Below are 72,089 nucleotides of genomic sequence, written 5' to 3'. Positions count from 1 at the left end.
TCGGGATACACAATTGCACATAATTATGGGGATGTACGTAATTATGTATCCCAATGAAAATAATCTATGATTCTATGCACTGCCACACAATGGGAGTAGAAAGGGAAGTATGTCAGAGGGGGAATCACATTATCACGACTCTTTGTTATAAGACTCTAACGAAGCATCTCAAGAACACAACAAGCCCAATCTCTTGCTCTTTATCACTCTTCGGTGATTTATAAAATCGAATATTTTCCACAGACCCATGATAGAGAACTTGGAGGGCCATGGTGTCTAATGAATGATTAAATATAAAGAGAAATACAAGTTTCTTAGGAATCAATACATATTTTCCATGTACTAATTTATTTATACATAAGATAGAATGATTGTCCCCCCTTCTTTAGCACCCCATAAAAAGTAGATGAGATTTAATCTCATAACTCATCTCGATGACAACTTTCAACTTCATTGTATTTTCCCTTCTCTTCACTTCTATCAATATCTCCAATTTTATTGCTTTTCCTCTTCTTATCCCTTCAACTTTATATACTACCTTCATTTTTCTCCTACTTTTCTACTAACACACCTAAATCTTTATTATCATTCATTTTCTCTTTTTTTGGTTGTAATATTCTTCCAATTTTATTACCTTTACTCTTATACCTCCTTGACCCCAAGAGGATGTTTGTACTAAGAGGCAAATGCAAAATCTAGCGTACATAATAAGACGGGATAGTTATTCCTCATCCTTAACAACATATAAAGTATGGTTAAAATTTAAATTCATAATGTATCAATAACAACTTTCAAGTTTGTTTCTTTTTCTCTTCTCACTCTTTACAATAATATCCTTCAAACTTTATTACATTTTCTCTTCTACTATTCTTTTCAAGACTATCCCTTCAACTTTTTATACTATTTTTCCTCTTCTCTATTTTTTTTTCTTAGACACTTCCAACTTTATTGTCTTTCATCTTTTCTCCTTGTGGACACAAGATTTTCATTTTCGAATATCTCAATCACTTTGGGTTTGGAGTTGCCACTATTCTTTTTGTAAAAGGGTATGAATGATCATCCGTGATTGAAGAGAATGAGTGTTTGATTAGAGAGGAGGGATGTGGGTTTGACTTGTGAGAATGAATTTGTAAGGAATGATGAGAATAAATTAGAGGAGGGTAATGAATTGATATGATTTTTTAGAGAAAAGGTGATGGGGGTAGGTTGTTAGAGGGAGGTGAGTTGAGGTGGTGACATGTGTCCCAACTTGATGATCTTAGTTGATTGGCTATGATGTTGGGTTTGGGTAGATTGGTTGGGCTTGGATTATTGGGTTTTGAAGTCAATGGTTTAGGTGGTAGGTTGGGCTTGAGTATAGTAATGGGCAGTAGGTAGTGGGTTGAATAATTATGAGGATGAGTTGAGAAGTGTAGAGGTGGGGTGAGATAGGTTTGGGTCCATAGGCCACGTGGGAAGGGTTTTGGACCATTTATTAAAAGAAAAATAAGATTTTTTTTTAAGGTTTGGGCTTTGAGGCCCATTCCGATTTTGATAGATTTTGGGCATTTTGCATCAAGGGTCTGGTCAAATTTGAGTGTCTATACTCCTTTCTAATAATACTCCTCCAATTTTATGTCTTTCCTCTTCGACTTTATTTGCCTCAAAGAGGATGTTGTGCTAGTGGGCATGGGTAAAATCTTATTAATTTAGGGCTGGGATTGGGGACAACTATTTATTACAACGTTGTTTACAACTCTCACATGTCGTACCTTTTACAAGACCTAACGGGTTGTGTGTGTGTGTAATTATAATTATCTTCACATCTAAGTTATTTGTTGCATACTTCAATTTTCTAGAAAAATATATTAGTTTACTTCTCTTTATTAGAGTATTAATATAAGAGTATTTTAGTACTTTCATCTACTTTTATTTTGGGCATTTATGATCAGGTCCCATAAAGTCTATTATGAGACTATGATTGCATAGAAATTATCCACATTAGATTGGTACTTTGTCCCAAATAAATACAAATTATACAAATATGCCTAAATCAATGAGCTAATAGCATTTCTTACTATTTGTAAGTAAAAAGGGCAAAATTTGAAGACAAATATTTTTGTAATAATTTTTTTACTATGTTCAAGATAAATTAGAGCATCCAACCAAAGCACGGATCCCAATGCTACCATGTCACTGGACCCTTGTGGGGTGCCGTGATAATCTTGAGAAATTGTGCCTTAAGATTTGTGTTGAACATTCTAGACTCTTTGGCAGTTACAACAGTAGATCCTTCTCCAATCAACTATCACAAAAGACGACCAAAATTGAGGGGTTGTCCCAATGAAAGGGCTCCATTTTCTTCTTCTTAATTTCATTATGTATTTTTTAGTTTTTCCTTGAGAGAGAGAATTATTGTAGAAGTGGGAGCTCAAATATTATTTTTTTCACCTTTATTATTTAATTTATCTTTGTAACACCTTTGTAGTTGATCATACCTTCAAGTTTGGGAATCAAATTGCAACATAGAATTATCTCATTATCTTCTCCACCATATTTTCTCTGTTTTACTATTGCTGCAATTTGTTCCTTGCAATGATCGGATAGACTCTCTATAGAGAGATCAATGATGTCGGAGTGAGTCTTCTTGATCTTGTTTAAACAATTTTATATTATATGTTTTAATTGTGCTTGTGTAAAGTTTATAAGTTTGGATTATCAGATTCATATTAATTGTTCTCACTTTGATGATTCATACTTAGATGAGATCAAATTTAATCATACTTAATAACAACTTGAGATAGAAATCCGATAATACCACCTTGATTCAAGATTCACACACATTTTCGGATTCATCTAAGAGAATTAATCGATTTATCCTCTAATCCATGAACAAGAGTTTGTTACGTGGATTGAGATCGAATTAGAGTTGCTCAGTTTGTTAAGTTGGCTTGCAAAGGTTGATTTGATCTTTTTAGTTTCTTTTACATTACTTTAAATTCGTTTCTTGCTTTAATTTCATTCTACTTCTTAGTTGCAATTTATCTACTCTATTTTTAATTTGTTTTTAAATCTGTTTTGGTTTTGAATTGAAAGAAGATCCGAATCAACTATTATCCTTGTGGAACAAACTTTACTCACTAAAGTTTTATTTTAATATTTGTTTAATTTTACATCTGCAATTAAACTACAATTCGATCAATTTATACAAGTCCTCTTTATAATTTCTGGAGATTAAAATCTTGAATCACCAAACATAGTACTTCATTTATTTTTCTCTTCTTCTCCTCTTGTTCTAGGGTTTGCTATTTTATCATGGTGTTAGAGTACCGATTCTAGGGTTCTAATGTTTGACACTTTGCATCTCTTCCCTTCAATGAACTTCAAACTGCAGCAGCCAATATCAAATTGTTTTGAATCAAATCGCTGTAGTCCTTGAATTGATTTAAAGCATATCATCTTTAACAACACCTCAGTTTTAAGTCATAAATAAAAAATTCCCTTCAATTCAAATATATCTCATCGATTGCAACAACTTATAGTTCCAATTGCACTAACCACAATATGATTTTAGTAGAACTTAGTTCTTATGAACCCTACGTGACTTATAGAGAAGAACACCATCTTGTTCAATTCTTGATGGCTTTTTATGATGATTTTGAGGTAATTTGAGGCTTCATTCTCCATCATAGTCCTCTTCCTATTGTTGATTATGTTTTATTGACTGATAGGGACATGAATCTTGCATCTCCACTCGACAATATGGGACATGCCATGAGTTGGCATTTTGTTAAATCCAGAGCTTCCATTGCCACACTAACTTTTGCTAATGCTACCCTAATATGAATTGGGGTGATGTTAGCAAAAGTTGGTGTGACAATAGAAAAAAATTTAAGACTTATAGTAAAACTAACGACCAACATTGCATGATTAAAGGGGTAAATTCGACGCCAAGCTCCATCAGATATAGTCTTTTTTTTGCATAGTATTTAAAGGAGTTGCATCAAATTTATCCTTTTTTCAGGTAGTGAAGGGTTTCCTACCTTGTGTATTCAAAATGTGATTGTCTCTTTACTTACTTAGTTGCACGTTGCGAAGCTTTTGTGGGGTTGAGAAGCATTACGCTAGGGATACGGGAGAACCATACTAAAAAGAAGAAAAGAAGAAAAGAAGAAGAAGAAGTTGCACTAGAAAGTAGATCCGAATTGGATCCATTCAAAGGCCCCACAACGCCAATATGATGAAAAATTTACCAAAAAAACAAAACTGAAAGAGAAATGTAAAAAAAAAAAAAGAGTGAGAGCGGATCGGATACCATGAATATTCTTTTAGAAGAATACAAAAAATACACTAATACGGATGCGAAAATTCAGACATATGCCATAAAGTAAACCATGACATCTCTTATATAATTCTTATGAATTCATCATGCTAATCTTTTAGTTTTAAAATGGGAATCCAATTGTCGTTATCATGATAATTAGTGATCTGATTTTATATTTGTTGTAGTTGATAGCTAGAGTTTGACTTTATTCTTATTTGGTCTACTATAATTTATACATGCTAATTTGAAAATTGAAAAGTTGACTCCGACTCAATGTCCATTGGATCGAGTCAAGTTGCAAACTTGTGACTTGATTTGGACGACTCAATTAAAAATATATAAATATATAAATATATAAATATTTAAAATATAATTCTAATATTTTGAATAAATTAAAATAAATTTTTGTTTACCAAATTAGTGTAAGGGACATGTAAGTATATCAAGATCTAATTTAAATATGCTTATCTATGTGGAAGAGATCTATCTATAAATTACAAGTGTCAATTAACTAGTTGGTAAAGTCTTTGGGTGATGATATCATAGACTTGGATTCAAATCCCACTAAAACCGATTAGTGAACTCATTAAAAATAAGTTTATCGATAAAATAAAAAAAAAGAAAAAGAAAAAAAGATCCATCTATAAATGGATCTAGATTATCCTTTGTAAAGATATCAAAATCTAATCTAGATAGTTACCTATATATATATATATATATGGACAAAGATCAACCTATAAATTGGTCTAGACTATCTTCCATCCGGATGGATGTCTTTGAATAATGAGTAGCTAGCTGAATGACTCAATCAAGTCTTTTTACCCAACTCGGCCCAATTTCAAGTTGACAAGGCTGAGTTAATGAGTTGAGTCAATAATTTGTTGGGTTGATTCAATAAGTTGGTTTCATCAACATAGGATTCGAGTCAGCTCAAAATCTAGTGAAGTCGACTCTTTGTGTTTTAGAAATATGATGAATGCTAGTTATAGAGTTCCATCTCCTAGGTTAATCCTTTTCAAGTTACCAGGCAAACCTCACTATTGCATTTTTATTACAAAAACGCTCCTAGAGTTCTAACAACTCTCGGGAAACATCACTTTATCAAGTTTGTTATCTATCAAACCTTAAAGTGAGATCCCTATCATTTTAAAAAATTAAATATCAATCATATCTTCAATTCTTTAAATCAAATATCTATTAATCCTCTCTTTTCTCTCAATATTTATTCTCTCTCAAAACCATGAATCAATATACATAATAAATTTTCAAGTTTATCAAGTTTAAAAACTCTCGGGGAACATCGCTTTATCAAGTTTGATATCTATCAAACCTTAAAGTGAGATCCCTAGCATTTTAAAAGATTAAATATCAATCATATCTTCAATTCTTTAAATCAAATATCTATTAATCCTCTCTTTTCTCTCAATATTTATTCTATCTCAAAACCATGAATCAATATATATAATAATTTTTCAAAATATGGGTTAGAAGTTTTGGATTGAGTTGATTTTATGTGAGGATGATCTCTATGATGAGAAGATCATCCTCACAAAAAATCAGCCCAATCTAAAACTTCTAAATGCATCAAAAAAGCTTTACAAATTATTGGTAAAAAATCGACAGTCTACATTCTAAATCACTTTTGATGGGGTTAGAAGCTTCAGATTGGACTGATTTTTTGTGGGGATGATCTTCTCACAAAAAATCATCTCAATCCAAAATTTTTAACTAATATTTTGAAAAATGATTGTTTTTATTACTTTTGTCCCTTGAATGCCCCCAAATATATAGGGTTGGGATCCGTTGACTCCTAAGAATGACTCATGAAAAAAACACATGATCCCAACCCTTTATACACAAAATCCAATGGTTTAGATTTATAAATATCTTGATAACACAAATCTTAGAGATACTTATCCCAAGAATAAATCTCAACCATTGGATTTTACATTTAAAGGTTTGGGATTATGTGTTTTTTTTTCATGAGTTGTTCTCAGGAGTTAAGGGATCCTCACACACACACACACACACACACACACACATACATACACACACACACACACATATATATATATATATATATATATATATATATATATATATATATATATATATATATATATATATATATATATATATATATATATATGAGAGTGGCGTTAGGAAGCCCTAACGAGAGCCAAACATTTTTTCAATATATGGGTTAGAGGCTTTAGAATGGGCTGATTTTTTGTGAGGATGATCTCTATGATGAGATCATCTTCACCAAAAATCAGCCCATTCCAAAACTTCTATCCTCATCAAAAGTGATTTATAAATTTGGATGGTCCATGATTCTTCAACTTGTAAGTTAGGGTTAAAAGTTTTGAAATGAGTTGATTTTTCGTGAGGATGATCTTTATTGTGAAGAGATTATCCTCACAAAAAATCAGCTCATTCTGAAACTTTTAACCCTAGCATACAAGTTGAAGAATGATGGACCTCACAAAAAATCAGCCCATTTTAAAACTTATAACCCCCGTTTTAAAAAATGTTTGGCTCTCTTGAGGGCTTTCGAACGGTTTCCTCTCTCTCTCTCTCTCTCTCTCTCTCTATATATATATTATATATATATATATGGGAAATGTTCAGCACCCTAAGCTTTACCACACACTTTAACAAACGTTTTTTGTCCTACATGGGTTAGAAGTTTTGGAATGGGCTGATTTTTGGTGAGGATGATCTCTATGATTAGAAGATCATCCTCCCCAAAAATCAGCCCATTCCGAAATGTTTAGCCCTATGTTTACAAGTTGAAAAATTATGGACCGTCCATTTTTTGTAAACCATTTTTGAGGGGGATAGAAGTTTTGGAATGAGCTGATTTTTGGTGAGGATGATCTCCTCACCATAGAGATCATCCTCACCAAAAATCAGCCCATTCCAAAACTTCTAACCCATGTAGGACAAAACACATTTGTTAAAGTGTGTGGTAAAGCTTAGGGTGCTGAACGGGACCCTATATATATATATATATATATATGGGAAATGTTCACCACCCTTAGTTTTACCACACACTTTAACAAACGTTTTTTGTCCTACATGGGTTAGAAGTTTTGGAATGAGCTGATTTTTGGTGAGGATGATCTCTATGATTAGAAGATCATCCTCTCCAAAAATCAGCCCATTCCGAAATGTTTAGCCCCATGTTTACACGTTGAAAAATCGTGGACCGTCCATTTTTTGTAAATCAATTTTGATGGGGTTAGAAGTTTTGGAATGAGCTGATTTTTGGTGAGGATGATCTCCTCACCATAGAGATCATCCTCACCAAAAATCAGCTCATTCCGAAACTTCTAACCCATGTAAGACAAAACGCGTTTGTTAAAGTGTGTGGTAAAACTAAGGGTGGTGAACGGGACCCTATATATATATATGGGAAATGTTCAGCACCCTAAGTTTTACCACACACTTTAACAAACGTTTTTTGTCCTACATGGGTTAGAAGTTTTGGAATGAGCTGATTTTTGGTGAGGATGATCTCTATGATTAGAAGATCATCCTCCCCAAAAATCAGCCCATTCCGAAATGTTTAGCCCCATGTTTACAAGTTGAAAAATCGTGGACCGTCCATTTTTTGTAAATCATTTTTGATGGGGTTAGACGTTTTGGAATGAGCTGATTTTTGATGAGGATGATCTCCTCACCATAGAGATCATCCTCACCAAAAATCAGCCCATTCCGAAACTTCTAACCCATGTAGGACAAAACGCGTTTGTTAAAGTGTGTGGTAAAACTTAGGGTGCCGAACGGGACCCTATATATATATATATATACACTAACCCTGTTGTTTCAAATGATAACCCAATCCTCTTGCTTGTGGTGTAGATTGGGTTTGAGAAAAAAAAATCCTCTAAAAAAGTTTTTTATGAAGTCAAATCTTAAGCTTAAAAATGGACGGATATTGAACTCTTAGATTTAAAATTTAAATCCAATCGTGAAAAAAAAAAAAAAAATTAAATGCGAAATCCAATGTTTGAGATTTATTGGACAATATTTTAGTTTTCTATCTATTAATAGGCCACATGTCCAATCTGACATACCACAGACACAGTTCTCATCCCCAGGACAATTCTAGGGATCAACACAAACCAATTCAATGTCATTAACTAGAGAATGAGTGCATCCAACATGTGAAAACTAAACATTTTGACAAGAAAGACGGGCCACAACCCACAAATTTTAGAAAGTGACTTTTGACGGCGTATGACCGTTGAAATTTTTGATGATCCCCAATTCGTTGTCTTAGAGCCATCGAATTTCTCCCATCTTCCATTAATTTAATGGTTTCGGTTTGTCGGAAATTATTATTATTTTTTTTTTGACAATGAAAAATTTGATGCTTTGGTCCGTCAAATTTTATGAAATTCGACGGCCTTGGGCCGTCAAATATAAACTTTTTTCACGTTGTGATCTCAAGTGCCCCAAGTTTTTTTGTGTTTTTTTTTGGAAGGTAATGTTTTATTTTTTGTAAAAAAAACTAAATTATGCATGAAACTTACGGACCGACAGCTTCTATAATAAGTGGTAATATTTGGTTCATTACAAGGCTTGATGGGATTAACATGGACAAAAAATAATTTGTGATTTACAACCAATTTTCCAAATTGGTTAGCCCTGTAATTAGATTTCAAATTAAATAATAGACTCGCGCTGGAGTAACATTAAAATTGACATCGATTCTCACATTGCTGATGTGTAGGTGCACACGTAGCCATAGATAATTTTCACTCGTATCTCGATGAAACGCATCTATGATTCCGTACATACATCCACGTCTGCAATGTGAGAATCAATGTCAATTTTAATGTTACTTCAGCATTTTCCTAGATAATAATACAAGAGTCGATTTGCAGTGACAATGAAATTGATATCGTTTCACACATTGGTGTGCACAAAACCATAGATGCTTCTAACTCGAATCTTGATGAAAAGCATCTATGGTTCTGTACACACATCCAATGTGTGAAACAATGTCAATTTCAATAAGCTTAAAATTTGTGATTTACAACCAATTTTCCATATTGGTTAGATCTGTTAATAGATTTCCAATTAAATAATAATCCAATCGATAAGCTTAACTAGTTTTCATCTATATTATAATTAATTTCAATTTTTGGAAGATATCATGATCTGGACCTAGATTTTGTTCCTTTGAGCATTTTTCTCCATATTTCTTAATAAATGGATTCACACGGTATCTTATGAGATACTATAGGTTAATGTTACCTACAAATATCAAGTTAGAGGTACAAGAGTCTCACAACTTACAAAACTTCGAACAATTGGAGTGTCTCCAACAATGGCAAATATGTTTTGTAGTTCTCGGCTGCTCATCTCTCTGATCATCCTCTTTCTCAACCAATATGTTGTCAGTTCTGGCATACAGAGAAAGGCAAAGAAATTTCTTCAACCTTGTATTTTTTTTTGGGCTTATTTTAATTTTTATTAGATTCGATCGTACTACTATAAATTATATAATAAACATGACTTGAATACGATATTTATATGTAATATTAAAATGTCTAGCAAGAAAAGGACATTCGTTTTTAAATATTTGGATAACATAATTTGTATATATTGTAAGTTTTGTTGTGAAGAATGCTAAACCTGGATAAATGTGGAGGCTTATAAGTTGGTTGTTGTTGGTATTTTAATTGAGTTGTGTCGAATTTACCACTTTTTTCATGTAGTGTAGTTAGACTATCGAAGAGGAAAAAAAATGTGGTCCTAACTCAATTAAAATACCAACAACAACATGAAAAAATCTTGATTATTGGACCTCTTGCTACTTTTTGAATTTTAAAAGCTGTCATTTCCTAACATGAATTTTAACTCTTTGTTCTATATTATGATAGAAATAGATGCAGACATAGAATTCATTGAACTGATCTCAATTTTATAGAATAAGACTATTTGACGATGACGATAGATTTTCTTAAGTATTGCATTTATTTGTATCATGTGATTGTATAGGTTTACATTGTCTTTATAGATGAACAACCAAAGCGAGGATTCTCAATGGAATCTGTCCACTTGAATGTCCTAGAACAAGAGCTTGAGGGCCGGTATGTTCTTTTGTTTCATTTTCATTTTTCCTTAATTTTATAGGACTTTAAGATTTTCTTTTGGCGTTTTAAACATGATTTTAAAACTCACAATTGGTCTTGCCTCATATACTGAGTTTACCTGTCTAAGTCATAAGGACAAGATAAACCATTTAACTCAGTTTAAATATATGCCAATAATTATAATTTTTTTTATTATTATAAATTAGGATGGATTACAAGAAGATGCTTATTCCTAAGATCATATTTTATTTAGATAATTAAAATTTTGCATTATAAAAAATTAAATAATTTTATGAAGAAATACAAAAACCCAATTGACTTTGTCAATATTTTTACAATATCACCCGAGTCATCTCAATTGTCAAACGAGACAATGTGCGGAATGATTCACATTGAATATCTCACTCATTCTTGAGTGATACTGAGATGACTCACAGTGTCAGATGAGATTTGAAACCTTGGCTTCAAAACAACCCTTCGTACATCATCACAACTCTATTCTATTGTTTCATTTTTTTAATGGCATTACAAGTAGTAGAGTATCTTGTCTACCATTCTTGATAATTAGATAAGTTGACATATCTCCTTAAGTGCAACAAGTTTAGATTTGTTCTTTTAAATCTTTGGGCCTGTTTTAAATGTCAAAATTATCATGGCCAAGTCCAAACCTAGTCAAGTTCAAGATTAGTTCTCAATTTGTTTGATTTCTATATTGAACCGGTTCCTTGCTTTTGTTGTTTGATCGAGCAGGTTTCATAAAATTAAGGTTAACCAGTTTAAGGGGAAAAAATTGGGAGTAGCTTTCAAATAAAGTTTAAGATAACATTAGGCACAGTATATTGGGCTACACACTCAGATATATAAAAAGAGCCGTGACAATCTGACTACTCCACGTGGCATACTCAATCAGCTACCTGACGTGACAAGTTCGGGAACCGTAGATCTGTGCTCCTTGGGATACACAGTTCCCTCAAGATACACTTTTTTATGGGGAAGTGCAGCCGTGTATCCCGAGGAGTGCAGATCTACCATTCCCGAACTTGTCACATCAGAGTAGTCGATTGAGTTTGCCACGTGGGGTAGACAGATTATCACGATTCATATAAAAATTAATTTGGAAAAATATGTCTCAAAATAAAGTTTGAATAACATTCATAAATTTCAAAATAATACTAGAGCCCAGTTATAATGGCTGTTATCTAGAGTTCAATAACGATATTTAAATGTCAATTAATCATGGTTTTGAACATTTAAAATGCTGACACGGATCTACTTTTATGTTGAATGATTTAAGTAGCTCTACAAAGGAATCCTTAATCTACAGCTATGGTAAGAGCTTCAATGGATTTGCAGCCAATCTCACTGATCAAGAGCTAAAAAATCTATCCGGTAATACTCATGGAACACGTATTATCTTTCTTTCTAAATCTTTTATTAGTCGCAATAAATATAACAATACTATCAAATACAAACTTGTAGGCATGAAAGGTGTGGTCTCAGTGTTTCCTAGTAGAACACTCCTACTTCACACAACAAGATCATGGGATTTCTTGAATTTTCCAACTACTGTGAAGAGACTTCCTAAAATTGAGAGTGACATTGTTATCGGCATGCTTGACACCGGAATCTGGCCAGAATTGGAAAGCTTCAATGATGAAGGAATGGGTCCTCCCCCAAGTAAATGGAAGGGTGTTTGCAAAAACTTCAAGTGTAACAAGTAAGAGTACTTTTAATTTTTCAAAAACTTTTTTGCACATGAACCATAGAGCAATTTGATTTCAACTTAATGCAAGTCTATGTTACTCTGGATACGTAGTGAATATGTCATGGTCTACATTTATTTTGTAGTGTCTATACGAAAGATGTGATTTATAGCTTTGATTTGATTTTGTTCCCCATGGAAATTACAGTAAGATTATAGGTGCATGATTTTATAAAGCCCACAAATACTTTGGGGGAGTGGAAGAAAAGTCTCCCCGTGACATGGTAGGGCATGGCTCGCACACTGCATCAACTGTGGCTGGACATGAAGTGAGAAACATATGCTTCTATGGCCTTGCTGAAGGAACTGCAAGAGGAGCTGTTCCATCTGCAAGGATTGCAGTTTACAAAGTTTGTTGGAATCAAGGGTGCGCTGATGCCGAAGTCCTGGCTGCTTTTGATGATGCAATTAATGATGGAGTTGACATCTTATCTGTTTCACTTGGTGGTTCACCTAGAAAATTTGATGAGGATCCTATTTCAATAGGAGCATTTCATGCCATCAAAAAGGGTATCCTTACATCTGCTTCTGCGGGAAATAATGGCCCAGATGTGCAAAGTGTTACATATGGTGCACCATGGATTCTAACTGTTGCAGCAAACAGTTTGGATCGCAAAATAATTAGCAATGTCACATTAGGAAATCAGAAGAGAGATGTGGTGAGAGAACACTTCATGTTTCAGTTATTTTATAAGAGTAAGAAATTTCATTTCCAGTTTTATGGTCATCTTGCTTAAATGTTTATCTATTTGATTATAATCTTCACTTATTGATTATAGGGACATGCTATCAACACTTTCCCCTCAAACAAAACGTTCTTTCCTATTGAATATGGGAATGATTTGCCGGCCAGGTACTAACAATATCTTGGAAAAAAAAGTCCAATTTGCACTTAGTTTTCGTTTTCTTAAACGGGTTTGTTTTTCTTTTTTTTCTTCTTTATTCAGGAACTGCCTCGGAGCTTTCGATAATCCAGATCTAATGAAAGGGAAGATTGTCCTTTGCGATGAGCTTAGTGATGCTAGTGGGCTTTTACAATTCGGGGCTCAAGGAACAGTGGTGGCAACTGATTTAGCAAACGATTATGCAATATCTTTTCCCCTACCAGCTACTGTTGTTAACATTGCCGATGGCGAAAAGATCAAGTCTTACTTGAATAGCACGAGGTGAGAGTATTAGAGAAAAGGAGTGAGTCGTAGTAGTAGACTATATATATGGTACACTTCACTGTCAAGGATTAATGCACCATTCCTTGATAGACTCATTTCACATTTGGGCTACAGGTCTTCTTGTGTAATGGTGCTTATTCCTGGTCTACTTTTGTGCCGAAAGCCTACAGAAAATATAAAACAGAGTGAACTTGTTCATGATCCTAATGCTCCTTCTATTCTTTCATTCTCCTCTAGAGGACCCAGAGTGAAGTCAACAGGCATTCTAAAGGTATTTTTTCATTTTAACCTTTTACATGTTAACAACAACAGGGTTAGTTATATTTATTTGCTTTAAGTTTGTACAATGAAGCCTGACATAAGTGCTCCTGGAGTTGACATCTTAGCTGGGTGGTCTTCGAAAGGATTGGTTTCACGGTATTCCAGTGACAAACGGTCTGTAAAATATAACATTGTCTCTGGAACATCCATGGCGTGTCCTCATGCAACCGGTGCTGCTGCCTATGTCAAGACATTTCACCCTAAATGGTCCCCTGCAGCCATTAAATCTGCTCTTATGACCACAGGTGATCTCACCCAACATATATGAGTTACCTTGAAAATGTTTCAGTCTTAAATTACTAAATATTGAGTAGTAGTAGTAGTAGTAATGCTCGTTGTTTCATGTTTTCTTTTAATAGCTTCTCTCACGAAAGACATCAATCAAAAAGAAGGAGAATTCGCTTACGGTGCTGGCCAAATTGATCCTGTAAAGGCTATAAATCCCGGACTAGTGTACGATACCCAAGAAAGTGACTACATTCAGACATTGTGCGACATTGGTTACACAACTCGGGGGATTAGAACCATTACTGGACAGAACATAACTTGTTAAAACAACGAAAGAATAGATTCATATCTCAATTACCCTTCCATAACTGCTTATGTAGCATGGTCATTACCCTTTGATGCATATTTCCCAAGGACAGTTACAAACGTTGGCATAGTGAATTCTACTTATAAGGCAATAATCAGCCCACAACCACTATTGAATATCACCGTTACTCCCACCATTCTATCTTTCAAGTCATTGGGTGAGAAGAAGGATTTTGCTGTGGATATTAAAGGAGCTGGAATATCTCCTAATCAAGTCATCTCTGCTTGGCTCTCATGGTCAGATGGTGTACACAGCGTAAGAAGTCTAATTGTTGTGTATGGTTTAAGAACAGTTTAGAATCTGTTGAGGAGATCTGAAGTGATCTTAAAATGATTTACATTTTTAATAAATTCATGTTTGTGTGTAACTCATGTTTTTTTGTGTATCCTATATAAGTAAGGAGTTAATTCATGAGTTTGCATTGTTCTATATTAATCCTCTTCATTTATTTGTTGTCTTGTTAAATGAGAGTGTAGGCATGAGATGTTCATCATTGAACCTCAATACTACGTTGTTCGGAATCGTCATTCTTTTTTGGAAATAGGTGTAAATGGATACTCGAATTAATTTTTTAGAAAAATCATTTTTCATGGTATTGTAGTGACTCTTGTTCAAAGAAAGGGATATGGTCTAACCTAAGATCTAAGTAAGGGAATTCGGTTAGAGAATGGGAAAGGTGTTAGGCACTCCATTCTCTCCACCTAAGGTGATTACCTTGGAAACTTGGCCAATTTTTTGAAACTTAAGAAAATAAATAAAAATACATGAAAGTGCATGTTTAGAGGTGGTGTTTGCAATATGTGAAAATGTTCCCTTAGAAAAGGGTTTTGATATCAATGTAATATTAAAAACATTTTATGAAAAATATGACTCATCTAGTTTACATTATTTTTCATGAGTAAGAATGTTGGTATAAGCTTTTTAGAGAGACTCTATGGTGAAGTTCTCTTTATGCCATAGCTTTAATTCATATATGCAAAGCTAGAAATTTAGTGTTTCAACCCAATAAGATGGTGACACATACTTCATAATTGCCAAGCATATGTGAGTGAGTGCATAGTCACTACACAAAAAATGATCATTAAGAACGGTTTTGAGCCATTCCTAAATAGATTAGGGTGTTTACAAAGAGTTAGCCCAAAGTATATGCCAAGGGTGATGAATAAGAACTATTATTATATTTGTGCCTTTTATTTTGTTGTTGGCTGATTTCCAATTGAACGTCGTTGATTAATTCTCCTGATAATTGCCTCGGTCATATTTATAAAAGATGATAAATAATACATTTAACTCAAATGGACCTCAATAAGTGCATAATAAATTAAGACTAATGACTTTTGAACTAAACCTGATAGCAAGACTCAAAAACTCACTAACGTGTCATGCACAAAATACCATAGTTTCTTTCACTTGAGATACACAACTGTACCTTGGGATACACAACTATAGATGGCAGGTCGGTTGTGAATCTGTAAAATCCTGAATTTTCAATTCGTATCTCGAGAAAAAAATAAATAGTGGAATTTTAAGAAAATCTTGAAAGTGAGACTTAGGGGTAAAACTTTAGGATGTTTCTGATCATTTTTAATGGAATCTGACCTCACCATTAGATTTAAAATGATCGAAAAACATAGTTTAGCCTGTAAGCACACTCAAATGCGAGTCCGAATATAAAAGTTGCAAAATCCTCGATTATCGAGTCGGACCAGGCCAAAATAGTAAATTTTTGCTAGAGCAAGAATTATTAAGATTCAATTACACCATTGGATTCGTAACGAAAAATTATTGAAGATGGATTATTTAGTTGTCATTTTTGGAGATCAGAAAGTCGAATTATCGTCAAAAACGAAAACGACATCAAGTTTAGGGGTCACCTCAGGCCAAAAATGTAAATTTTTGATGAAGACATAATTTGTAGAAATTGACTATACCATTAGATCCGGAACGAAAAATTAGAAGAAATAGAATATTCATTTGTCAGTTTTGGAATCCGGATAGCCAAATTATCGTCGATCAAAATAATAGGCGAAATACCGAATTCATCCCAAATTTTATATAAATAATATTTTTAATTTTTTTTTCTCTCATCTTCCCCAACTCGTCCAAACAGCCGACATATAAAAAACGAAAAAAAAAATTATTTTTCTTCCGACCTTGCACCTCAGATCATTCGTAAACAGCTCACCATCGACGACCGACGCAGAATGGAGAAATGTCCGCAGCCTCATTCTCTACAAAACTCACTCAAATTCCTTCCGTTTTCTCGTCTTTTTCACCCCGTATCGTCAAAAATCAGCCGTACATATATACGGGGATTTCGAAACTTTAACCTCGGATTTCGTCCGTTTCGGGGTCAAATCGTTTTCCGACGCAGAAGGGAGAAACGTTCGTGTAGACACCCCATTTTTGCACTCGCCTGATTAATCAACTCGTCAATCCGATTGCAATGATTCCCAATGATGGGTATTCCATTGCTTTACTTTGTTACCAGAAATGTTTCAGAAATCCGGATGAGGTATCTCGAACTGACAAAACATTAGAAATCACGCTATGCTAGGAAAGTACGACCCCAGAAACATAGAAATCATCATCTTGCAGACCAAAAAGAAGCTTCACGATAAAAATCACTAAAAATTACCAAATTACCGAAATACCCCTAACCTCAAAACAACCCTAGAGCCTACGTTACGCTTAGGAAAACCATTCGAACACATAAAATAACAAATCGGAACCAAATAAATCATTTCACCAATTTTAACAGAATTTGACAAAATTACGAAAATGCCCCTCATAAAGTTCACAACCATTTCACACAAAAAATTTCATAAATAACAAAAACTAATATTTCCATTGAATTCCTTACGAAAAATCGATTCTAAAACATCCTAGAACATTAAAAACCGACTTAAAACGTGAAAAGTCCTCTCCGGGGGCAAAACGGTAATTTCACAATTTTCATGATAAAAAATTCCGAAATTAATAAATAAAACATTAAATAATTAAATTTAAACATTAATGAAATTAATTTAAAAATTTGAACCTAAAAAATCGATTAATCGGACTCTCAGGCAAAATTGTTGAGGGTTCGTGGGATATTTCTTTAAGGACCCCTCCATTTGGGGGTCCAAAGAATTAAAAATATTTTAGAGGAGGGGTTCTCCAAAAATCAAAGTAAATCAAGCAAGACTAAGGTCAGGTATTAAAGTCGATCAAGTAAGACTGAAGTCAAAATTAAAGTCAATTAAGCAAGACTGAAGTCAAGATATTAAAAGTCAATCAATTAAGACTAAAGTCAAAACATTAAAAGTCAATCAAATAAGACTAAAAGTCATAATAGAATTCTAATTAAATAATAACTCTATCTAATAGAGTTCTAACTTAAAAACAATTCTACCTAAAACAATTCTAATTAAAACACAATTCTACTTAAAACAATTCTAACTAAAACACAACTCTAATAAAAGAACTCTAATTAAATACTAACTCTACCCAAATCAACTCCTAAAAAAATCTATAAATAGAGGTGCTCACACCCTATTTTCGTATCAAATCATAAACCCTAAGAGAAGTAGGTCTAGAAGCTCCCCTAGCCCCCCATAAACCCTAGTTTTGGAGCCCCAACTCCTTAGCTAACATCCCTCCTTCAATTTTAGTCTAGAAAACACTAAAAGTCCTCAAAAACACTTCCAAATCCGCAACAAACTTGAAGAGTTCAGATTCAAAAACAAGGAGATACCTTGATCTAGGAGATCCGAAGTCAAATCCGGAGACAGAACGAAGCAAGGGAGCACGGTAGAAGGAGCTCTTTTTGTCAGATCTGAGGGAATAAAGTCCTTGCTATCGGAAAGGTAAATTTTTATTTTTATTTATTTTTATCTAGGTTTTAGCAATGTAATTTACTTGGGAATTAGTAGAGACCGGCTTTGGCCGGGCGGGATTGGTGCCTAACACCTTCCAATCCCGTAACATGATCCCCGAACTCATTTTTTTGGTTTTAGATTAGTTTTTATCCGTTTAGAGTCATTGATCGGTTCCTAGACCGTAATAACTAGGTGGCGACTCCCAAACCTCAAGGGTCAAAAGCGGATCCGCGCACCCCGCGGATCGAGGGGCGCTTCAGTGGCGACTCCACTAGGGGGACTATTGAGGATCAAACTTGAAAAACCCCAAGTATGGGAGCATTGCCAAGATGACCTAGTTTTTTTTTTTATTATTTAGTTGGATTTATTTTATTTTTTTTTTGTTATTTATTTTTTTTTGTCTTGATTGTAGATGCTTTTGGGTTTGTATTTTTTTTTTTTCAATTAAGGATCACTTTTTGATGACCCATAAATAATGAAAGATTCAAATTGATGGAATGATGAAGGTTGAACAGAAATATTAAAATATTTTTAGAGAATATTTTAGTGAGAATTAAGTCTGAGAGCCTCTTAATAAAACATAGATCTCGTCGAGTAGATTAATTTAGAATCTGAGTTCACTCAATTTCGTTATCGGAAGCCTTAGATATCACCGATACAAGTTCAATCTGTAAATCTGGAATTATTTCTGAATGAAAGTTGGGACAGCAACGTTAAAATTTTTTTACAGAATATTCTAGTAAGAATTAAGTCTGGGAACCTCTTAATAAAACGTAGATCTCATCAAGTAGATTAATTTAGAACTTGAGTTCACTCAATTTCGTTATCAGAAGCCTTAGATATCATCGATGCAAGTTCAATATGTAAATCTGAAATTATTTCTGAATGAAAGTTGGGACAGCAATGTTAAAACTTTTTTACAGAACATTCTAGTGAGAATTAAATCTGGGAATCTTTAATAAAACGTAAATCTCATCGAGTAGATTAATTTAGAACTTGAGTTCACTCAATTTCGTTATCGGAAGCCTTAGATATCATCGATGCAAGTTCAATCTGTAAATCTGGAATTTTTTCTGAATGAAAGTTGGGACAGCAACGTTAAAACGTTTTTACAGAACATTCTGGTGAGAACTAAGTCTGGACACCTATTACTAAAATGTAGATCTCATCGAGTAGATTAATTTAGAACTTGAGTTCACTCGATTTCGTTATCGAGAGCCTTAGATATCATCGATGCAAGTTCAGATTGTATTTTCCTAATTCACAGAAAATCTGAATTTATCTAATGTTGGCACAATTAATGTTCTTGAGAGTGAGCTCATCTCAACCATTGTCATTCTATCATCAATGTAACACCTATTGGAATCTCGATTTATTTTGGATCACCTAAAAGTGATCATTGATTGGACTTTAAAAATTATAAAAATTGTGCCTATTGCGATGATTAGATCTAATTAATTATTATAGGCCCTTATTTATTAATTGATTTGCTAATTGATGAATGCTAGAGATGTGCACGTTTAAAGCTTGAATTAAACCATATGAGTATGTTCCTGATCGATGTTTGCTTGCACTTGTATGATTTAATATCCTCTCTTGATTGGCTTGATTGGGCCATGGGCCCATTTGTTTGAAAAGGCCCCGGGCACACCCCACCTTACTTTGCACACACCACATGCACGTTTACCGCTTTACTCACTTACACGTCCCATTTAGCCAACGTGGCACTAGTGCGTGGCCCGGTCTCTTCGGAGATGCGACATCATTCATGAAACCCACAACTCCAGTCACGTACCTTAGGGTATATCGAACTGGGGGCATCAACACCGTCTCATCAGGTGATTCTGAGAGACATATTGATGCACCCATGCTGGGGTGACCTGAGCCTTTATCCTATTGTAAGCCACACAGTCACATGTCCCGATTGCCAACGTAGTACTAGTACGTGGTCGGTCCCCTCGTGAGATGCCAAACCATTTATGAAAGCTACAACTCTTGACTCGTACCCGTAGGTATAAAAGGTAATCTAAGTATATCAATTGCACTTCTTGGTCAAAACCGGTGCCTAAGCAAGATCTTGCCCCGCTGTACCCTACTGTACAAGGGGGATAGACTATGTCTATTCTAGACGAGAGGTATTTAAGTGGGCCCTTGCTCAGCATTGTGCGCCACCTCTCAACTGGAGATCAAACTGGCTGTTTTTGGCTTCAGAGAAGTGAATTGAGGTTTTAGATTATCACCTATACGGTATATCAAACCAAGTCACCACGTATCGAAAGGTATATAGGTGTGCTTGGGCAAGAGTGGCCAGATAAAAATGCATTGCACGTAGTAAGCCTAGAGTCTAGAAACCTTCCCAGTAGGTCACGACTCGAACTTATCGTGGGTGTTCCCGGGTTATTTATTGAATGAATGCATGTGATTGATGAATGCATGTGAATGATGAAATCCGAGTGCATAATTGATCTCAAGGATAAAAATGTTGCTTTTGAAAAGTAAAATGGGTGCACCGATCCAATAAAAAAAAATCCATTCTTTTACAATAATGACCCAGTCCATCCCGATCCAACAATCATGATGGACCGGGCCAGTTAAATGGAAATCGAATTTTCAAAGAAGAAAAAGAAAGTATTTTCTAGGACAAAATATTTCCCAAAAGAAGTATTTTCCAGAAAAAGTGTTATTCTCTAGAAAAAATGTTTTCTAAGAAAAAATGTTTTCTAGAAATATTTTCCAAGAGAAAATGTTTTCCAAATAAAAATTATTTTTCAAAGAAAAAAATGTTTTCCAGAAGAAAATATTTTCCAAAAGAAAAGAAAATGAAGGAAAAATGATATACAAAAGATATATATTTGCATGAAAAATTATTGAAATATGTTTGAAGTTATTATTCAATGAAAACATTATTTGTCAATATTTTTCTTCTGAATAATCATTAAATGGATGAACTTTTTAATGGATTGGTGCACAAAATTCAATAAAATCTCAAGGTTCATTTAAAATGTTATCAAGGGGGTGACACTGAAATTGGTTAAATTCACCTTCAAAGAGGTTTAAGGGTTATCATTGTATCTAAGCTCAATCGTCCATCGTCAAGATAAGGTTGTTAAATCCGGTTAGTTAGAATAAACGTCAATATCAAGTCAACAGTCAGAAATGACCTCAAAATTTCTCAACATCATCCAGTTATTCTTTGAAAATCATAGTGCTTCAATCCTACCGGTTGTAAGCAATGTCTCAGTTCTCATCAGGCCCGTTTTGGGTAGTCTTGAGTTTTCATGAGTCATTTGGGTTAGCTCGAGTCCTTTTTTCTAGCAAGATCATGTCTTCCTTAGATTGAGTCTACTCTTTTTTATTGAGTCAAGTTAGTTCGTCGAGTCTATAGAGGTGTTATCGTCCCTTCTGAATTTGATTGGATAAAGGAAATTTTTGAATACCTCGAGTGCATTAACGAATTAACTACTGATCTGGCTTCAAGGATAGATTTTTCTCCTGAACAAGAAGATAAGAGTCGGGCTCAAGAGAGTAAAGGTCATTGACCTCGGAACATAATTAAATTCCTAAAGAGATTCAAATAGAAACCATCTTATCTCTAGAGGAACACAAGGGGATAATGAATTTTCTCAGAAATTTCAAAAGACTTGTTCGTGTGATCATATGAGGGTATGTTAGGTACAAGCTCGAGTCTTGTTCGACATGGACTAGATACTCGTCTATATCGATGGAATCAAAGAAGATTTTATAAAATGTATCAGCACTATCCTACTACTACATCTTGAGTTGCAAATCACATATTATCAGTCGATATGAGGATACCTTCTAAACTGATCTCTGATAATGGGTCGTACTTCAAAGCATAAGTCATTATTCTGTGTACAAAGTTCAAAATCCGACATCGCAGATCATCACTCTACCTTCCTTAGATTAATGGAGCAGTTGAAGGAGTTCGTAAGAGTTTCAAGATAATCATCAAGAAAATGTGTTAATCATACTGGGATTAGTTAGAAAAATTACCATTCACACTAGGGGCACATTATACTTCAATGCAGTCCTCTATTGGAGATATTCCCTACTCTCTAGTATATGATATGGAAGCAGTTTTGCTAGTTAAATTGGAAATCCTGTATTTCAAGGTCTTGATGGAAAGTCAGTTGTCAGAAGCAGACTGAGTTCGCCAACGGTATGAAAAGTTAAATTTGATCGAAGAAAACGAGTTAAAGTCCTATACCATGTGCAAGTTTATCTAAGAAGAGTCACCCGTGCATTTGACAAAAAGGTCAAAGCTCATCATTTACAAGTCAAGGATTTAACTGTTAGACTTCAAAGAAAATTGAACACTCCTCCTCGACTATAGGAGAAAGTCTGAACCTAATTGGAGAAATTCATTCATTAAGGAAATATTGTCTGGAAAAGTCATCAGACTTCAAGATCATGATGGAAGTGAACTACCAGAGTCAACTAACCTTGATCGAATCAAATGGTACTACATTTAAGGAGGCCATCTTTGGCCGAATCAATTTTCCTGCTACCCAGTTCATTATCTCCTTTCTCAGCCCTTTGCAGCCTTTTAAAAAAAAATGATGCCCTTTTCTTTCTCAGCCCGATCACCTAACCTAGGGGAGGGAATTTCGAACTACGTTTTGGTCTGATCCCAAAATTTTGGGGTACGTAGGCAACCTGAGAAGTCACTTCAGGCCCGACCACATCAAAATAAAAAATCTAGTTCCCCACACATAAAAAAAAATCAAAAAAAAAATTCAAAAGAAAAAGAAATCCAAAATGGGGAAGAAAATTTAAGGAAAAAGAAAACAATTGAAAAGGAAATGCCACACAAGGGGCATTTGGGTTTTTGAGCCTCAAAATCCCTTTCTTTTTATACCCAGTCCCAGCCTACCCATGAAAGTCCTCCTAAGTACCGTGCGAGAAGTCAAGGAAGATAGCAAAGCATGATCAGACAGCAACTCCAGAAGTGTAGAGGAGAAAAAGAAGATAAAAAATGATGAAGCCTGCTAAGTTGAAAATCTGAAAAGGACGACTTAGGCAAAAATTAAGGCAAGCTCGCAATGTTGAAAATCTGAAAGGACAACTTTGGCAACAATCAGAGCAAGAAAAAAAAAAAAAAAAGCTCGCTAGATCGAAAACCTGAAAAGGCGATCTAGGCAAAAGTTAGAGCAAGCTCGCTAGATTGAAAACCTGAAAAGGCGATCTAGGAAAAAGTTAGAGCAACAAAGAAAAACAGAAAAAAATCCCAAGCTGAGAGCGATCCGAGCTGAAACATCAGAAGTCCGAATAATCAAAGTCAATACTTAACTTAAACCAGGCATAGACTCAGAAATCACAAGTATCTTGTCTACGATCGATCTGAAAATGTTTACTCCCCTAAGTGAACCAAGGGAGATAAGGGTGAATTCTATGATGACTCTCGAAAGGAAATAATTTTGTACTCTTGAGCCTGACTCAAAACCTTCAATAAAATTAATCAAAAATAAAAGTTGAGTCTTTATTGCGCTTGTGGTAATCAATTATTTCAAACCTTCATACAAGGGGCATTTTCTTTCTTTTGTTAATGTAACTTTTCCCCCTTATACTAGGGGTATTTTTTTTATGATGTGTTCAATTATTTTCAAGGCCATGGTCATTGTCAAACTAGGGGCATTTTGTCTTTGAGCAATGTTAATCCTAAAAAATAATAGGAACCCCAAAGTAAGGTTACCCTCTTGATAACAGTTCTTTCGAAAAACTTTTGAGGTTCAAAAGAAATAAAAACTCAGGTTTTAAATTCATAAAACTTTTTGATAAATCCTTGAGGTTCAAACAAAAGCATATTGGATCTCACATAGGAGATATAACATTCTTTCGTTCTCCAGATTCTTTTCCAGATTCAATCATTCTTGGAATCAATCATTTCTCTTCTAGATTCATTATCTTCCAGATTTATTCGTTCTAATCAGTTTTCTCCAAAATTCATTCATTCCTTTGCCAGTTTTGCTCAGTCTCCGCCAAGGGTTATCTTGGATTTTGTTCAGTCTCCGCCAAGGGTTATCTTGGATTTTGCTCAGTTGTTGCCAAGGGTTATCTTGGATTTTGCTCAGTTTCCGCCAAGGGTTATCTTGGATTTTGCTCAATTGCCGCCAAGGGTTATCTTGGATTTTGCTCAGTTGCCGCCAAGGGTTATCTTGGATTTTGCTCAGTTGCCGCCAAGGGTTATCTTGGATTTTGCTCAGTCTCCGCCAAGGGTTATCTTGGATTTTGCTCAGTCTCCGCCAAGGGTTATCTTGGATTTTGCTCAGTTGCGCAAGGGGTTATCTTGGATTTTGCTCAGTTTCCGCCAAGGGTTATCTTGGATTTTGCTCAGATGCCGCCAAGGGTTATCTTGGATTTTGCTCAGTTATCGCCGAGGGTTTGCTCGAACTATGCTCAGCCAGATGTCATCAAGGGTTTGCTCAAATTATGCTCAGCCAGTTGCCACCGAGGGCTTTCTCGGATTATGCTTAGTCAGATATCGCCGAGGGTTTTCTCAGATTATACTTAGATAGTTCATTACTCTTTCACCCCGAGTATGTAGAGTAAACTCCAGGAAATTAGTCCATTACTCTTTCACCCCGAGTAGGTAGAGTAGAACTCCCAGAAAAAATAGTTCATTACTCTTTCACCCTGAGTAGGTAGAGTAGAACTCCTGAAAATAGTTCATTACTCTTTCACCCCGAGTAGGTAGAGTAGAACTCCCGAAAATAGTTCATTACTCTTTCACCCCGAGAGTAGGTAGAGTAAAACTCCCAGAAAATAAGTCCATTACTCTTCACCCCGAGTAGGTAGAGTAGAACTCCAGAAAAAATAGTTCATTACTCTTTCACCTGAGTAGGTAGAGTAGAACTCCCGAAAATAGTTCATTACTCTTTCACCCGAGTAGGTAGAGTAGAACTCCCGAAAATAGTTCATTACTCTTTCACCCCGAGTAGGTAGAGTAGAACTCCCGAAAATAGTTCATTACTCTTTCACCCCGAGTAGGTAGAGTAAAACTCCTAGAAAATAAGTCCATTACTCTTTCACCCCGAGTATGTAGAGTAGGACTCCCAGAAAAAATAGTTCATTACTCTTTCACCCCGAGTAGGTAGAGTAGAACTCCCGAAAATAGTTCATTACTCTTTCACCCCGAGTAGGTAGAGTAAAACTCCCAGAAAATAAGTCCTTACTCTTTCACCCCGAGTATGTAGAGTAGAACTCCAAGAAAAAATAGTTCATTACTTTTCACCCGAGTAGGTAGAGTAGAACTCCGAAAATAGTTCATTACTCTTTCACCCGAGTAGGTAGAGTAAAACTCCTAGAAAAAAGTCCATTACTCTTTCACCCCGAGTATGTAGAGTAGGACTCCCAGAAAAAATAGTTCATTACTCTTTCACCCGAGAGTAGGTAGAGTAGAACTCCCGAAAATAGTTCATTACTCTTTCACCCCGAGTAGGTAGAGTAGAACTCCCGAAAATAGTTCATTACTCTTCACCCCAAGTAGGTAGAGTAAAACTCCCAGAAAAAATAGTTCATTACTCTTTCACCCCGAGTAGGTAGAGTAGAACTCCCGAAAAAGAATTCATTACTCTTTCACCCCGAGTAGGTAGAGTAGGACTCCTAGAAAAAATAGTTCATTACTCTTTCACCCCGAGTAGGTAGAGTAAAACTTTTCAAAAAAAAATTGTTTATTACTCTTTCACCCAGGGTAGGTAAAGTAAGACATTCAATTTTTTTATGCTCAATTTATGCTCAGTTATGCTTAGTTTATGCTCAGATTTTACTCAGTTTCACACATGCACACACTTGCACATTTGCACTTTTTAGTCAGGGAGAATTCTCTAAAATTCGAGGGGGTGACACTGTCAGTGAGAGTTTGCGCTCAAGGACCTGACAACCTTTTAATTCGAGGAGAGCTTTACCCTTAAGGATCCGAACACCTCGACGAATTGCTAAATCAGGCTGCAAAATGAACTGTCACTAGCTTTGGCATTCAGATATCGCACTATCTACCAAAATAGATTTGCTATCTAGTTTGCTTCAACCCTCTGCCAAAGAGGGGCATCTGTAGACACCCCATTTTTGCACTCGCCTGATTAATCAACTCGTCAATCCGATTGCAATGATTCCCAATGATGGATGTGTATTCCATTGCTTTACTTTGTTACCAGAAATGTTTCAGAAATCCGGATGAGGTATCTCGAACTGACAAAAACATTAGAAATCACGCTATGCTAGGAAAGTACGACCCCAGAAACATAGAAATCATCATCTTGCAGACCAAAAAGAAGCTTCACGATAAAAATCACTAAAAATTACCAAATTACCGAAATACCCCTAACCTCAAAACAACCCTAGAGCCTACGTTACGCTTAGGAAAACCCATTCGAACACATAAAATGACAAATCGGAACCAAATAAATCATTTCACCAATTTTAACAGAATTTGACAAAATTATGAAAATGCCCCTCATAAAGTTCACAACCATTTCACACAAAAAATTTCATAAATAACAAAAACTAATATTTCCATTGAATTCCTTACGAAAAACCGATTCTAAAACATCCTAGAACATTAAAAACCGACTTAAAACGTGAAAAGTCCTCTCCGGGGGCAAAACGGTAATTTCACAATTTTCATGATAAAAAATTCCGAAATTAATAAATAAAATATTAAATAATTAAATTTAAACATTAATGAAATTAATTTAAAAATTTGAACCTAAAAAATCGATTAATCGGACTCTCAGGCAAAATTGTTGAGGGTTCGTGGGATATTTCTTTAAGGACCCCTCCATTTGGGGGTCCAAAGAATTAAAAATATTTTAGAGGAGGGGTTCTCCAAAAATCAAAGTAAATCAAGCAAGACTAAGGTCAAGGTATTAAAGTCGATCAAGTAAGACTGAAGTCAAAATTAAAGTCAATTAAGCAAGACTGAAGTCAAGATATTAAAAGTCAATCAATTAAGACTAAAGTCAAAACATTAAAAGTCAATCAAATAAGACTAAAAGTCATAATAGAATTCTAATTAAATAATAACTCTATCTAATAGAGTTCTAACTTAAAAACAATTCTACCTAAAACAATTCTAATTAAAACACAATTCTACTTAAAACAATTCTAACTAAAACACAACTCTAATTAAAAGAACTCTAATTAAATACTAACTCTACCCAAATCAACTCCTAAAAAAATCTATAAATAGAGGTGCTCACACCCTATTTTTGTATCAAATCATAAACCCTAAGAGAACTAGGTCTAGAAGCTCCCCTAGCCCCCCATAAACCCTAGTTTTGGAGCCCCAACTCCTTAGCTAACATCCCTCCTTCAATTTTAGTCTAGAAAACACCTAAAAGTCCTCCAAAAACACTTCCAAATCCGCAACAAACTTGAAGAGTTCAGATTCAAAAACAAGGAGATACCTTGATCTAGGAGATCCGAAGTCAAATCCGGAGACAGAACGAAGCAAGGGAGCACGGTAGAAGGAGCTCTTTTTGTCAGATCTGAGGGAATAAAGTCCTTGCTATCGGAAAGGTAAATTTTTATTTTTATTTATTTTTATCTAGGTTTTAGCAATGTAATTTACTTGGGAATTTAGTAGAGACCGGCTTTGGCCGGGCGGGATTGGTGCCTAACACCTTCCAATCCCGTAACATGATCCCCGAACTCAATTTTTTTGGTTTTAGATTAGTTTTTATCCGTTTAGAGTCATTGATCGGTTCCTAGACCGTAATAACTAGGTGGCGACTCCCAAACCTCAAGGGTCAAAAGCGGATCCGCGCACCCCGCGGATCGAGGGCGCTTTCAGTTCGCAACCTCGACATCTACAAAACCCACCTAACCTTTTTTCGTTTCACTTTCTATTTCACCCGATATCGTCAAAAATCAGCCGTATTTATATACGGAAATTTTGAAAATTTCAACATCGAATTTCATCGGTTTTGGGGTCAAACCGTCCTCCGTCATAGAAGGGAGAAAGGACGACGGCGTCGAGATCTTCAGAATCACCAGGCCATATTCAAAAATCAGCCACTTCGAAGTTCGGTCCATCTAGATTTCTGTGCCGATCGCCTCGATTTTCGTGCACGTGCTTCGATCCTTTCGCCTAAAGATTGTAAGGAACTCTCAATTTCTATTAGTAATCGTAGATTGTGAAAATTGCATTTAGGATTTTATTAAAAAAATTTGGATGTATTTATGAAATTTAGAATTCTTTTATTATTTCAAAAATTCACGCTAGAAATTGCATGTTCGAAATGTTTAATTGTATTTTTAACAAATTATACGTGGGTAGGATATTTTAACGGGTTATTTCCATAAATTGGGTCTTGTGCACTGTTCGGACCCCGTTTTGAAAAATAATTTATATTTTTTTAAATTATTGATAAAAAATATAAATTCTTTAGTTGGAAAATGTGATTTAATATTCAATGAACTCATATTGAGTTGATGAATATTGAAAAATAGATATTTTATTGAAGAGTTTGAAAACTGTAAAAATCGGAAAAAGAGAAAAAAAGGTATGAAACGGTAAAATGTCAGAGTCACACCCGAGGGGTGATGTCTGCATTTTACGTTGTTTTGTTGTGTGTAGGTTGGTGAACAGATATCCAGGGATAATATTGTTGGTTGCATGTTTATTTAAATTTCTGTTAGCGCGAGGCGCTGTTTACGTTTCCTTTTTGTTATTTATTTTAGGCCGGGTGGCCACACTTGCATGGTAGGAAACTAGATATCTATTCTCAACCTTGTATTGTTAATTTCTCTTTTGTTTTCAAATGAAAATAATATATATATGTAGCTATTTTGTAAACTGTTAAAGAGTCTGTGAATGCCTGAAGGGATAGTACGTCATATCATCTGGAGTGGTGTACTATCCTGGGATGTACGGTAGGGACTACCAAGCTCATACGTGGTATGGGACGCGTATGAGAATGAGTCACAACTGGAATCCGGGATATTCCTCTCTATCTTTACCAGTGAACTTGTAATGTAGAGGTGGTCGTATACGAATGGTTTGTATATTTGGGAATCACATGTACGCCTGATAGGCATAGACGAAGATGATTAGTCAGTGATAACTAATAATATATAGTAGTCGAACGTTCTAACACATCGAAAAGAGATCCATTGCTTACGGTCACCTCAAACGGCCAGCCTGAGTCGGATAAATGGTCAACTAAGCGTGGTAAGTGCAGCGACCGACCACAAAATCAAGAACTAAAAGCCAGAGAAGAATTGTAACATCATGTCCCGACTGGGAGCGATCCAGTCGTGAATCCCAACTCTCTAATTCTAATACTCCACCATTGTGTATTATGTATTTGTTGTTTATTTTGATATATAAAATGAAATCCATGTTTAATGTTTCCATTTGATCAATTAGATTTATATAAAAAGAGAATGTTATAGTGAGTAATGATGATCGATGTAATGTAAGTTTTAAAATGTTTAGTTGCTCATCCTGGCTATATGTACCAGTTAATCGTAGTTTCTTCTGTAAAATTTTGTATATGTTAAAATGACTTAGTATGCTTATTTGTTCATGCTAGGAGGGGTTATTGGCAGAAATTGTTTGTTTCCTTACTGGGTAACCATTGTTATTCACCATTTCCTTCTCCATTTTTTAGTTTCAGATCCGAAGCTTAGCGAGGCAGGTGTAGAACATGAGTGTGAATCATCTGGTGGGTCAGATAGACAGCCAGAATCCGTCACTTGGTAAGTATTGGGGTTATACCCCCTAGTGGTATCGACTTGTCCAAAAATATTATAAATTTTGTTCTGAGCGTTAGGACTTTTGTTAGAGTGAGAAATAATTCTATAATCCTGTATTCTGGTTATTCTTCCGCACTCTGATATTTTGTACGTTATTAGACGTATATAGGCTTCCGCTAGTATTCTATTTTGTATATATATATATATATGCAGGATTGTATGTCGTTTATCAGGTGCAGGTTGAACGCCTTGGAATGCTAACATAAACAGAGGAGATTATGCCGAAGTTTCGATGTACCACCTAGTACCTCGAGTTTTGACATGGGGATTTGTGTTAGCATTCGACGGGGCGCCACAGAATCCCAAGGGACAGAACCTACGAGTCTTTGCCCATGCCATGTCGCTGAGTTTTGATTCCCCCTATCAGGATGAGTTCAAAAATCAACACTCATAATAGATCAAATGGTGTCCAATAGACTAATAAATGGGTTCAATGTCAAAACTATCGTGAGCTCAATCTAAGGGTCTCAATGGCTATCCGATTACCCTATGCACCCAAAACCGATTCTACAAATATGGACCCTTGTGTCCTTTTTGACCCTTTCATATTTAAAAAAAATAAAAAAATAAAAAATAATTGTTCTGCGCTTTGTTGGTGAGTAATAACAATTTTTACAAACCAAGTGTAGCATGTGACTGGTTAAATCTCTCTATATGTCGCTTTGTTTCACTTCTTGTCTCTTCTTTCTCACAAATACAAGAAGACTGTTACAAGCAGCAGAGACCGAGACAGAGCAACCGAACTAATAACAATTTGGGTGAAATTGTTAACACACTCACTGAACTTCTCCAAGACAGATTCATGAATGAAATCGGGTCGCTTTGATGGGTTTGAAGACCAACAACCTTTTACAAGGTTCATATCTCTGATGGTTGATTCATCCCCAAATCCAAAACCTTGGGACTTTTCAACATGCCAATTTCTATAGGTATTGTTGTCCCAAGAAGATGGTTATTATGCAGACAGCACACGCCCTCTCAACCTCCTTAGACGTTCACAATTAAAAGAGAGAGATTTATACGAGGCCTTTAGATGAATAACTGTACTGTTCCCAAGTACAATTCAGATGATGTACAAGCATCATAAAAAGGTTTGGATGAATAAATTTGGACTAATTGGATTGTCTATAAAAAAGAACAAAATGGCTTTTTTGTTATCTACTTGTGCTAGATGTTATATCCATGCAAAGCAGGAGATGCAAACCCCAAAAAAAATAAAAATAAATAATTTATAGTCTATGTCCGAAAATTGTTCTATAAACTTATAAAATGCCCAGAAGCAAAACAGATGTGGTACCAGCCATCTTACAATTTACACTGGTTTTTTCCATGTCTAAACTATCTACAAAAACTCTTGTTAACACCTCCCGACACATCTTGAATGTACAGCATTTGTCACACTTTATTTTAATAAATCTTTTTTTAGTAAAAAGAAGATTTCCAACTTTAGGATTGAAAACCAATCTGACAATGTACTCAAAATGAATTTTCACTCCCTAGTAGCTTAAAGATTAGATGACGCTCGAACTGTTTTTTTAATTAAGCTTTGCATTACTAGAACTATTAGGCATGTCAGACTCATGGTTGCTTGGCTCAACTAAATTGCCTGAAGCAAAGTATATACGAGTCTCGCCAATGTTAGGGAGTCAAGTAGAACACTAACTCAATCTTTTATGTTTTGATAGTTGTAAAGTACAATAGTTTTGTTTCAAAACTCGTGTCTTGTTCTTTGACATAATTGACAAATAATAGGAGTGGATCAACCCTTTCTTTTTAAATTTTTTGTTTAGATAATACGTTATAATACGTTCAAGGGATCTATAGAAACCAGTTCTTAAAAATTGAACTGGACCGACGATCTGACCTGGTCCAACCGGATTTATTAAAATTATTGGTCTGTTTTATTAAAAACCAGAAATCACTTAAGAACCATTGATTTTAATAGAGCATCGGTTTAATTGGTAAGATCGACCGCTTATTTTACACATCGATTCTTGAATTTGAAAAGGAAATCATGGTTAAAGCTTAAAAAGCTAGTCAAATCCCTTGTTAGCAATCTCCTGTTTAATTCTTGAAAAATTCACGAATTTTTCATTTTTTCCAATGAAAGTATTATTCTCCAGATTATTGAATTATTATGAATAATTCAAAGACTTAAAGTTTGAAAAGAATAAAACACATTTTTTTAAATTTGATAATAACTCGGTGCAAAAAAAATGCTACTATAACTTGTTGTATGTTGTAAAATGTAAACTTATATCTAAGTTGTGACGTTTAACACAAGTCAACTTTGGAACGTCCATGCTTCAAAATTTTGAAGGAATCCACCTTTTTATGTGACAAATGCCCATTTTATCTTTAAAAAATAATGAAATGGTCCTTTACATTTATTTGGGATTACACCTTAATTTTTCAAATTGATGATTTGTCCTTTGACTTTGGTCTTCTTTTAAAAATCAATAGAACAATAACCTCAATGTCTTCATTATCACCATCATTATTATCACCACCAATTTCATCATCATCATACTATCATATGGCTGAATTTTTGAAATGAAACGGATAATACACGTATGAAGCATATGCTGCATATTTTGCATTTATCAAATTTTAGACTGGATTTTTTGCAATAAAAATCGAATAGAACTCCAATTTTTCACTAATCGAATTTTTGCCGTACTCGGAATTGCTATCAAGGGTCAACCCGCATACACTTTTCTGATTAAATCATCCTTTTTTTGAGGGATTTTCTTTTTATTTATTATAGAAATATTAAGATTATTAAATAAGAAAAACACTTTCCTTACTAGCTAAGTAAGATTATAAATATTACTAAAGGTCATTGGACCTACATTGATAAAAACACTTTCCTTAATTGTAATTTTTTTTCTTCAAATTATATGTATATATAAATATAGAAATCGGTTCAACCAAATTGGATCCCAATTAATCAAAGTTTTGGTTGGATCATCGGTGTTTTAAACATTGACAAAAACCAATTCAATGTCATTAACTAGAGAATGCGTGCATCTCACGTGCCCCAACATCTTAGTTATGGCAAAAACCAAGTTAGTTATGGAAAAAACCAAGTCATGAAAGAAACTTATGAGACTGACAACTTTTATAATGGCTGTAATTATTTGGTTCATTAATTATAAGGTTTGAGGGGATTAACATGGACAAATAAAATTTATGATTTACAACCAAATTTCCAAATTGGTTAGAATTGTAATTAGATTTCAAAACTAAGTAATAATACAATAAATGAACTTAGTTTCCATTTATACTATAATAATTAATTTTCCATTTGTAGAAAGTAAGAAAAGATACGTTGACCCGGCCCTGGATTTGTTCCTTTGAGGACTTATGATTAATTTTATCCATATTTCATAATAAATGGATTCACAAAATCTTTTAATGAGATGCACATGAGTAAATTAATGTTAGGTATATAAATATCAAATTAGAGAAACAGAAATTTCACAATTTACACAACTCTGAACAGTTGGAGTGTCCCCAACAATGGCAAATATGTTTTGTTGGTCTCGGTTGCTCAGCTCTCTGATCACTCTCCTCCTCCTCAACCAATATGTTGTCAGCACTGACATTCAGAGAAAGGCAAAGAAATTTCTTCGAACTTTTTTTTTTTTTTTTTCTTCTTTGGCATAATTTAACTTTTATTACATTGTCATTCTATAATAAATCATATATATATATATCTGTGTAGACAGTGGATCAGACCTGTATCTAGGTTTTGCCCAGTCGATAGACCATGGTCTTGTCTAAGGACTAGTCCCGGGGCACGTGTAACGTCTACACATCATATGCATCAGGTAAGTGAGGGTGTGCTGTTGCAGGTGGCCCTGAGGAATTAATGCTCGTACTGGGTATGAAACTCACAACCACCACATGGCACGGATATTATTTATATGCAATATTGAAATGTCTAGCACGACGTTCATTTTAAGCATTTGGATGACATAATTTGTATATATTGTAAGTCTTGTAAAGAATAATGCTAAGCCTGAGTCAAGCATAGGAATTAATCATTTTTTGGTTTCCTCTATAGTGAAACATAATTCAAACTCACATCAGGAGTCATCTATCTTTTATTTCAGGAAAAGATCAGTTTGTATTAATATAAGATTGGGAATTGTTGATCTCATCTGATGGTATGATCCAAATAGGCGATTGAAGAGGAGAAAAACGTGGTCCTTCTTGGGACCTCCAATTAGCATTAAATCTTGATCAAGAAGTTTTTTTATTTTTATTTTCCATTTCTTTTGAAGTAAAATCTAGATTATTGGATTAGATTCTAGTTGTGTTTAGGATAATTTCTATTTTAGATTTTCTTATTTAAATCCTGATTTTGGATTCCCAATGTTTTGGAATCCAATTTTGTTTTGGAGGGGGTATATTGTGAAATTATATAATTGTTTGTTAATTTATCTATCACTTTGCTTGCTTAACCCTTCGTCGTATTTATGATAGAATTGGATGTAGAAGTAGAAATCATTCAATTGATCTCAATTTTATAGAATAAGAATTTGACGAAGAGTATAGATTTTCTTATGTATTTCATTTTTTGGTATCATATATATGGTTGTGTAGGTTTATATTGTCTTCATGGATGAACAACCAAAGGGAGGATTCTCAAAAGAATCTGTCCATTTGAATGTCCTAGAACAAGTGCTTGAGGGCAGGTATATATGTTCTTTGGTCTTCATTTTCATTGTTCCTCTTCTTTTCCCTTTTTTTTTTTTTCTTTTGTATAGGACCTTAAGATTTTCTTTTGATATTTCAAATTAACGTGGTTTTAAAGCTTGATATTTCATCTTGCCTCATCAATACCGAGTTTACTTGTAAGAGTTGTCACATCTTGGATGAGATAAATCATTTAACTCAATTTATAATTATTTATTAATTAATACATGCAAATAATTATAATATTTTTTTATAAATTAAGATGGATTATTAGAAGATGAGTAGTCCTAAGATCATATTTTATTTAGATCATAAAATTTTGAATTATAATATTATTTTTAATAATTTTAATAAAAAAATACAAAAGAGTGGTGATTATCTGACTTTGGCACGTGGCATACTCAATTGACTTATCTGATGTGACAGGTTTGGAAATCATAGATATGCTCCTCTTGGGATACAAAATGGTACTTTTTATGAGGACCTGTATTTTGTATCTCGAGGAGAGCACATCTACGATTCCCAAGCCTGTCACGTCAGGTAAGTCCATTGAGTTGCCTCATGCCCAAGTCAGATTATCAGCACTTAATACAAAAATCCAATTGCACTTCGTTGAGTTTTACTAACTGATATTTTTAAAATATTAGCCGAATCATCTTACTTATCAAATGAGACAATATGCAGGTCGCTTCACATTAAATATCTCACTCATTCTTAAGTGAGACTGAGATGATTGACTGTCTTGGACGAGATTTGAAGCCATGGATTCAAATCAAGCCTTTATGGTTCATACATCACCAAAACTCTATTCTATGGTTTCATTTGTTAATGGCATTACAAATAATAGGGTATCTTGGCTATCAATCTTGATGATTAGAAAACAGTCCGGCCAGCCTTAGTTGCTAAGGATTTCACCCTTGCTAAGGGTCCTGGGCCTCACCTTGTGGCATCCAAAAACATGATCCGATGTTTAAGGGAACAGGAAAAAATTCTGGGAATTTTGATTTTAAAATTATTTTTTTTTGTGGCCATCCATTGTCAAAACCTTGGATCAAGCTAAATTTTTTTTTTTTTTTTTGGATGTGAATTTTCGATGAACTTTAGAGGGCTGTGTTGTTGGATTGTTGATGTGGTAATCCATTTGAGCAAAGCGGCCCTTAGTAAGGCTTAAAATCTTACTATCTAAGCAAGGAAAGTGTTTCACTTAGATAGATTGACATATCTCCCTAAATAGTAAATACATCAAGTTTAGACTTTTTTCTCTTAAATCTTAGGTCCTGTTTCTAAATGTCAAAATTATCGAGGCCAAGTCCAAACCTAGACCAGTTCAAGATAAGCTATTAATTTGTTTGATATCAATATTGGACTAGTTCCTTGCTTTTGTTGTTTGATCGAACATGTTTCACAAAAGCAAGGTTAACTAGTTTTAGGGGAAAATATTGGATGAAGCTTTCAATCAAATTTTTAGAAGAAGAAAGGGGACGGCATATCGGGCTATCAACTCAATTACACATATTTTTTCTTTGGCGGGCTGTACGTACTATCCACCTGCATGTGTACAGCAGTTAAATATATCACTTTATGTGGAGAGGCATAGAGAGACTCAAAGGTGTGACCTGGGGAGCAAACCCGGTCATCCTTACCATCTCAGCTAATAACTACTGGTGGGTTACCAACTCAGATATATAAAAATTAGTTTGGAAAAATGTGAGCTTAACTAACAAAAACAATATTAGATAACATTCATAAATTCCAAAATAATACTAGAACGCAGTTATAATGGCCATTATTTAGCGTACAATAACAATATTTAAATGTCAAACCTTGCTTTGAATGTCTGAAATGCTGACACTGGTCCACTTTTATGCTGAATGGTTTAAGTAGCTCGACAAAGGAATCCTTAATCTACAGCTATAGTAAGAGCTTCAATGGATTTGCAGCAAGTCTCACTGATCAAGAGCTAAAAAAGCTAACTGGTAATACTCATGGAACATGTATTATCTTTCTTTCTTTCTAAATCTTTAAATAGTTGCGACAAATATAACAAAACTATCAACTTGTAGGCATGAAAGGTGTGGTCTCAGTTTTTCCTAGTAGAACACTCCAACTTCACACAACAAGATCATGGGATTTCTTGAATTTTCCAACTACTGCGAAGAGACTTCCTAAAGTTGAGAGTGATATTGTTGTCGGCTTCCTTGACACCGGAATATGGCCGGAATCAGAAAGCTTCAATGATGAAGGAATAGGTCCTCCCCCAAGTAAATGGAAGGGTGTTTGCAAAAGCATCAAGTGTAACAAGTAAGAGTTTTCTTCAATCAAATTTTCGCACATGAACTATAGAGAAACTTGATTTAAGAGTAATGCAAGTCTATGTTATTTGAGACACGTCGAGAGTATGTCACAGTCTACATTCATTTTGAAGTGTCTGTATAACTTTCATTTTGATTTGATTTTGTTTGCCATGGAAATTACAGCAAGATTATAGGTGCACGATTTTATAAAGCTGACAAATTCTTTGAGGAAGGGGAAGAAAAGACTCCCCGTGACACAAAAGGGCATGGCACACATACTGCATCAACAGTGGCTGGACGTGAAGTGAGAAACATAAGCCTCTATGGCCTTGCTGAAGGAACTGCAAGAGGAGCTGTTCCATCTGCGAGGATCGCTGTTTACAAAGTTTGTTGGAGTAAAGGGTGTACTGCTCATGACATCCTTGCAGCTTTTGATGATGCTATTGATGATGGTGTAGACATCTTATCTCTTTCACTTGGTGGTGCGCCTAGATATTATTATTCAGATCCTATTGCAATAGGATCATTTCATGCCATGAAAAAGGGTATCCTTACATCTGCTTCTGCGGGAAATAATGGTCCGTTTTTGCAAACTGTTACAAATAGTGCACCGTGGATGCTAACTGTTGCAGCAAATAGTTTGGATCGCCGAATAATTAGCAAGGTCACATTAGGCAATGGGAAGACATTTGTGGTGAGAGTACACTTCATATTTCATTTCCAGACTTATGTTCAGCTTGTTTAAATGTTTATCGATTTCATCACCTTAAGTTCTAATCTTTGCTTACTGAGTATAGGGACGTGCAATCAACACTTTCCCTACAAACAAAACATTCTTTCCTATTGTGTATGGGGAGAATGAGACTACAAGGTACTAAAAAAATTAGGCAAAAAGTCCAATTTGTACTTAAAGTTTTTGTTTTCTTAAATGGGTTTCGTTCTTCTTGTTTCTATTAATCCAGGTTCTGCTCTGGTACTGAAGGGAGTTCAAAACTATCGAAAGGGAAGATTGTCCTCTGCAATGATCTTAGTGATGGGGGTGGGCCTTTAGTATCCGGGGCTCAAGGAACAGTGATGGCAACTGATATAGCAAACGATTACGCATTATCTTTTCCACTACCAGCTACAGTTGTTAGAAGTGCTGATGGCGAAAAGATCAAGTCTTACATGAATAGCACCAGGTGAAAGTTTTAGAAAAATGGGTTTGAGTCTTAGTAGGTTATATGGTACATTTCACTATCAAGAATGCACCATTCCTTGATCAACTCATTTCGCATTGGAGCTATAGGGCTTCTGGTTGAAGGCAATGTTAAATAAAATGTGCACTTACTAGGTACTAATGTACCTAAAGACGTTAACAATGTCATCATCATCATCATCTGGACCTTATCCCAATTACTAGAATGGGATAAGTCTTCAAAAAAGAGAAATGGGAGCTTATCTTCGACCTACTTTTTGTGCAGAAAGCCTACGGCCAATATAAAAAAGAGTGAAGCTGTTCATGATCCTAATGCTCCTTCTATTGTTTCATTCTCGGCAAGAGGACCCAACATAGTTTTGCCTGGCATTCTAAAGGTATTTTTCATGTTAATATTTTATATGTTAATAACAATAAGGTTTATTATATATATTTGATTTTTGTTTGTGCAATGCAGCCTGACATAAGTGCTCCTGGTGTTGACATCCTAGCCGGGTGGTCTCCGAAAGGAACGGTTTCACTGTTTCCTGATGACAAACGGTCTGTAAACTATAACATCTTATCTGGAACATCCATGTCATGTCCTCATGCAACCGGTGCTGCTGCCTATGTCAAGACATTTCACCCTGAATGGTCCCCTGCAGCCATTAAATCTGCTCTTATGACCACAGGTGATCTCACCCAACATGGGTTCCCTGCTAAATGTGTCACAATCTTACATTTCTAAATATTGAGTAGTAGTAAGTCTTGTTTCATGTCTTCTTTTAATAGCTTCTCCCATGAAAGTCGTCAATAAAAGAGGAGGAGAATTTGCTTATGGTGCTGGCCAAATTGATCCCGTAAAGGCTGTACATCCTGGACTAGTGTATGATACCCAAGAAAGTGACTACATTCAGATGTTGTGTGACATTGGTTACACAGCAGAGATGATTAGAACCATAACCCAACAGGACATAACTTGCAGCAAGAGCAACAGAACTGAGGTGTTTCTCAATTATCCTTCCATGACTGCTTATATAACCTCAGGAAAACACTTCAATATATATTTCCCGAGGACAGTCACGAATGTTGGTATAGCGAATTCTACTTATAAGGCAACAATCAGCTCACAAACACTACTGAATATCACTGTTACTCCTAACGTTCTCTCTTTCAAGTCATTGACAGAGAAGCAGAATTTCGTTGTGAATATTACAGGAGGACCAATATTTCCAGCAATTCCAGTCAACTCTGCTTGGCTCTCATGGTCAGATGGTGTACACAGCGTAAGAAGTCCAATCATTGTGTTTGGGTAGAAGAATTATTGGGCAGAACCCGCTTAAGAGATCAGAATGCTCTTAAAATAATTTAGATTTTTAATAAAAGCATGTCTATGTGTAACTCATGTTGTCCTGTATATTACTATATGAGCAATGAATTAATTCATGAGTTTGCATGACATCATATTCATCCTCTTCATAGACTTATTGTATTGTTAAATGGCCCAAAGTACATGCCGAGGGCGACGAATAAGAACTATTATATTTGTGCAAAGTATTTGTGCTTAGTAAATCAGGAGTGTCTCCACCGGTCCAGCTTTGGGTTAAGTATATTCTTGATTTTAAAACTTTTTCTCTAGTGGCAATATCTTCTTTGTATAGACTATAAATTTCTGATAAACTAATTTTAGCATTTCAATGAGGGAGGATTTCAATTTGATCACGAATCTGATTTTCAATTTGTTAGAAGATTAGGGTTAAGGAGGGAAGGAGGAGCATAGAGAGGAGAATGAGTAGGTCACTCCCAATAGGGTTTAGCCTCTCTTTTATATTAAAAACATGTGGTAATTTGTGTGGGCTTAAGTATTGGGTTCACACGACCTTACATTAATGAGAAATAAGACATGGGTCGTGTGAGATTAAGTATTGGGCCTACACGACATTAAATAAGAACTCTAACACTCCCCTTCTAGTCAGAGCATACAAATTTGACATGCCTAGCTTGGTACAAAAATTAAGAAAGGAACTCCTAGAGAATGATTTTGTGAGAACATCTTCCCACTGATTTTCTACTTGATATAGGAAGTAGATATCTTCTTAGCCATCATCATATCACGAATAAAGTGGAAATCAACCTTAATGTACTTGGTTATCTCGTGTAATATTAGATTACTAGTTATATAACTAGCAGCCTAATTATCGTAATACATAGGCATAGAAGTAGGGACTTCAATCTCCATCTCCTTTAGAAGATTCTGAACCCAAAGAATCTCACATGCAGTATGTGCCATCACCCAGTATTTTGCTTCAACATTAGAACGAGCTACAACTTACTGTCTTTTATTATGCTAAATAAAAAAATTACCTCCCATGAAGGTACAATATTTAGAAGTAGATCTACGATTAATCTGGCTTCCTGCCCAATCAACATCTGAGAAGCCAGTAATGGATATAAAGGGTGAAAGTTTATATAATAATTCTTTTCCTGATGACCCCTTCATATACCTTAGTATCCTAAGCATAACATCCCAATGAGTTTATTGCGGAGCATACATAAATTGGCTAACTACTCTTACAACAAATGTAATATCTAGGTGAGTTATAGTCAGGTAGATTAGTTTGTCAACTAACCTATGGTAACGTCCTTCATCAGAATAAGTCTCCCCATGTTCATCATCAAGCTTAGTAGTGAGATTCATAGGAGTATCAACTAGCTTAGAACACTAAGTACCAGTCTCAGATAATAAATCTAGAACATACTTCCTTCAAGACAAATTAATACCTTATTTGGAACGAGCTACTTCAATACCTAAGAAGTAGTGAAGAAGACCCAAGTCTTTAATGTGAAATTGTTTGGCTAGATAAGTCTTCAAATCTGAGATACCATTAGAATCACTTCCAATGATGATGATACAGTCCACATAAACTATCAACATAATAATTCCACTAGAGAAGTGCCTCACAAAAAAATGAATAATCAGAAGTAGACTTAGTAAATCCATAGGAGAGAACAATTGAGCTAAATTTATCAAACCAAGTTCTAGACGATTGTTTTAACATATAGATTGTCTTCCATTGGCAACATACTAGTCGAATCTTACTAGAGGTAATACATCCAGGTGACTGCTCCATATATACCTTCTCTTGCAAGTCTCCATGTAGAAAGGCATTTTTAATATTCAACTGATATAAAGGCCAGTCATAATATACGACAACAGAAATAAGAACTCTAATAGAGTTCAGGCGAGCCACTGTAAAAAAAGTCTCACTATAATCAATCCTATAATTTTGTGTGTTATTCTTGGCTACCTCCAATCTCTCAATAGATCTATCGAGAAGATATTTGATTGTATACACCCATCTACACCTTACAACTTGCTTCTTAAGTGAAAACGAAGATAGATTCCAAGTATGATTAAGTGTTGCAATTTCCTTATCCATTACTAATTTCCACCCAAAAGAAGATAATGCTTGCATATATGAAGTAGGAATGGAAGTATCAGATAAGAAAAGTGCAAATTGACGAAATGAATGTGACATTTGATGGAAAAAATACAAAATTAGCACTTAGGTGCTTAGTACAAGATCTAATACCTTTTCGTAAAGTAATAGGAAGATTACTAGTGTAATAAGTAGATTCTAATGGATGTGAAGGAACCTTAAGTGAAGTTGATGATGGATTGTGGTTTGGTAGAGAAGATGAGGCGGTTAGAAATGAGTGCATTGATATACTTTAATAAGCATAGTGGAAGGATCACCTACATAAAGAATTAGAAGCACATGAGAGGAGAAAACTGTAGGAAACAACTCTCCTTGATGAGAAGACACAAGATTCAAATCAAATGAGGTACCGACCGAAGAAAAATAAGGTGTAGACTCAAAAAATGTTACATTAGTATTTACATAGTAGCGTTAAGTGACAAGACAATAACACATATACCCTTTTTGTATACGAGAGTAACCTAGAAAGACACACTTAATGGATCTTGAGGAAAGTTTATCTAACTTAGGCTCAAATGAGTGAACAAAACAAGCACAACCAAATATTCTAGGAGTAATAACAAAAGGATGAACTTGAGGATAAACTACAGATAGAGGTGATTGATCATTTAAAATTGATGATGGCATACGATTAATAAGATGACAAGTTGTAAGGACATCATCACCCCAACAAGACTTAGGTACATGCATTTGAAACATAATGGTGTGAGCAACGTCAAATAAATGATGATGTTTTCATTCAACAACACTATTTTATTGAGAAGTATTAACACAATTAGTTTGATGAATAATTCCATTATCTGAATAAAAAGATTGAATGCATTCTAAGGCATTATCAGAATAGATAATTTTCACAACTTTACCGAATTTGACTAAAATTTCTTTATAAAAAGTAAGTAAAACACAATGTAATTTAGTGCGATCTTCCAATAAGTACAATCATGTCATACAAGAATAATTATTCACAAATGGCACAAAATAATGAAAATCAAATAATTTTTTTTATTTTTGACGGACCCTAAATATTAATATGAATTACATAAAAAAGACTTGATTGACAACTTTTAGTACGACTAGGAAAGAACTACGGTGATGCTTGATCAGGGTCTAGAAAGTAGTTTCTAGAACCCTAATTACATAGACTTTACGGATAAATTATATACTACATCCTCTAATTAAATATAATTCATTGTTAGTCCATATTTATTATTGATTTTCATTAAAATATGTATTTCAAACCTAATTGTGATTATTTATATGTAACATGAGAAATTCACAAATTTTCAAGGTGAATAAGAAAAATCCAAAGATACTAATATGATCTAGGATTTGAAACAAGACAAAAGACCAAAACTCAGGCCCATTGGGCCCAAATAGACCACGATGCCTTGGTCAACTTGAGCGGTGCTGTGGTGTTGGAGAGTCAAACCTCGAGATTTGTGTAGTAGTTTGGTGGCTAAAAATACTTCGTATTGAAGTAGGGTTTTGAAGTTGTTTTGTTTACGAAATGTTTCCAAACCCTAGGAACTCTAAAAACCATAATTTGGTCTCTATAAATAGGAGATTAGATCAGAGTTTAAAGGATATCTGTAAAATAAGAAGATTTGTAAATGTATATCTAGATTTTAGAATAATAGTAGTGTTATTTCCTATTTTTTTTAGTTTTTATTTTATAAGGAGTTGTAATCAAATAACCTTTGGCAGTTTTAGAACTCAAGGAGCAATAAAGAAGATTCACTTTTCTCTCATCTCTAATCTCTCCTTTTCATGTCATCTTTATTTACTTTATTATTCTTGCAATGATTATTAGTTAAACTCTCCGTTAGATTGATAGAGGAAGTCGGAACAAGTTTTTATCAATCTTTTTACTGTTTTCATGTTAGTGCCTGATTGTTTTATTGTGTTAGTTTTAAGTAAATATTATTAGATTTAATATTGATTATTTCTTAGTTTTGATAGTTTATTCTTTGATAAGTTCAAGATAAACCATGCTTCATAGAGAACACTTAATACTTATCCCATAATCTTGCATTAATACGTTAATCACATATTTTGAATTTCTTTTCTAATATAATTGTTGAATTTTTCGATTCTCAAACATTAACTTTGTTTAGTAGATAGAGATAAATAGATGATCGTAAAAGCATTAATAGAACTTGTGATGGTGGATCAGACTGATCTAAACGTTTTCATATTATTTTAAACTCTTGAATTTTATATTTTCTTTAAATAGTTTATTCTCGCAAATCGTTTTTAAATTAATTATGTAAACTTGAGTTGAATTTGAAGTAAAAAAAGAATAATGGTTTAATGTTGTCTCTGTAGATCGATCCTTACTTGTTAAGGTAACTTTGTTCTTTATTTTTCATTGAAAATCTACATTGAACAAATTGGTGCCGCTGCTGGGGACAACGGTATAATCCAATAACTTTTATCTAAAAATTCGATTCGATATTCGATCGATCAAAGTTTTTTATTTAAGAAAAATCCGAAAAAAATTTCGTTAAATTCTTAAAGTCAGTATGAACAAAATCCTAAAATTTAAGCGAATTTCATTAGAATTTTACCGCGGTGCTTTAGTCAACTTGGGCATCGTAGTCAAACCTCAAGATTCGTACTTCAAATTTTCATAGAATATTTCTTCAGACTTTTAGAACCTAATGAACATATAAGTTTTCTGGAATTCTAACTTTGATTTCTCTTCCATTTTTAGTCGAAGGATTCGACGAGGAGCAACGTGGTTGGAAACTTTTATTCCACCACCTATGTCCGATTTTTTGATGAAGAAATAAAGACTTTCTTTCTTTTAGTTTCTACTTAGAGTGGAATTGTAGTAGGATTTTCTTTTATAAGTTTTAATTTCTTTTTATAATTTAATTTTAACTAATGCAAGAAGACTTGGGACTATAATATAATTAAGGGAGGACGATAGTGGGATGTAACTGTCTCAACTTCTCGGGTTAGTACATCGAGTTTGGTGTCGGTGGCTCGAGTCAACTCAACTAGATCATCCCTTGTCTAGAACATGAGGTAAGACTCGAAACCCCCACGTAACTCTTGTAAGTGGGTTTTCGTATTGACTTTGAGTGAGTTAATTGTATACTTCCGATTGCACATTAGTAAAAAAGTGCACCCTTACGATGATGGTATAAATAATATAAGAATCATATTTCATCACCGAATTTTTGTCCTATTATAAAATTAATTAAAATCTAATTAGACTCGACCATAGGTCTCATCGAGCTTAATAGGCAAAACTAGTCTGAGTTGTACCAATTGTACTTCTTAATCAAAGTCAGTGCTTAAACGAGATCCTGCCCCGTTGTACCTTATTATACTAAGGGGATATATTACGTCTATTCTAGATGAAGAGGTGATTTAAGAGTGCCCTTGCTCAATATTGTGCACCACCTCTCATCTGGGGATTAAATTGGTTGATTTCAATTTTAGAAAACTGGGTTAGAGGCTCAAGTTATCATTTTGAAATAGTTTGGAGCTGTCTAGTTTAATAGGAACCCATAAAGCACTGTGTGAATTTTTTCTTGTTTTCTATGCGAGTCCGTAATGTATTTGCTAAGCAAAAATAAATACAGAACCTTAAACAGATTTGAATCATCATGGAGTTTAGGAGAGAATCATGGATCCTGTGCGTCCTATGTGATAATTATGGACATTCTCTCGAGCATTGTCCGAGTATGCCCATGTTTCATGCTATAGAGGCTAATATGCATAATTCTTACGATTCTTTTTTGATGTTAACACCTAGTTCATTCAATCAACCATGCTATGTAGATAATTGGTTTTCCCTGGATACCATATCTAGGCAGAACGAGTTCACTCAAGGTAGTCACTTTGGTAACTATGAAAATTTTTATATGCACGACACCTCAATGGTGAATCCAACCATAATTCCTTAATAATCCTTTGATTATCAATATTTCTTTGAATATAGAGCTGTAGAGCCACAATTAACATTCAACCACTCATTTTTATCCTCTCATCCAACTTCGGCATTAGAGTCCTTGATGATTGAGTTGTTAAATCAACAACAACAGTTCATCCAACAACAACAATTCCATCAATAACAACAGCTCATCTAACAACAATAGTTCCAAGACATTGGTCAAGCCTTAGTCAAAATGGAGATTTAGTTGAGTCACCTTGCACTACCTTTAGAAGAAGGGCAAATTGATCAATTCGAAATTGAGGATATCTAAATCATGGAAAATCTATCATTTTTTCAAAATAACCTTAACGATTAGTTCCATTCTTTTGAGAATTTCGATGGTTGTCTATCAATAACTGATAACCCCTTTTCTATTGAAGTTCAAACAAACATCAAGGAGGTTATAATTTCAATCAAAATAATGATAGAAGTCCAACTAGGGTAGCTTACTGTGCCTTTAGAAGAAAAAAAAAATGATCAGTTTTCAAATGAGATAATAGAGTCAAGTTATGTTTCAAACTCCCAAAGAGTGAGATGATTGTACAAATTTAGTTAAGGAAATTGATCTACCAGAGGAGACTGTTATTTATGAGGAATCAAGAATCAATTATAATTTGTTAGTCACATTAGTTCTAACCACTACTGACCCAACTTCGTATCCCATCCGGCCTATCATTTCACAAGATTGTAAAGACCTTGCCTATCTTACAATTTCCATTCTCTTAAGGAATATGATGGTTGAAAACTATTTCGAAAATGTGATGACACTAAGAACTGAGGACAAATGATGGATGTTGATTATTTAAAAAAATCATTCTCATGTCCTAACGATGATCCACATCTGTCTGCTTAGCATTTGGGGGTAAGAAGTTAATTGCGTGTTCGTCAAATTAGATGTTAGGAAAGTTCTTAGAAATCAGAACTTTTGATAGGTTCGACTGAAGACGTTAAACTTAGTGTTACTTGGGAGGCAACCCATGTGTTTTTATTTTAATGAATAATGTAGTTAGGATTTCTTGTTTTTTTTCTTATAATTATAGGTTTCCATGTAGGACCTTAGTCTCTCTTTTCTCAAATTGAACTCACCAAAAAGGGGTACAAGGGTTGAAAATTTCAAGAATTTCCTGAAAATTTTATTTTTTGGGATTTCTAAGGGAAAAAATTTATTTTCTTGGAAAAATTTCACTTAAAAACCTTCAAACCCTAATCTCTTTCTCATTTTCTTTTTTCCCAACTCAACTCTTCACCAAACCGATCAACCAACGCTACTAGGATATGCAGACTAGCCTGCATTTTTTGATTGAGCAGTAGAGACAAATGTTGGCCTATATTGAGGAGAAGAAAGCATGTGCAAGTGCATAGGCCGCTGAGAGTTTAGATTCAAATCCGGATGAATTTAATTATTAGATTATGATGTTTTTAATTTCTTAGTTAGATTTTCTTTTCTATTCTTAGTAGAATTTCTTTTATGTAAAATGTTTCAAAAATTATCATTGTTATAACTTTAATTCTTTTCAGATTAGTTGTACCCAAAGTTTGCATCAAATCTGTTAAGGAGTGATCTAACTTTTCTCTCTTTCCTTATTACTTACATATTAAGGATAATATTTCGTTTAGGTTTGGGGATAGGTTAGCTCAGAATTGCATTGTTAATTTATTTTCAAGTTTTCAAAATAAAAATAAAAAAAATTAAAAATTGTTTGTGTAATGCAGCCTGACATAAGTGTTCATGGAGTTGATATCCTAGCTGGGTGGTCTCCTAAAGGATTGGTTTCACAGTTTTCTGTTGAAAAACGATCTGTAAATTATCTCATTGTCTCTAGAACATCAATGTCGTGTCCTCATGCAACCGGTGTTGCTGCTTTTGTCAAGACATTTCACCCTAAATGGTCCCCTACAACCATTAAATCTGCTCTTATGACGACAGGTGATCTCGCCCAAACATGGGTTCCTTGTAAAATGTGTCACAATCTTACATTTCTAAATATTGAGTAGTAGTAGTAGTAAGTCTTGTTTCATGTTTTCTTTTAATAGCTTCTCTCATGAAAGTCATCAATAAAAGAGGAGTAGAATTTGCTTATGGTGCTGGCCAAATTGATCCCGTTAAGGCTGTAAATTTGGACTAGTATATGATATGTAAGAAAGTGACTACATTCAAATGTTGTGTAACATTGGTTACACTATAGAGAGGGTTAGAACCTTAACCCAACCGAACATAACTTGTAGCAAGAGCAATGGAATTGAGGTGTTTCTCAATTATCCTTCCATGACTGCTTATATAACACAGGAAAAACCCTTAAATATATTTCCCGAGGATAATCACAAATGTTGGCATAGCAAATTCTACTTATAAGTAACAATCAGCCCACAACAACTACTGAATATCATCGTTACTCTGAACGTTCTATCTTTCAACTCATTGGATGATAAGCATAATTTTGATTTGAATATTATCGAAGGAGCAATATCTCAAAAAAAATCCAGTAATCTCTGCTTGGTTCTCATGGTCAGATGGTGTTCACAGTGTAAGAAGTCCAATTGTTGTGCATGGGTGCTTCAACTTAAATATTGGAGATTTAAGACCCCTAAGTGCAGGGTGTCTAGCGAATTAATAAAATCTCAGGAGTCTGAGGTCGATATAGGGTAAAGAACATGAAATTTCTAATAATTAGTAAGATAAAGTAACAATAGATATTAAACTCCTTACTTGAAATCATCTTCCATGTTCAAATGTGAATTCAAGTTTGTAATAAGACTCCCACGATACATCTCACGAATACAACAAGCCCAATCGATCTCCTGAACAATATTTGGTGATCATTTATAAAATTGAAAATTTTCCACAAAATCATAATAGAGAACTTGGAGGGCTACAGGTGTCCAATGAATTACTAAGATGAGAAGAGAAATATAAGAGTTTGTTTGGATAAACATTAAAAAGTAAATTTCTTACTTTTAAAAGTTAAAAAAATGTAAAAAAAAAAAAAAAATCTTTGGATTACTTGCAAGATAGATTCTTCAAAAGTAAAAGGTATTAACCTTTTTAAACGTATAAAATTAGCATCGTGATTTTTTGACTCCCCCTCTACTCTCCTGATGTGGCATGTGCATAGAAGCATAGATTTTCCTCGGGATACACAACTGCACATATTTATGGGGATGTACAGTTGTGTATCCTGAGGAAACAAATCTATGGTTCTAGGCACATGCCACGCGGATAGATTTTGTTCCTTTGAGCATTTATGATTATTTTTTTCTCCATATTTCTCAATAGGAAAATGCTGAAGTAGCATTAATATTGACATCGATTCTTACATTGCTATTAAAATTGAGTGAAAAGCATCTATGGCTATGTGTGCACCTCGACATTAGCAATGTGAGAATCAATGTCAATTTTAACGTTACTCCTACATGACTCTTGTTAATAAATGGATTCACACAGACTTCTTATGTGACACAAACTAGGTGAATTCTGATAGTCCTTAAACATGTAGTAATAAAGATTCATTAACAGTTTAAGAATGTAAGGTAAGGAGGACATATATAGGAAAAATGAATGGGGACAAGTTATTGTCTTGTGTAAGGGTAGTGAGAGGTTACATACCGGCAAGTTATTGTCAATGTTACCTGTCAAAGTAACAGTCACTCTTAAGTTAATGTCCAGATGTGCCAATCATTGTTCAAAATAATCAGTGTCAGCTGAGACTGATATAAAGCATTGATCCTGAAACATTAATTATTCTACGAATGAATCGGAATGCTTCAAAATGTTTCGGTCAAAACAGTAGTGATTTTTCCCTTGATCGAAACATGGCCTCAACATGAAATTTTAAACCTTGGTGCCAATTGCCAATTTAGATATTACCAAACCAGCATGTTGAACCTTTGGCATTGCACATATACATATACGGACTTAAAACTCAAGAATCAAACCAAATAATGAGACTCCATGGAGAAAGAAAAAACTCACCATGCATGCAGGCCAGGATCTTGCCAAGATCACTTGTAGGAGTGACCAAAACACGAACACCTTTGCCAACCATCGTTAGAACTCCCACTGTGTTCTCCGGATTAGACTGCATAACCAACATCAATAAATTTCACAATCTCAAGTCATGAAAAAAGAAAACTAAACAGATTCAACGTAATTACAGCACAAATTCCGCACATTCATAGGTTGCAAGAGATCAAAATCACATATAATAGAGATCACCTCGAAAAAAAACCCTAGAAATAAACTTTATAACAGAATTTTGGGGAAAAAAAATGTAACCTGTGTTTTTGCTCCACAGATGAGATTAACAGCGTTGGATTAAGCTTGGAATCGCGTGGGAGGATAATCTCCGTTCCTCATCCATTCGGAGTTTTCGATACAGATCATGGTCGCCTAATGAATCAAGAACAACCGATCAGACTAATAAACCCTAATCTGTAATAAACCCTAAGAAAAATAATTAAATTGAAGACTGTTGTGGGACCGAGAGCTCAAACCCTAGAACAGTTCAAGAGCGGGAAAAACAAAAAAAACAAACCTGACGAACAACGCTATGGATCTAACTTGAATAGATCGAGTCGAGAGTGAGCGCGAGTGTGTTTATCTAAGGAGAGATGAGTACAGAAGAATCTGAGAGTGAAACCTGATCGAAGAGAGAGAGAGAGAGAGAGAAATTCGTTTTTCTCTATGGGGACGAAGGAGATTTTTTTTAGAGAATGGCTATTGGCACCCCAACTTTTACTTGAAGCCATAGAAACGACAGTTAAACGACTGCTGAAAACTGTCGCAATTAACGACAGCCTTTAGCAGTCGTTTTTAGCGAATTTTGGCGTCGCGAGAAATGCAATATGACGTAGTGTTACCTCTATTGCCACCACCATCATGTCCTCCCCCCTCCTTTTTATCATTTCCTAAGTCTTTTCTTCTCAGCCCCAAGCTTCTCCCTCTCCTCTCATCTTCTTTCTCCTCCCCCTCTTCTTCTTCTTCAAATATTTTTCTCATGATTTTATCTATGTAAAATCAAACAATGAAATTTGATTTTCCAACCCTACCTATTTTCCACCTTTATTTTTCCATGGATTTCAAATTCCATGAAAAGTCACTTTTCATGCAATCAAACATACTCTTATTGTAGAATTGGATGCAGATGTAGAATTCATTCAACCAATCTAAATTTTATGGAATAAGATTTTGATGGTAAGTTAGGTTTTCTTATGTATTCCACTATTGGTGTTGAGTGATGGTGTAGGTTTACATTGTTTTCATAAATGAACAACCAAAGGGAGAATTCTCAATGGAATCTGTCCATTTGAATGTCCTAGAACAAATCCTTGAGGGCAGGTATGTCCTTTAATTTTCCTTTGTTCTTTTTTTCCTTTTGCTTATTATAGGACTTCAATTTTTTCTTTTGGTGGTCAAGCATGGTTTTAAAAGTCGATATTTCTTCTCACCTTAGGAATACCGAATTTACCTGTCTGAGTCATCACATCTTGGACAAGATAAACCGGTTTACAATTATTTATTAGTGTATATTTATATGCACATAATTATAGTACTTTTTTTTATAAATTAAGTTGGATTATTAGAAAATGCTTAGCCATAAGATCACATTTTATTTAGATAATAAAATTTTGAATTATAAATTTTTTTAATAATTCTAATAAAAATATAAAACTTCAATTGACTTGGTCTAGTTTTACTTAGTCGGCTGACATTTTGAAAATATCACCCTAGTCACTGGGGAACCAACAAATGATGTGCGGGATGATTCACATTGAATAACTAATTTGTTCTTAAGTGATACTGAGATGACTCATTGTCTCAGACGAGATTTGAAAGCATGGTTTCAAAACGACCCTTAATTTCTACATCATCCCAAATCTATTCTATTGTTTCATTTGGTTAATCTCATTACCAGTAATAGAGTATCTTCTCCAAGATTCAATTGACATATCTCCCTAAATGCAACAAGTTTAGACTTTTTCTTTTAAATCTTAAGGTCTGTTTTAAATGTCAAAATTATCGAGGTCAGGTCCAAACCTTGTCCAGTTCAAGGTTAATTAGTTCTTAATTTGTTGGTTTCAATTATATTGAACTAGTTCGTTAATTTCTTTTGTTGTTAAATCAATCATGTTCTCACAAAAGCAAGGTTAACCAGTTTTGGGGGAAAATTGGGAGGAGGCTTTCAAACAAAGTTTCAGATAATGTTATGGATGATATATCTGCAGGCTACCCACTGCAGATAAATAAAAAATTAATAAGGAAAAATATGTTTCGAAATAAAGTTTGAAATATAAAATTTAAACTTCATTAATAAACATAATGTTTGATAACAGTCATAAATTCCAAAAGAACACTAGAACCCAGCAATAATGGCCATTATTTAGAGTTCGATAATGATATTTACATGTCAAACCATGCTTTGGAACACTTAAAATGCTCACACTGATAAACTTTAATGTTGAATTGGTAGTACACCAAAGGAATCCTTAATCTACAGCTATGGTAAGAGCTTCAATGGATTTGCAGCCAATCTCACTGATCAAGAACTAAAAAAGCTATCTGGTATATACTCATGGAACACGTATTATCTTTCTTTCTAAATCTTTTATTAGTCACGATAAATATAACAATACTATGAAATACAAACTTGTAGGCATGAAAGGTGTGATCTCAGTGTTTCCTAGTAGAACACTCCAACTTCACACAACAAGATCATGGGATTTCTTGAATTTTCCAACTACTGTGAAGAGGCTTCCTAACGTTGAGAGTGACATTGTTGTCGGCATGCTTGACTCTGGAATATGGCCAGAATTAGAAAGCTTTAATGATGAAGGAATGGGTCCTCCCCCAAGTAAATGGAAGGGTGTTTGCGAAAACTTCAAGTGTAACAAGTAAGAGTTTTAATTCTTCAATAAATTTTTTGGCCTCATGTACCATAGAGCAACTTGATTTCAATTTAATGCAAGTCTATGTTACTTGGGACACGTCGAGAATATGTCATGGTCTACATTAATTTTGAAGTGTCTATAACAAAGATGTAATTTATAGCTTTGATTTGATTTTGTTCCCCGTGGAAAATTACAGTAAGATTATAGGTGCGCGATTTTAAAAAAGCCACCAAAGGAGATTTAGGGGGAAGGGAAGAAAATTCTCCCCGTGACATGGTAGGGCATATAGTTCGCACACTGCATCAACAGTGGCCGGACGTGAAGTGAGAAACATAAGCCCCTATGGCCTTGCTGAAGGTACTGTGAGAGGAGCTGTTCCATCTGCGAGGATCGCTGTATACAAAGTTTGTTGGAGTGGAGGGTGTGCTGATAAACACTGCCAACTTTGTTGGTTGACACAGTGTACTGAACATGATATGTTGGCTGCTTTTGATGATGCAATTGATGATGGCGTAAACATCTTATCTGTTTCACTTGGTGGTGCACCCAAAGATTATGATTCCGATTCTATTGCAATAGGATCATTTCATGCCATGAAAAAGGGTATCTTGACATCTGCTTCTGCAGGAAATAGTGGTCCGAATCCGCAAACTGTTACAAATGGTGTACCGTGGATTCTAACTGTTGCAGCAAACAGTTTGGATCGTCGAATAATTAGCGATGTCACATTAGGAAATGAGAAGACATTTGTGGTGAGAATACACACTTCATGTTTCATTTCCAGATTTATGTTCAGCTTGCTTAATTAAATGGTTATCCATCAGATCTCCTTAAGTTCTAATCCTCGTTTAATTATTAGGGACTTGGAGTCAACACTTTCCCCACAAACAAAACATTCTTTCCTATTGTATATGGGGAGGAGGGGACTGCAAGGTACTAGCAATATTTTTGAAAAGGTCCAGTTTGCACTTACAATATTCATTTTCTTAAATAGGTTTCTTCCTTCTTTTTTCCTCTTAACCTAGGTCCTGCCTTGGTACTGAAGGGAATTCAAAACTAGTGAAAGGGAAAATCGTCCTCAATGATGTACTTAGTGATGGGGGTGGGCCTTTACTATCCGGGGCTCAAAGAACAGTGATGGAAACTGATATACTGAATGATTACGCAAGATCTTTTCCGCTACCAGCTACTGTTGTTAGCACTGCCGATGGCGAAAAGATCAAGTCTTACATGAATAGCACTGGGTGAGAGTATTAGAAAAGCGTCATGCTGGAGTGACCTCAAGCTGGAACCTCATATCGCACTTCTTGACGTGAAAGTGGATAGGAACCATAGATGTATTTTCACTTGTATCTTGATGAAAAGCATCTATGGTTGCGATACACTTGCACATCAAGAAGTAGGATATGAGGATCCAGGCCTAGGTCACTTCAGCATTATTGATTAGAAAATTGGGTTGAGCTTTGTAGGCCATATGGTACATTTCACTATCAAGGATGCACCATTCATTGATCGACTCATTTTGCTTTGGGGCTATAGGGCTTCTCGTGTAAGGCAATGTAAAATGGAATGTGTACTCATTCAGAATTATATTGTACCCGAAGATGTTAACAAAGTCATCATCATCATCTGTGCCTTATCCTAGTTACTAGAATAGGATAAGTCTTCAGCAAAGCACAAAAGAAAAATGGGAGCTTATTGTTGGATTACTTTTTGTGCAGAAAGCCTACAGCCAATATAAAAAAGAGTGAAGTTGTTCATGATCCTAATGCACTACGTCATATTTTACAAAAAACGACGGGCCAAAACCGTCGTTTTTTAAGAAAAATGACGGTCCCCGCCGTCGCAAGAGCCGTTGTAAATAACAATGTCGATTTTAGTGAACGACGGTTGGCACGTGTCAACAAAGTGTCGTAAAAAACGACGGTCATGATCTGTCAAAATAAAACGACAGCCAAAACCCGTCATTTTGTTAGTCGAATTTAAATTTAATTAATACATATAAACGACGGCTTAAAGCCGTCGTTTTTTGTCACTTTTTTTTTTTTTTTTTCCAAATTTAGCCACTATTGTTTGTCATTTTTAATATTTTTCACCTGAAAAGAAAATGACAATTTTTATTGAACAGAAAATTGAAATCTAACCAAATAAATAAATACACCAAAAACACAAAAATTTACATTTTTCAAATGGAAACCATTTTCCTTCAAATTTTACATGTGCAATCATAGTCCAACATGCCCCATTTTCATGGTGTCGATTTTAATCTACATCCCAATGTTTAAAGTAGTTTTCAAAAAAATTCTACCAACTTCACTTCACTTGACTTGTAGAAATCAAAACCAACGTCTGTCTTTCTTGGACGTGGAGACCATGGACGTCTTGGATGTGGGAGAAAAGTAGCCACTGGTCACCCTATGGATGTACCCATTAACCTTCCACAACCTAGGAATCTGAGTAGCAGTGGCGGAGGATGTTGGTGTGCTAAGCTTGTCGCGTGTGGTGGCCGTCATACTCTTGCAATAGCTACATGGCAGACTGATGAATCAGAACAGCTGCTATAAAGTATCGAAATACTCAGATTGTGGAAGGTTAATGAATCAGAAGAATGAAATATATTCTGAACAGACTATAATGGAACTAATTATATAATTTTCTGACTCTGCTCAAAGTTGTCTTTTAGAATGTCATCTGATTTATTGGTCTGTCTAAAATGCTCCTAGACAAAATTTGAACTCATAACCTTCTTTATAGAAGGATAAAACGAGAAACTTTTTATTTTTGTGTTACTAGTTTAGATGTTATGTGCCTCTAGTATCCCATGGGTAAAAACTTTGAAGCGAGCAGGACCCTTGAAAATTTTGAAACAACCCTCTCCATTGGTTTACACTGGTATTTCCAAGAGGGCATGAAATAAATACAAAATGCCACGTATCTTATAACGGGGAGGGTTCCCTTCAAAATTTTAAAACGGCCTGCTCTGCTTCAAAGTCGGACTCGTTTCACGTGTGTGCATTTGATAGATAACAAATGTAGTCTCCTATCTATATATCTGTTTATACTTATTTTGGGGTACTATTTCCTATATATATGGACCCCATATCTTGAGTGTTTCGATCCAATTACCCTCATCTACATGTTTTCCATGATGATGGTGAATCTTAGGAAGCACACATTATCATAAATACTACCATTGAAGGATATAATCCAAAATTTAATTAATTAAAAGTGGGGAGGTTTTTAATGTTATTGGTTTGATATGAACATGAAATTTAGGGCACATGCTTTTCTTTAACATCTTAGCAGTTTGAAGGGGAATATCAGTTTATTTGGAAAACTTGATTTTTTTGTTTTCTAGTTGCAGCATAATTCATGGAAGAACATTAACTTACAACAAGATGATCGAGGAAAAAAAAAAAAACAGAATAAATAATTTTCAAATAACTTGGATTTAGTAAGTACCATTTTCCATATTTAAAAAAAACAAAAAAAAAAGATGTTCCTTGTAATTATTCCACCATAGCAAACACACGTAGCAACTGTTAGAAAAATAATATAGAACTTTAAAAAATATTGCTCTGAGGCACGTAGTATTCTACGTTGTCTTATAGACAACAGACGCCCCCACTCCGATTAAACACGAAGATGCAGATGGGTTGCTGGCGAACTTGTCTTCAGGATACAACAGAGCCCAGTTCTAACACAACTGTATATTTCCTCAAAATTTGCACTATTTTGAGAAAATCTGTCACACAGAATCTCGGATACACGAATGCCTCTTTTTGTAGAATTTTTTTTTTTAATTAGTTATTTTAACAGAATTAATCTCCATAAATTTATATCAATTTTTTTTAAAAAAAAAAAATCACACCCATTCGTAAATGGTTTTTGAATCTCAATAGGTATGAAACCCATTGGAACCACTAGGCACCTATTCGGATCAAGGAATCCGTTAAGCACCCTTAAGCCCCTTCGACACCTTTCGGTTTGGCCTTGGTGCCTATCCAAAATTGGACGGCCCTATTAAATATTTAATTTTTCTCTCTCTCTCTCTCTCTTTTCTTTCTTTTCTTTCTTTCTTTCTTATTTATATCTATATATATATATATAAATAAATAAAATAAAAAAGAATTATTAAATTTCCATATAGCTTGAAGCCATTAGGAGCTCTCAAGGAGAGAGTCTTTGGAATGAAGAAAGAGTTGAGAATAGGTTCTTATTTATAGGTTTAAAAATCCCTCCAAAACATTTTAAAAAGCAATGTGGGATTTATAAAAATTTGAAAAAAGGAGCCAAAAGAACTTTTACAAATTCCAATCCATGTGAAAAGTTATCAACCAATAGAAATGCTCTTTTTAAAAATTACTTACTTTTCTTTTAACAAAAAGTAAACCAACCATAAAGTAACTTTCAAAATATCATTTTTAAAATAAACCAAATTAATTTTATTTGAATCAATTTTAAATAAATATTAATCATCATTTATTAACATTTATTTTAACAATCCCCCACTTGATTCAAAAAATAATTAATTAATAGAGGCAAACTGAATGTGTATCAGAATGATCATAATAAGTATAACCATAGGTACCTAACGGTTTGAACCTTTGGCTTATATATATAATTCAAAGTTTATAAGATATTTAAGTAGCTTATAGCTTTGAACTTAAATTCTATGAAATAAACCGGAATTATATATACACTTATTATAATCTAACTCATTAGTGACAAAGAATAGCGCTTTGCAGTCAAGCGCTTAAATCCTGATTTTCATGAGTATTTCAGAGAGATGACCAATTCTCTGTTTAAAGTAGTTAAACTTTTATACTCATATAGGTGAATTTGTCATGAGTGCTCTTGTAACTTCTTTGACACCCAAGCTTAAAATAGCCTACAAATTCATTAAGAGTTTAACTCATCCTTTTCACATTACAAGATATGTGCACTAAGTAACATCATAGGGATAGCCAATATAAATATTATGTGCACTTACAAAGACAGTAAAGTAGCTTCTTATCTCTTTGAACTTAGAAAATGGGATCTCCAAATCTACTAAGTTGAGGTTCCACTACTCTGTCTTTATGGATATTGGTCTTAGGCCCATCCCCCTCGATGTTCTCAAAACTACCTCTCTAGGTAGTGCTTTTGTTAACGGATCCGCTAGCATTTCTGAAGTTGGTACGTACTCGAGCACGATCACCCCATCTGTCAACATCTGTCGAACAATATTATATCTAAGGCCTATATGCCTTGATTTACCCTTATATTTTCTGTTTCCTGAAATGGCTAACACAGCTTTATTATCACAATAAATAGTAATTGCATAATCTAGAATAGGAGTTAATGGAATAAATTTAATAAAACTTCGAAGCCATTCTGCTTCTTTTACCGCAGCCGATAATGCTATGTATTCTGATTCCATACTTGAAGCAGAAATACAAGTTTGTTTCTTTGACCCCCACGATATCGCTCCTCCTGCTAAAGTATAAATCCAACCACTTGTAGATTTTGAATCATGAGAATCAGAGTTCCATGTAGCATCTGAGAACCCTTCTACTAGTTCAGGTTTACTATTATATTGTAAACAATAATTTTGAGTACCTTTTAAATATTTCAGAACCCTTCTAATTGCTTCCCAATGTTTAGGTCCTGGGTTACTTGTAAATCTACTCAATACCCCCACTATAAAAGCTATATCGGGTCTTGTACATTGCATTAAATACATAAGGCTACCAACTATTTTTGAATATTCTAATTGAGATTCTGCTCTACCCATATTCTTAAATAATTTCTTACTTGGATCACAAGGAGTAGGAGAAGGTGAACAGTCAAACATATTATATGTTTTCAATATTTTTTCAACATAATGTGCTTGAGATAAACTAATGGTTTTATCTTCTTTTATTATTTTTATTCCAAGAATAAAGTCTACCTCTCCAATGTCTTTCATATCAAAAGATGATTTAAGATAATTTTTAGTTTCTACAATTATATTAATATCTGTACCAAAAATTAACATATCATCTACATACAATGACACAATCACATAACTTTGATTTATAACCTTACTATAAATACATCTATCACATTCATTTGATTTAAAATCAAATTCTTTTATTTTCTTATCAAATTTATCATGCCACTGTTTTGGTGATTGTTTAAGACCATATAAAGATTTATTCAATTTACAAACCAGATTACTTTTATTTGATTCTACATAACCTTCTGGTTGTTCTAGGTAAATTTCTTCATCTAAATCACCATTTAAAAATGCAGTTTTTACATCCATTTGATGTATATATAAGTTATGAATAGATGCTAATGCTAAAAGAACTCTTATAGAGGTTAATCGAGCAACAGGAGAAAATGTATCAAAATAGTCTATTCCTTCTTTTTGCCTAAACCCTTTGGCTACTAATCTTGCTTTAAATTTCTCTATACTACCATCTGGTTTTAGTTTCTTTTTGAAAATCCACTTATGTCCTATAGCTTTACAACCTGGAGGTAAAGATACTAAATCCCAAGTTTATTAGTTTAATAGATTCTATTTCATCATCCATAGCTTCTTTCCAAAACACACTATCTAAAGATGTTACAGCTTCTTTATAAGTCTTAGGATCTGCTTCTAAAACATAGGTGTAAAAATCTGGACCAAAATTATAATGTGGATCCTTTCTTGGTCTCTTACTTTTTCTAAGTTCTAGTTCTCCATTTTCTTGTCTTTTTCCTAACACTTGTTCACAATGGGTTTCATTTTTTAAATCAAAACATTATCTTTATGTTGAAGATTTTCAAAAAATTGTGCTTCTACAGATTCGATAATAACATTATCATCTAAATTTAAAAACCGATAAGCTTTACTATTTTGAGCATATCCTATGAAAGCACACTTATATGTTCTAAAGCCTAATTTTTTAATCTTATCATCTGGTTTTCTAACATAAGCTAAACAACCCCATACTCGCAAATATTTTAAATTCGGTTTTCTATTTTTCCAAAGTTCATATGGTGTTTTGTTCACTTTATAATACGGTACTCTATTTAAAATATGACATGCAGAATACAAAGCTTCACCCCATAAATTCATAGGCAAATCAGAATTTATTAGCATAGAATTTATCATTTCTATTAATGTCCTATTTTTACGTTCCGCTACACCGTTTTGTTGAGGTGTTCTAGGGGCAGAAGTTTCATGTATAATTCCAAAATTTTCACAATAAACAGTAAAATCATTATCAAAATATTCCCCTCCTCTATCACTTCTTAAAATTTTTATTTTCTTTTCTACTTGATTTTCTACTTCTGCTTTATATAATTTAAAAGCTTCAAAAGCATCATTTTTATTTCTTAACAAATATATATAACAGTATCTACTAAAATCATCAATAAAAGTGATAAAATATCTTTTACCACCTCTAGTTAGTATCCCATTTAATTCACATAAATCTGAATGGATTAATTCTAAGATAGTAGAAGTTCTCTCTACACTACGATGTGATTTCTTTACTATTTTAGACTGTATACATATATGGCATTTATCATTATTTTCTTTATTAAACTTAGGTACTAAATTTAAATTCATCATATTTTTTATAGCTTGAGAATTTAAATGTCCTAATCTAGCATGCCACAAATCAAAAGATTCAACAATATAAGCAAAAGAACTTTCATTGATTACATTCAACTTAATCATATTGTTTACAACATACCCTTTACCAATAAAAATATCATCTTTGGTCAAGATCAGTTTTCCAGAATGAAGGACTAACTTAAACCCATTTTTGTCTAACATACAAGCAGAAATTAAATTCTTCCTAATTTCTGGAGCATGTAGAACATCCTTCAACAAGAGAGTCTTTCCAGAAGTGAGTTTGAGTTCCACAGTACCGGATCCCGCAATCTTGATGGTAGAAGAATTTCCCATGTAAAGTTGTCCTTCATCTTGAACTTTGTATGATTTGAAAGCAGATCTATCAAATGACACATGCCGTGTTGCACTGAGTCGATCCACCAATGTCCTTTTGTTTCAATCATGTTTACTTCGGACACAACGGCAACCACTACATCTCCTACCATGTTAGATTCGGTCTTCGGTTTTTTACCTTGACGTTTTCTACAATCTCTTGCAAAATGTCCCTTTTTCCACACACATAGCAGTCACCTTCATTCTTTTTAAACTGACCATGACCATTTTTCCTGATAAATTTCTTGAATGGTTTTCTATTGGTAAAAGGCTTGTTGTATTTTTTCTTTTCTTGAATTACAGACTCAACTATATGAGCCTTAATTGATTCAGAGCGATCATCTTTTTATCTCTGATCTTATTTTCTTCTTCTATTTTTAAACCTTTGAAAATCTCATCTAGAGTTTGCAAATTTTTATTATGAGACAGGGTTTTTCTATAGTCTTTCCAACTGGGTGGTAATTTAGAGATTATTGCACCCACTTGGAAACTTTCGGGAAGTTTAATATTTTCTTCCTCCATCTCAGTAACAATAAATTGCAACTCTTGAACTTGTTCAAGAATAGGTTTATTTTCTGCTATTTTAAAATCGAAGTATTTAGAAACTAAAAAAGTTTTTGTACCCGCATCTTCGGTTAAATACTTCTTCTCTAGTGAATCCCATAATTCTTTAGCAGTTGTGTACTTGCAAAACGAGTTGAACAATCTGTCAGTCATTGCATTGAGTACATGATCTCGACAATCCAGATCATCATCTTGCCATTTTCGTTGAGCGTCGATTTGTTCAGAAGTTGCATCCGTTGAAATAGTTGGACATGCTGTTGTAAGCACATAAGCGACCTTAAATTGACGGAGCATAAAGTAACACCTTCTGTTGCCATCGTTTGAAATTCGACCCATCAAAACGATCAAGTTTTACAAGGTCTTGATTCATAAACTTGATGCTTTGTGCCATTAGAGCAATCTTCTGTTGTCTATAAATTGTTAGAAAAATAATATAGAACTTTAAAAAATATTGCTCTGAGGCACGTAGTATTCTACGTTGTCTTATAGACAACAGACGCCCCCACTCCGATTAAACACGAAGATGCAGATGGGTTGCTGGCGAACTTGTCTTCAGGATACAACAGAGCCCAGTTCTAACACAACTGTATATTTCCTCAAAATTTGCACTATTTTGAGAAAATCTGTCACACAGAATCTCGGATACACGAATGCCTCTTTTTGTAGAAATTTTTTTTTTAATTAGTTATTTTAACAGAATTAATCTCCATAAATTTATATCAATTTAAAAAAAAAAAAAAAAATCACACCCATTCGTAAATGGTTTTTGAATCTCAATAGGTATGAAACCCATTGGAACCACTAGGCACCTATTCGGATCAAGGAATCCGTTAAGCACCCTTAAGCCCCTTCGACACCTTTCGGTTTGGCCTTGGTGCCTATCCAAAATTGGACGGCCCTATTAAATATTTAATTTTTCTCTCTCTCTCTCTCTTTTTCTTTCTTTCTTTCTTTCTTTCTTTCTTATTTTATATCTATATATATATATATATATAAATAAATAAAATAAAAAAGAATTATTAAATTTCCATATAGCTTGAAGCCATTAGGAGCTCTCAAGGAGAGAGTCTTTGGAATGAAGAAAGAGTTGAGAATAGGTTCTTATTTATAGGTTTAAAAATCCCTCCAAAACATTTTAAAAAGTAATGTGGGATTTATAAAAATTTGAAAAAAGGAGCCAAAAGAACTTTTACAAATTCCAATCCATGTGAAAAGTTATCAACCAATAGAAATGCTCTTTTTAAAAATTACTTACTTTTCTTTTAACAAAAAGTAAACCAACCATAAAGTAACTTTCAAAATATCATTTTTAAAATAAACCAAATTAATTTTATTTGAATCAATTTTAAATAAATATTAATCATCATTTATTAACATTTATTTTAATAGCAACTCATAAAGCTTAAAGACTCCCTGCTCTCAAAGAGGAACATTGGACAAATTAGGTGTTCTAATTTTAAGCACCATTCCTGGTAAACAGGTGCCATTTTTACTTGATGCAACTTTCTCCACAGAAGTTAAATCAATATACAATATGTTTGTATTGGCTGAGAATTCTGCCTGCAAGCTTAGACACAATGAACATGGTTCACATTGTTGAGATACGTATAAAATCTCAACTATTAGATTTTGTATTTACACGGTCGAGTCAACAGACCCGACCCATGTAGCGCATTCAAACTCTGAAGCTAATTCCCATGATTTTGTGTGAAAATTATGTATGAACTCAACCTGTGTATGAACCTATGTATCAAAATTCCAAAGACAGCATCAAAATTTGTGATGACACTCTTCTAGACCTTTTTGTTCCTGAAATACGAAAAAATCCTTAGAGTCATACTAAAGGGACGCTATCCAGTTTGGATAACAATCTTGACCGTCATGAATGAGAAACCTTTCACTCTCGTTCGAATAAGTGATGAAAAAATGTTCAATTATGACGTCATAGTTAGAAATTGATCACCATGACTTTCAGGCTCACCAAGCTAGTCTGGTTAGTGATCTTGTTAAAGCACTAGTTAGCTCTCATGACAACTGGTGGACCGTCCACCATTCTAAGACATGTATCATTCAGACCCAGGAAATTTATGGTCAAGGTGTGACTGTAAAGAGGTATAGGCATGAAGACAAACCTAGAGAAGTTAATATTCTAGCCACCATTCCACAAATAGCAGCAATCAATCTATCTGATGGAAGACCAGCTACAGAAGCAATCAGGATGCTGACTCTTGACAACCTAACTGCACTTGGCAAATTGATTTGAGGAAAAAATCACATACCAGACCTTCGTGGAGGTCATGGAAGCGAAGAAGATAAAGAAGATGAAAAGGAAGTTCACATTGTTGAGATACGTATAAAATCTCAACCTATGTATGAACTCACATTATGCACATGACAAGGAAAATGCTGAACTGACTATGCTCCACGACACTGCACTCAATATTGTGCTGACGTGACAGTGTCTTCTAAAGCTAAAAAATCTATTGTTCTAGGAACACTGCCATGTTAGCTCAATATCAATTGAGCACAAAATGCCAATATAGATCCTTAAAAGGAAAATGATACAGACACATACAATTGAGAAATACATGGAAGCATAACTACAAATAAAATTCCTAATTAATGCTATCCATAGCTCCACTAAAGAGAAATAGTGTACAATGTGTTAGGGGGGCATACCCCTAGATTAGTTTTGGTTTCTGTAGAAAACAGTAAATCAAGCCAATTCTGCCAATCAACTATAATAACAATAATGCTAAAGTGTATCATAACAATAAATTTCATCATCATCATCATCCATGCTTTATCCCATAATCCCATACTTGATCATAACAAGACATTAATGGGGAAAACCTCCACCATACTTTTCAATTCTGTACAACTTAAATATGAGGTCCTAAATTCAGAGAAACCACCATTTCAAGTTTAATTGATCCAATGTGTTTGTGTCTCGAAAATGTATCATTCAAAGATATGTAAGTTCAGTTGGTTCAATTTGTTCAAAACAGAAATAAAAGCAATTTTCAGCTGGTTCAATGAGTTTTAAAACAGAAATAAAAACAAGTTTCAACTTGTTCAATGTGTTCAAAACAGATATAGAAACAAAGTTAGTTGATTCAATGTATTTAAAATGGAAATTGTATCCTTGACATCGGTCAAACTCACATTTTCAATTTTAAAATTGCAGTCTCTACAATGAATTGGTCCAGCGAATTAGTTTAAGAATTTTACTAGGCTCAAATCTTGGATCTACCAATTAGTTTTGACCTGATCAATTATGATGTGTATTGTTCCAAGTTAAAGGTGCTAGTTTGCTAAATTGGTTAGATGCTATGGGTGTTGATACCATGACTTGAATTCAAAATTAACCTCATTTACTGATTTCTAATAAAAAACTTGCTTGCTTATAGAAAAAGATGTATTTTTTCTGGATTTGATTTATTCTGATTTTGAAATTCAATAATTTTGGATTGATCTTTATTCAACTTGAATAAATTTAATAATAGTATATGTATCTTTTGTATATTTCCAACATAATATCAAATCAGTGCCCTATTTAATTATGAGATGGTTGATCCAAGATCGATCCAATAAGTTATCAAATCAAATTTAGCAGAACCCAGGTCCTTAATTTGGACCCATAGATATAAGATCGAAACGGATCATATATTGGGTTTGATCCGATCCATTGACAGTTCCACTTACAAATCTGTTGAATGCCAAGTGTCATGAAGAGGTACGAGACAGACGTGGACAATCGGGGGACCACAACTTCCACGTTGATGGTCAAAGTCTAAAAAATTAAATTTCAAATAGACATTGGCAGCCTTTGGACATTTATGATGATCAGAGTGGCTAATGATGGACAGTAAAGGAAATATCAGAGTGAAAAATGGTGTGTGATCTATCTAAATATCATGCTGAGGAGTGTCTATCAAGTCACGATGTAGACTTTGGACATTTATCGAAATGAAGGTATGAGACTTGTAAATCATAGTTGTTTACACTAATGTGAGGATATTTGGAAAGATGAGTTTGAACATGACTTTGATAAAATGCTCATGAGACATCATGCAACAGGATTGCAACAACATAGATTACAACCAAGCCAGGAGTGTGGCACCTAACAAACAAAAATAGCGATTAGATACCATGGCATAAACACACTAGAAAATAAAATAAAAATAAAAAAAACGATTCTATAGCAACACCAAGATTTGCTAACACCACCCTAATTCATAGAAAAAAAGAAAAAGCAAATTGTCATTTCAGGCCACCAATGCCAACAAAAGTATTAGTAGAAACATCAGCCAATAGCACAGATTATCTCACCAAAACAAAGTGGCACACTAAACCATATTCAACATGTAGAGAAAGACACGCCTTAGTAAAATAATTCACATAATGTTCCTATATTTGTAGAGATATTAGCAATCTTGAACAGAAACTTAAAATTGCATCCCCTTAGAAGGAAAAAGTCATTGATTGTAAAACATTATGTATTGTCTCTCTATGTAACACATCTGCCCAACTCAACTTTACTAGAATGCTATACCTTCCAGATGAGAATCCGGCTGCTATTCGGCTTGATATATCTTTGAAGTTAGCTTTTCTAGCAGGATCGAGCAAAGCTTCAAATATCCCAAAAGAAAGAAGATATAATGTAATAGTAAGTGAATTATAGACACAAAGGTCATGTTTGCCGGTTCAAAATTTATAAGAGCTGCTATTGGCTTGGCACCCCAACTTTTACTAATTACACCCCAATTTCTTAAATTATTTATCATACCCCAATTAAAAATTAAAACACACCATTCAAACATTACAAAGGTTTGGCTCAAATTATTATCTCAACACCAAGGATATGGGAGACCACAATATCTAATCCCATCTTCTTTTCCTTAAATAATACTTGATATAAATTATTTTTTTATTGACATAGATGAATGCAACTAGAAACAAGAGATCACTAAGGATGTTAATTCATCATATCTCATTCAAAATTCAATCGAATCTAATAGATATTTTTGGATTTGGATTGAGTTTTTAGGATGATCTCTTTAAAGTTGTTAATGAATCAAATCGTACCTAATATAAATGTTTTTTTTTTCTCTTGACATTATTCTTCTAGGATTACCCCCACCCAAAAAATAAAAAATAACTCTGCTTTTAACATTTTTGCATTTACAATTAAGCATCAAAACCTTCCGACTTTCTCACCAATCTCCACCACAAACTCTTCTTTTCTCTAAATTTCTCTCAATCCAAACACAACATTAAGGGAAATTGTGAGAGGTGTGTAAAATTTATAAGCAATTTGGAGGACATCCAAACACTAATAGGACTCATGTAATGATCAACCAATTAATTGAGTAGAAATTATATCTTTAACAAAGTTAATATTATCACATTGAATTCCAAGAGTTCTCTCAACACTAAAGGTCTTCATACCCATTAGTTATCCCAAAGAGGATGATCACAAATAGTAACAGAGACGAGTTGCCTCAGAATCTGAATTAATTGACCAAGTAACTGAAAAATGTAGTTTAAAAATCCATATAGCCAAAGAGACATTGCAGCTTTAAGTCACTAATAATGATGATGAAGGAAGAAAACTAAGTATCAATTACCCTATGAAATTTGATGTGAAATTTCCAAGCTAAGCACAACATTGTGGCCTGATAGACTGGCAAACCTCTATTGGTTGGCTAAGCACCTCCTTAGATGCAAATAACTCATTTTAAGAATAATATATTTTGTTAAAGCCATGATAAGATTTTTCAGCCTGTAACGCTGTTCTTAGTTTAATTATTTTGGCCAATTAAAATATAAGTGCATTACAAGATGCCTGCAGAACATCAAGAGCATAAATATGATATATCTAATATGGCATTATAGTCCTTTAGTTAAATCATATATCAACCAAATAAGGTGAATCTGCTTACAAACAGATAGCGAATATATTTCAAAATCATAATGTTGATACCCAAAATCTTAATGGAAGTAAGTTTTGGCCAAGATCAGAACGAAACATTAACCCAAAACACTGAAACATTCCAGTTCTCAAGATGTTTCAAATTGTTTTGAAATGATTCAACCAAGACTCTTTTGGTTTTTCTACTAATTGAAACAATGCCTCAAGATTTTAAACCTTAAATAAATAGTAGAAATGCAAATTAATGAGCGAACCTTCGAATCAATACTGGAATCGCAGAATCCGTAACAGAACTTTGAGATCTGCGAAGAAATAAAAGTAAAGAAGAAATCTCCATTATTCAGGCAAAACCTAGCTTAAATTAAAGAAATAGATACAGATCATTCTCAAATGGAGAGAGAGAACTACCGTGCGAACCTCGCCTGGTTTCGTAAGTCCGAAACTCAAACTCGTGAGAAAAGAAATCGAGAAGAAATTGAAAATGAGATTTGTTAAAACTCTAGGGTTTTTTTTAGAGGAAGAATAACAGAGAAGAAATCGAAAATGATTTCTAGGTTGTCTTTGAGAAGAAGATACAGAGAAGAGATCGAAATTTTGGTTTGGTAAAGGTTGGTGCAGCAATAGTAGTACTCACATTTTATTATCACCACACCAAACGATGTAACATTAGTAAACTTTGGTGTGACAATAGTAATTTTTTACTAATTAAATGACGGATTAAATTAGTTGTTAATAAACGATTATTATAATCGTCATTAAGGATTAAACAATAGGTGAAAACCGTCGTATTGAACAATGGCTTTAGTCTGTCGTTTTTCCCGCATTATTTAGTCGTTTTTAATAGTTTGTGACGTAGTGATGCTCCTTCTATTGTTTCATTTTCCTCTAGAGGACCCAGCATGAAGTCAACTGGCATTCTAAAGGTATTTTTTTCATGTTAATATTTTATATGTTAATAACAATAGGATTTATTATTTAGCAAAATTGGGGTGCTATTTGGATAATTTTTTTGTAGTTGAAGATTTGTGCAATCTTCCTCAAGAACTAGTGAGAAATGTAGAGGAAGGGGGTCCCTTTAACTCCAGCTTATCAATAATAATAATAATAATAATAATAATAGGATTTATTATATTTATTTGCTTTATATTTGTGCAATGCAGCCTGACATAAGTGCTCCTGGAGTCAACATCCTAGCAGGGTGGTCTCCAAAAGGATTGGTTTCAGACTTTCCTGGTGACAAACGGTCTGTAAACTATAACATCTTATCTGGAACACCCATGTCATGTCCTCATGCAACGGGTGCTGCTGCCTATGTCAAGACATTTCACCCTAAATGGTCCCCTGCAGCTATTAAATCTGCTCTTATGACCACAGGTGATCTCACCCAACGTGGGTTCCTTGCAAAATGTGTCACTAACGTACATTTCTAAATATTTAGTAGTACCAACTCTTGGTTCATGTTTTCTTTTAATAGCTTCTCCCATGAAAGTCATCAATCAAACAGAAGGAGAATTCACTTATGGTGCTGGCCAAATCGATCCTGTAAAGGCTGTAAATCCTGGATTAGTGTATGATACCCAAGAAAGTGGCTACATGCAGATGTTGTGTAACGTTGGCTACACTAATGATAGGATTAGAACCATAACCCAACAAAACATAACTTGTGGCAAGAGCTAAGGAACTGAGGCGTTTCTCAATTATCCATCCATGACTGCTTATATAGCATCAGGAAAAAACTTCAATGTATATTTCCCGCGGACAGTAACAAATGTTGGCACAGCGAATTCTACTTATAAGGCAACAATCAGCCCACAACAACTATTGAATATCACCGTTACTCCCACTGTTCTATTTTTCAAGTCATTGGGTGAGAAGAAGGATTTTGCTGTGGATATTAATGGAACTGGAATATCTCCTAATCAAGTCATCTCTGCTTGGCTCTCATGGTCAGACGGTGTGCACAGCGTAAGAAGTCCAATTGTTTTGTATTGGTAGAAGAATTGTTGAGCAAAACCCATTGAGGGGGTTTGAAAGGTCTTAAAATGATTTACATTTTTAATAAAAGCATGTCTATGTGTAACTCATGCTGTCCTGTATATCCTATATGAGTAATGAGTTAAATCCTGAGTTTACATTCAATCTCTTCATTTTCATAGCCTTTTCTTACAGAATGCAACCTATTGTTCTTCTGAATGTTTTTCCTACACCATCATACAAGGGATCAAGTAAATAATTCAATCACAAACTGAAAGATTCCACGTGCAACAGAAATTTATATCTATCATTCCATGGCAATAAGTCAACACTTGACAAAATAGCTCAATTTGCACAACAAGATTGTTAGGAGTCTAAGTTTAAGACTACGTTACTACCAAATCAGCTGTTAATCTGCAAATGCAACTTATTTGAATCTAAAACATTCCAAATATTTATCATTCTGCCCAGAGACTGTAAAACTATCTACATTTTGGTGACCTACCAGTCAAAACACAATATTCACTAAAAAAATATAACAAGTCAAGAAAAAAATAGTTTAAGAGTCGTGATAATCTGACGCTCTTTTTTAGATGCCCCCATCACAGAACCGTAGATCCTTTGCTTCGGGATACACAAGAAAAAGATTTATGGTTCTGTAACTACCAAGTCAGGGAGCATATAGGGGACATTTGAAAAAAGAGCATCAAATATCATGTACATCAACAAAAATCCAAACCCTAATCTATTACGTCAATAATCAAGCTATCGTGATACAACACAAATCCCAAGGCTCAACTCTTTGACTTCACAGCATCGCTGGTAGGATCCACCGCGCCGTGGCTTTAGTGGGCCCAATGGGCCCGATCTTTGGTCTAGGTCCTTGTTTTGGGTTCTGGAGTGTAGTAAACTCTTGCAATTCTTTTGGTTTTACTTATGTATTCCTTGTGCCTTTGACCTAACACATATAATTAACAAAAATTAAGCTAGAAATTATAATAAATTTGAAAATAACAAAAAGATGGACTATGAATGCATTATTTCTAATTAGGGGATTTAACTTGTGTTGTATTTTTAAAGTCTCTATAAATAAGGCCTTGAAATCGACTTTCTTGGCACTGATCATTAGTTATAGTTTACTACAGACAAACCAACTAAAGCAGAACACAAATCAAGTCAACGGTCAAGGGTTTTGACAAATAATTTATAATTTTTTAGATTTTCACTTAATTAAGTCTATATTTACCATTTTATCATTTGAGATTATTTTAGATTAGATCTTTTTTTTTAGTTTTTTTTTTAAATTTATTTTCATATTTTATAAGCCCATGGTCTTAGTATAATATTTAAAGGTAGTTTAGCAACTTTAATTTAGCTTTTATTTAAATTTATTATGATTGAACAATTACGAGAAAGAAAGTGACGAAAAATTAGGTTATTTTATATTTTAATTTTATTTGGACTCTTAGTTAATTTTCTTTATTTATAACTTTTATTAGGTTAAATGAGTGATTGATGAATGGAATAATAAAAAATTCTATTTTTATTTTTATTGTGGATGTTGGTGCATTCAACATGGTTGATACCATGGAAATCATTATGGTGATTCAAAGATAAATATCTTTTTTTTAATCTTCTTATCCTATATTTCTTTTGTTTATTTGTGAGAAATCAAAAAACCATCAATAATCCTCTAATCATTTCAAGAACCCAATTCATAAACTTTATGTTCTTAATTTTTTCAATAAATCTTGAATTCTTGAATTCTTGATTTTTTTGAATTTTTGAATTCTTGAATTTTGATTTTTGATTATTGATTTCTTAAAGTCTTGGATTCTTCATTTCTTAAAACTCATTTTATTTTATCCTTAATCCTTTCTCATTTTCTTTAATCCTTATTTTATTAATCTCTTCTTCAAATCTATCCTATACCCAGTCACTTAACCCCAACCAAATACCCTAAATCTTCCCCTAATCATAATTTCAAAATGTTAATCACTCTAAACGTAATTTCAAAATGTTTTAATTGAAAAACTTTATATTTTACATTTCAACATATGGTCAATTGAAAATCCTAGATCCATTCCAAACCTACTCAAATCAAATTCCTTAACCCCTATTTTCTTCTTCTTCCCTCACGATCCTACATTACAAACCTAAGAAAAGGGGGACAAAATTATCAACTTATCTCTCAAAAGATTGCATCAAATCAATCATCAATTGGCGGCAAAATCAAGGAATCTAGTAGAGTCGGGAACGAGCAGCTCTAACTACAAGAAACACATTATATTATCAGATAATAAGGTTTATTTAGCTAAAATTTTAAATAAATAAAAGGTATATCTCTACTGCCAAATTCTCTTCTAATGTTCTCACCTTCTCCCTTAGCAAGGTCATCTTTGCAGTATCCAGGGAGGAGGAGGTCTGGTAAAATGATGATCCATGCACATTCCTTGTCATCAGTGCCAACGATTGACTGTCTAGATGGAACACGTGAGTCTCTAGCAAGACTCCCGCTAAACTTGGACAGCTTTTTCGCATGCTCTCTAAATGGTTGCTCATAACGATCGAAATCTACTTTAAGTCTCTGATCATGGAGAGAGAAAATAGGCTTAAGAACCATGTTGGGGCTCACCTATTTGGTGGCAGATCTAGATGACCCCTCACTAGTCTTGTATTATGACATAACTGATTCATCTTGAGATGGGTCCATCTATGTGCGCGCCACCACCTCATTTTTGTCCCCTGTATGTCCCGCTTGTATCACTCCAGCATTAGTCTTAAAAAAAGAGAAGAAGGGTTTTGTTAAAGTGTACCCTCAAGGCACACGTTAAAGTGCAATAAATACACTTAGGAAATTGGAATATAAGGGTATTTTGGTAAAAAAAATAATCTTTTAAGGGCATTTTTGGTATTAAAAAAAATCTAATTTCCAAAGTGTATTTATTGCACGTTATCATGTGCCCTAAGGACACACTTTATCAGAATCTAAAAAAGAATAATGAATGCACACAAGTTTTGGTACATAGTTGGTACGTGACTGACGTGGCAAGGGCACAACATTGTTGATCTTTTTCCTATGTATCCTGAAGAAAAAGATCTATGGTTTTGTGCCCTTGCCACATCAGCCATGTGTACCAACTACGTACTACACCCTAAAATAAAAAGATATCCAATCACATGCACCCAGGGTGGAGGATTGAAACCCTCCTCTTACACCTTACCACATGCCACATACGTCACAATCCA

The 72,089-nt window shown here is 34.2% G+C and overlaps 2 protein-coding genes, 2 long non-coding RNA genes and 2 pseudogenes across 5 annotated transcripts; 4 read left to right on the top strand and 2 right to left on the bottom strand.

Annotated features, from left to right (window-relative positions):
• Positions 1–9,644: 9,644 nt before the first annotated feature.
• Positions 9,645–14,557, top strand: LOC147386120 (subtilisin-like protease SBT4.3; annotated as a pseudogene).
• An 18,833-nt stretch (positions 14,558–33,390) lies between these two features.
• On the top strand, positions 33,391–39,610 carry LOC147386119 (subtilisin-like protease SBT4.3). Of its 2 annotated transcripts, none has more exons than XM_086423311.1 (10): positions 33,391–33,516; positions 34,510–34,601; positions 36,484–36,578; positions 36,666–36,903; positions 37,080–37,590; positions 37,694–37,767; positions 37,859–38,077; positions 38,360–38,471; positions 38,552–38,765; positions 38,866–39,610. In XM_086423311.1, the coding sequence occupies exons 1-10, from the start codon at positions 33,421–33,423 to the stop codon at positions 39,387–39,389; spliced, it is 2,175 nt and encodes a 724-aa protein (XP_086279437.1). In that variant the 5' UTR covers positions 33,391–33,420; the 3' UTR covers positions 39,390–39,610. The 2 variants fall into 2 exon arrangements, with proteins under 2 accessions (XP_086279437.1, XP_086279438.1); XM_086423312.1 differs by having other exon boundaries at positions 36,487–36,578; positions 38,866–39,609.
• Positions 39,611–47,226: 7,616 nt separating this feature from the next.
• On the top strand, positions 47,227–47,645 carry LOC147386118 (subtilisin-like protease SBT4.8 pseudogene; annotated as a pseudogene).
• A 1,348-nt stretch (positions 47,646–48,993) lies between these two features.
• Positions 48,994–50,329, bottom strand: LOC147386117 (uncharacterized). The gene is made up of 4 exons (XR_015172233.1): positions 50,052–50,329; positions 49,793–49,906; positions 49,490–49,595; positions 48,994–49,146 (listed from the first exon to the last, which is right to left on the bottom strand). It is a non-coding gene; the product is annotated as an uncharacterized LOC147386117 (long non-coding RNA).
• A 478-nt stretch (positions 50,330–50,807) lies between these two features.
• Positions 50,808–53,652, top strand: LOC147386116 (subtilisin-like protease SBT4.3). The gene is made up of 6 exons (XM_086423291.1): positions 50,808–50,854; positions 51,987–52,078; positions 52,170–52,367; positions 52,714–53,156; positions 53,264–53,337; positions 53,430–53,652. The coding sequence occupies exons 1-6, from the start codon at positions 50,808–50,810 to the stop codon at positions 53,650–53,652; spliced, it is 1,077 nt and encodes a 358-aa protein (XP_086279417.1).
• Positions 53,653–54,560: 908 nt separating this feature from the next.
• LOC147386115 (uncharacterized) lies at positions 54,561–67,545 on the bottom strand. The gene is made up of 4 exons (XR_015171971.1): positions 67,275–67,545; positions 67,121–67,168; positions 65,487–65,562; positions 54,561–54,930 (listed from the first exon to the last, which is right to left on the bottom strand). It is a non-coding gene; the product is annotated as an uncharacterized LOC147386115 (long non-coding RNA).
• Positions 67,546–72,089: the final 4,544 nt, after the last annotated feature.

The sequence above is a fragment of the Akebia trifoliata genome, chromosome 14 (assembly GCF_017979445.1).
Source record: "Akebia trifoliata isolate Shusen 1 chromosome 14, ASM1797944v1, whole genome shotgun sequence".
In the NCBI taxonomy this organism is placed as follows: domain Eukaryota; kingdom Viridiplantae; phylum Streptophyta; class Magnoliopsida; order Ranunculales; family Lardizabalaceae; genus Akebia; species Akebia trifoliata.
The sequence above is the reverse complement of the archived record's forward strand: the minus strand, read 5'-3'. Positions and strand labels throughout refer to the sequence as shown.

Coding starts and splice junctions, on each gene's coding strand:
- LOC147386116 (XM_086423291.1), top strand. CDS start 50,808: ATGGAATCTGTCCATTTGAATGTCCTAGAACAAATCCTTGAGGGCAG. Junction 52,368..52,713: donor AGGAATGGGTCCTCCCCCAA/GTAAATGGAAGG, acceptor CTGCATCAACAG/TGGCCGGACGTGAAGTGAGA. Junction 53,157..53,263: donor GAAATGAGAAGACATTTGTG/GTGAGAATACAC, acceptor TTTAATTATTAG/GGACTTGGAGTCAACACTTT.
- LOC147386119 (XM_086423311.1), top strand. CDS start 33,421: ATGGCAAATATGTTTTGTTGGTCTCGGTTGCTCAGCTCTCTGATCACT. Junction 37,768..37,858: donor GGGGAGAATGAGACTACAAG/GTACTAAAAAAA, acceptor CTATTAATCCAG/GTTCTGCTCTGGTACTGAAG. Junction 38,766..38,865: donor ATCTGCTCTTATGACCACAG/GTGATCTCACCC, acceptor TTCTTTTAATAG/CTTCTCCCATGAAAGTCGTC.